Source organism: Triticum aestivum, chromosome 7D, assembly GCF_018294505.1.
Source record: "Triticum aestivum cultivar Chinese Spring chromosome 7D, IWGSC CS RefSeq v2.1, whole genome shotgun sequence".
NCBI lineage: Eukaryota > Viridiplantae > Streptophyta > Magnoliopsida > Poales > Poaceae > Triticum > Triticum aestivum.
In genome coordinates, this window is record NC_057814.1 from 279,384,531 (window position 1) to 279,456,619 (window position 72,089).

Sequence of the window (72,089 nt, forward strand, 5' to 3'; positions counted from 1 at the left end):
GAAAGATGGGATGCCTTCCGGGGCATCCCCAAGCTTAGACGCTTGAGTCTCCTTGAATATTTACTTGGGGTGCCTTGGGCATCCCCAAGCTTGAGCTCTTGCCTCTCCTCCTTCTCCTCACATCGAGACCTCCTCGATCTTCGAACACTTCATCCACACAAAACTTAACCAAACTTTTAGTGGCGGGGTTAGTGAATATGGCAATGAAATCCCATCATGTACTGCTGTAACATTATTGTATAATTATAAACAAACATTACCCACTGTATGCTATCACAATTCTATGGCCCCAAGTCATGGAGGCTTCAACAAGAATTCAAATATATGCAAATAATGAAGCTATAACAACAATCTGTGTAAACAGGACGGTCTGTAAAGATTTGAAAATCCACCATACTTCTATAACTCAAATACTTCTTGAATAATTAGGAAAAATAAACATTTTGTATAGCAAGACAGTGCAAAAGGTTTCAGAACCGTTTGACGTTCTAGTAAAAAATGTACAATCGCGCACTACAGCCAAAGTTTCTGTTTTGTACCGCACAAACCAACAAGCAATCTAATCATCCTAAAGGAAAACCTTGGCACATTATTTTTATAATACAATGGAATTGTACAAGGGGATAATTATTTTTGTTGAAAACTTTTGGGGTTCCCCCTATATTTTTTTGTTTTTAAACTATATAAAAGCACTCAACCGAAATAAATGACTCTCTAAAACTTTCGGGTTGTCTCCCTGGCAGCGCTTTCTTTAAAGCCATTAAGCTAGGCATAAAGTGCTCAAGTAATGAATCCATCCGGATCCCAAGGTATATCAAAGCCGATTTGAATCAACAATGATTTGGCATTTAGTAGTGAGCACAAAGCAACATATATCAAGCAATGACGAAGTCTAACTCTCTTCCTATGCATCGGCAGGTCATACAAGAACAATTCATGCACATCAAGTAAAGGCCAATACATAGCATAAGCAGTTTCTTGCAATTTTTTAGTGTTGGAAACATAAAGAGGCAGAGATGTAGTTCCTCTCTCATAATAATTGCAAGTAGAAGCAGCAAGCACATGCATATTATACTCATCAAAATCATCATGTGTATTGGTAGAATGCAACCCATAAATGTAATCCTTAATAAGTGCAAACTTCTCCGATATAGTGTAGTTGGGAGGATTCAAAAAGATAATAGGACTATCATGTGTGGGTGCAATAGCAACAATGTCATTCTTAACATAAGGAACTATAGCAAGTTCATCTCCATAAGCATAATTCATATTGGCATCTTGGCCATAATCATAGCAATCATCAAGTTCATCAAAAAGGGATATTTCAAAAGAATCAACGGGATCATAGCAATTATCATAGCATTCATCCTTCGGTAAGCCTGAAGGGACATTAAATAATGTATGAGTTGAAGAGTTACTCTCATTAGAAGGTGGGCACGGGTAGCTAATTCGATCTTCCTCCATTTGTTCTTCGCTCTCCTCCTCATCTTTTTTTTTGAAAAACATCAACCACTTTATTAATTAGAAATAATGGTTACATCGTCTATAAGTAGAGATACAATATTCCCATAGGCTCCTCAATCCAATCCCTCGTCATGGAATATTTTGCTAGTCGAGCCAACTCATGCGCTACCTTGTTCGCTCCTCTATTACAATGTTCAAAACTAGTAAGAGGAAAATCACAAGCTATAAAAACAGTCATCAAAAATTGCTGATGCCGCTCCTGCAGAGTGTCCTCCATTCTTCATTGTGTCAATGACTTCCATATTGTCAGAGTTGATAACAAGACGATTGCAACCCACCTTCTGTGCTAGCGATAAGCCAAACCTAAGTGCTAATGCTTCCGCTGTCAGGACATCAACGCAACAATCAATCTTCCAATTTCCACCTACAATGAAGATTCCTTTGTCATCCTTGAGGACAGCCCCCGCTGTGCCCTTTAGTAGATCATGATTGAAGGTAGCATCCACATTCAATTTAACAAAGCCCCTAGGAGGTCTACTCCACCCTCCAATCTTCCTATTTGCATTAGGGGAATGGGAATTTACAAAATTTGTTGTTATAGCACGAATTCCCATCGAGGTTTGACATACCTCTTGAGACTTTCCCTCGTGAACCAGTTTACGTCTATTCCACCATAAATACCATGCGGTTATAGCAATCAGCTCCCGTGCGTTATGTGAATCCGATAAAGAAAATTCTTGTTGTGGCATGAGGAGTAATGATTCGAGGACTGCCTCCCCTGCATGATCAACCGCACAAGCTTTTTTAACTGCTCCATACATCCCCAACTTTTCCCACACTTCTTTTGCCTTCTGACACAGAAACAACACATGCTTTGTATCCTCTGGCCCATTTGAACATGCTAGGCAATTGGGTGAAATTTTTATGTGTCTATTGGCCAGGGTAATACAACACAGTAGTGTCCCATGCAATGTACGCCAGATAAAAAAATTCACCTTCGCCGGACAAGCTAATTTCCAAATCTTACCCCAAATAGGATTGACCCTACTTCTACCCATTCCAGTTTCTTTCCATGTTGTTTATTACACTCCTCCAAATAAGCAGATCGTACAATGAACAAACCGTTTTTAGTATAGCTCCAGGCAATGAAGTCCTGCATATTATGCATAGGGAGAGGGATCGCCAGGACTCTTCGAGCATCAATTGGCCATAGTGTTTGTCTCACCAAATCTTCATCCCAATCATTTGTGGTTGGGTCAATAAGATCAGACACTTTCATCGGAAGTATCCCTCGTCTTGGAGTAATAATTCTCCTATTCGCACAATTTGGGATCCAAGCGTCTGTCCAAATATTAATTTTTTGCCCAGTTCCAACTCTCCATATATAACCATTTCTGAGAGAGTCAACTCCCGCCATAAAACTTTGCCAAGTAAAGGAGGAACCCTTTTTTAATTTTGCGCTCATCAGATCACCCTCTAGGAAATACTTGGCTCTTAGGATTGTGGCACGTAACGAATCAGGATTATCCAGGAGACGCCAAGCTTGTTTAGCTAACAATGCCAGATTAAAGCAGTGTATGTCATGAAAGCCCATCCTTCCTTGATCTTTGGGAACACACATCTTCCACCATGCCATCCAATGCATTCTTTTATGGTTGTCGTCGTCTTTTTCATCCAATGAGCTCACAGTTTCATCAATTCCTTCTTCCATAGACCCTGCAAAATATTAGTCTCTTCTTGGACAGCGGAGATTTTCTCAATAAATTCATCAATATCGGAGTTATATTTATAATTACATAGCAATATTTAAGGATGGTAAAACTTTCAGGCCTATAAACATCATCATCAAAAGCTTCATACTTTATAAAAAAAGATTCAATTTCATAAGCACCCTTAAAAGCAACAAATTCTTCTATTCGTTCCACATCATAGTAATCATATCTACCATTGGCATAAGAAGCTAAGGTTTCATTATCATTAAATTTGCATGAAAAGGGAAGATGTGGAGCATTCATCCTAGAGCAACAAGTAAAATCATATCTCAAGCATAAATCCCGAGCATACCGATGCAACATATAAATTTGATCCCACGAAAGTTTCCCTTTTGTGTCAAATGATAATCCCTAAAGTATTCACATTGATCCAACGTTACTCCCATTATCAAGTTGTATGGGGTTTTTAGGATTATCAAAGTAATGCATAATATTTTTCACATAACGAGTATCGAGGGTTTTAGGAGGTTCCCCGTCTCCATGAGTAGCAAGTACGCCTAATTTTTTTGGTGTTTCATGTTCCATATCCATAACTAAAGATAGAGAACAACTTAGAACAGGAAATAAAAACTACTTAGTGATAAAGCAAACAAGCACACACGAGAATATTCACCCCACGCTATTGCTCCCCGGCAACACCGCCAGAAAAAGGTCTTGATAACCCACAAGTATAGGGGATCGTTTGTAGCCTTCTTCAATAAATAAGAGTGTCAAACCCAACGAGGAGCTAAAGGCAGAACAAATATTCCGTCAAGTTCTATCGACCACCGATACAACTCTACGCACACTTGACGTTCGCTTTACCGGAAACAAGAACGAAACTATTTTTTAGGTGTGATGCTAGAACTACTTTGCAAGAATAAAAATAGAAGTACTTTGCAAGATAACAAAAGTTAGGTGTTTAGTAAAAGGGTTTGTCTCAACCAAAAAGTCATTTGTCCCTAGGCAATCGATAACAAGTACCGGCAATCATTCTTGTAACTTTACATGAGGGAGAGGCATGAGCTAACATACTTTCTCTACTTGGATCATATGCACTTATGATTGGACCCCTAGCAAGCATCCGCAACTACTAAAGATCATTAAGGTCGTGAAACCCAACCATAGCATTTAGTATCAAGTCCTCTTTACTCCCATATGCAACAACCCACCTACTCGGGTTTAAGCTTATGTCACTCTCGCAACCCACCATAAGCGAATCATGAACGTATTGCAACACCCTACAGCGAGGACCCCTCACGTTTGCGCGAGAACGGAGGGCACCATAGGACAGCACCATAAATAAAATATACAATCATACCAACCAAGATCATGATTAACCCACAGGACAAAACGGATCTACTCAAACATCATAGGATAACCATAGATCATTGGGAAATAATATATGGAGTTGAGCACCATGTTTAAGTAGAGATTATATTGGGGAGAAGAGGTGTTACACCGCTGCATAGAGGGGGAGAGAGTTGGTGTTGACGGTAGCAAGATTGTTGATGTAGATCGTCGTCACGATCCTTGCCCTGGAGGCACTCCGGTGCCACCGGAAGCGAGGGGGAGAGATCCCCCCCCCTCCTTCTTCTTCTTCCTTGGCCTCCCCCCTAGATGGGAGGAGAGTTCCCCCTCTGGTCCTTGGTCTCCATGGCGGCGGAGGGGCGGGAGCCCCTCCGAGATTGGATCTCCCTCTATGTTCTCTTCTGTTTCGCTCTCTAAGCTCTGGCCTAAAACCATTTCTTATATTCCAGGAGATCCGTAACTCCGATTGCGCTGAGATGTTAACACGATTTTTCCGGATATAAGCTTCCTTGCGCCCGAAGTAGAGCTCCAACCGACGTTCGAGGAGGGCACAACCCACCACCACGTGCCAGGGGCCTCTGGCATGCCCTGGTGTCTTGTGGGCTGTGTGGGCCTCCGTTGGCGGTGATTCCAACTCCCAAAAATCACATATATTCCAAAATAATTATCCGTGAAATTTTATTGCATTTGGACTTCATTTGATATGGGTTTTCTGCAATACAAAAAACATGCAAAAAAACAGGAACTGGCACTGGGCACTGGATCAATAGGTTAGTCCAATAAATCATATAAAATTTTGCCAAAAGTATGTGAAAGTGATATAATATTGGCATGAAACAATCAAAAATTATAGATATGACGGAGACGTATAAAGCAGTAGGCTTCGTCGATGCAGCCCTCTGTACGGCGTGATGGGCGCACTGCCACTCTGTCGCTGACTCCGGCAGCTGCCTTGTCCTCTCATGCTCGTCGCGGCCCGGCAAACGCGTAGGCCGCGTTGCTCATGGCGCACGAACTCCTGCGCTACCGACGACCTCTACGAGGACTGGCTTGACCACATAGCCGAGCTCGTCAACGCCACCGGAGAGGCCCCTGCACCGTCCCATTCGCTGCCTCCCCCACCGCCTCTCGCGGGCGACGTGGCCCACGGTGAGCCTCCTCCACCTCCCAGGCAAGATGTCGTGCCCGAGCCAAGTTGCAAGGCTCCACGACGCGACCCGCCACGCAGGGCGCCGGTGCGTGACGAGGAAAGCTGCCAGGTGGTGCAGCGGCCGCAAGGAGATGCGTGTGCATTCCCAACACCGCCACGTCAAGACCATGCGCCGCCTGGGGTGGTGGTGCGCGAGCGCCAAGATCAAGCTCCACGTCTACGGCGGGTTCCCATGACCACGGCCAGATGCCGCGCGTTCACTCTGGAGCTGCGCTGCGTCGTCTGGCCGGGAAAGTTCAAGCCAGACCTGCCTCCACGCTACGACGGCACCCCCGACCCTGCCGAGTTCTTGCAGCTCTACAAACTGAGCATCAAGGCGGCAAACGGCGATGAGAAGGTCATGGCGAACTGGTTTCCCATGTCCCTCAAGGATGGAGCGCGCTCATGGCTCTTGAACCTCCCTGCGGGATAGATCTCCTCCTGGGACGAGATGCGAGAGCGGTTCGCTGCCAACTTCTAGGGCACTCGCGACCGCCCACCGGCTGCGGGTGACCTGCGGCGCATCAAGCAGCAGCCAGGAGAGACCTTGCAAAAGTACATCCAGCACTTCAACAGCGTTCGCCTCAAGATTCCCAAGGTGTCGGACGAGGCCATCATTTCGGCGTTCACCGATGGCGTCCATGACGTCAAGATGAAGGAAGAGCTCGCCATACATGAGGACCTGTGCACAGCTCTAGAGATGTTCGACATGGCGACCAGGTGTGCGAGAGCCAAGGAAGGCCGCCTCTCCCTCCTGGAGCTTCCGGAGGTGGACCCAGAAGGCAAGAAACCAAGGCCAAGGATGTGAAGCGCAAGGGACCAGTTGTACTCGCGGCCAAACCAGAAATGAAGAGCGGCTGCGACCACCCGGAGTCATCCAAGGGTAGTCGCCCATTCTGCGTCTTCCACAACGTGCACAGCCACAACACCAATGACTACGAGGAGCTCAGGGCCATCCGCGATGGATGCCTTGGTCGCCGCCCCGAGTGCAACAACCGAGGCTACGGCCGTGGAGGAGGCTGAGGCGGAGGACGCTGGGAAGGCCGCGACTCCCGCCAGGACTGGCGTGATCAGCCTCGTGAGGACCGCTGGCAGGGCCAGCCTCGCGAGGGCCCCTGGAGAGATCAGCCTTGCGAGGACCGTCCTCAGGGCAACACTGGCCTTCCTCCGCTGCCGCCGCCACCAAGAAGGAATGATGACCACCACCAGGATGAGGGGGTTGGGGGCTTCCAAGAGCCTCGTGCCATCACTTGCATCCTGGGCGGCGCCCAGGCCCCTGCCTCCCATCGCATCTTCAAGCAGTTTGCTCACGAGGTGAACGCGGCCCTCCCCAAGCTCGAGGCGACGCGTCCGCCCAGGTGGTCCAAGTACGCCATCACCTTTGACTCTTCTGACCAGCTCAAGTGTGCGGCCACCACCGGCGCCCTCCCGATGCTCTGCTCGCCTACCATCAGCAACGTCCTCGTCACCAAGACGCTTGTTGATGGCGGCGCGGGGCTCAATGTTCTATCCATCGAGACGTTCGATAGGCTCCAAGTGCCCTATGATCAGCTTCAGCCTACCAAACCTTTCTCAGGAGTGACCGACGGCTCCACCACCCTGATAGGGCAGATCCGCCTCCCTGTCACCTTCGGCAAGCGCGACAACTACCACACCGAGCTCATCGACTTCGACGTCGCCCACATTCGCCTCTCGTACAATGCCATCATTGGGTACCCGGCCCTGGCCAAGTTCATGGCCATGACTCACCATGGCTACAATGTCGTCAAGATGCCAGGAAGCGGCAGCATCATCCTGATCGCCTGCGATGAGAAGGACGCGGTGTGCTCTCTCGAGTGCGCCTACCAGGCCGCGGCTGTCGAGAACCCAGAAGATGAGGGTGCCGTCTACCCTTTTGAGGCCGTCCCCAAGAAGAATATGTAACTGCTCCACCAAGGGCCTCAGGAGGATGGGGCGGCCGATGGCCCTGCCTCAGGACCTGCGCCCACTGACGGGGCACCTTCCCCTCTCGCATAGGAAGGTGCGCCAGGCGCCCCTCTCAGGCTAGGCTCGGGGGCTCTCCTCTGGAGGGCCTCAGACCTGTGACACCCAAGTTTTTTATTTGGATTTATCAAAAGATTTTATTTGACTTGAGGGAGGTGATCTAGTTTTTTTTTCAAAAGAACTCTCCCTTTCAAATATTTTGTTATGGCAAAAGTTTTATTTGGATTCACCCAAGATCTGTCTTTGGTCTTGGAGGTTCTTACTTTTCATTTGGACTCAAGACAAATATTTTTCACTTGGAAGAATGCCTTTCTAAAATCCCTTTGAAATTTGCACTATGGCTTTTGGAATAATCCTCTACCACTTTCAACATTTCCCTCTTACCATGGCCTTAGTGCAAATACTCTCTCCTAACCCACCCCTCATCTTTTGGATCAAGCTTGGCATCAGAGCCAGGCTGACTGTAGGAAGCCACTAGGTGCGATCGCTAATCGGTTATTAGCGTCTTTTGTGCTTTTTTCAGCATTTTACAATTGTAGCTATTTTCTGTTGGTCATCATAAATTTATGACATGACTACTCAGAATTTTTGCCTACTTTTGTAGATGGCTGGCAGCAGCTGTGAGAATCGAGTGTTCACGAACGTGCCCGAGGGGTTTGTCAAGCTCCTCGTCTCCATCACCAAGCTCGTGATCGGGCCGGCAGCTCGCCCGGAGTTCACACTCTATCAGCACAAGCTCAGTGACGACGTGTCTATGCACCAAGCTGTGGTGCAATTCAAGGGAGGACGTTCTGCTGCTCGCCACTTCCGTTTTGTGGGAAGGGCCATGCCTACGAAGAGGCATGCCATGCAGATGGCTGCCCGTGAGGCGATAGCTCGCCTTCGGGACATCCTTCCTACGATGAAGACTCGTCGCTACCGCTACCTCCCATGCCATGTGCCTTACACCAGTCACTATGCATTTGCCTGCCATCAGGGAGAGCGAGATGAAGCCATCGAGATGGTTGTGGAGTATCTCAAGGCTCTGGAGGAGTCTTTCGACAACCTCGTGGACGATCTTGTGGCTGCCCGCATGGACTTAGTCCGGGGCGGTCCTGCCAGCAGGAAGGAGCTTCTCCACACGGCACCACCTCTGACATTCGTCTCGTCTTCAGCCTCGTATGCACCGGCCGTTTTGGCCACTGCTCGCCGTCTGCCTACCACTGAGGAGTTCGACCGAGTCATCGCTCCTACTCCAGTCAGAGCCGCACCGCCTACCGCACCCGCTCTGCCGCCTGTCGCTCCCGCACCGTCACTGCAGCACAGTGTCACGCGCCAGGAGCCAGCTAGAGAGGAGGTCGAGGTGGATTCTCCTGGACCGCTGAGTCTTGCCATCGGCAAGGGAAAGGAAATCTTCACCATCTCCGACTGAGAGCATCGAGTAGCCACGCGTTATGCCTGCTTGTATGATGTGCTGTTTTATCTGTACGCTAGTTTGTATTGGTGTGTTTGCTGCCTTCCGGAGTAGTACGCTAGTATAAATAACATGTCAGGATGTGTACGCGCATCCTGAGTGCTGTATCATGTGGTTGTATTTCGCGTGTAAGATTTGTGTTAAGCAGTTCTTCTCCATGCAAAACCGCTTATGTTTTCTTGAAAACCTTGAGATCCTTTAAATTCGTTGCCTTTGCAAGATTTTCCTTGTGCTGCACAGTTTTTCTCATGGGTTTTGCACAATAATACCCCAGACTGGAAAAATGTCTCGCCCGTGGACTCGCTCCATGCCCAATCAGCCAGAAGAGGTTTACGGGACGCAGACTAGCAACAATTTCACTCAGGGTCAGTCCAGTCAACACGACAGCGAAGCAGCCCTGTCTCAAGTATGCCGTCTCTTCGAGCAAAGCCAGCAACAGCACCAAGAGATGATGAATCATGTCATCAACATGGGAAAACACCGTGAACCCTATCAACAGCATTCCAAGTTATCTGAGTTACAGAAGACTCGCCCCTCAACTTTTGCTCACACCGATAGGCCGCTGGAAGCCGATGATTGGCTTCGTGACATTGAAAGGAAACTGATTATTGCTCAGTGCTCAGATCATGAGAAGGTGCTTTATGCACCACACTATCTTACTGGAGCAGCTGCAGCATGGTGGGAAAATTTCCTACACATGCACCCCCGTGAACACAACATCACCTGGGAAGAGTTCAAGGAAGGCACGCTTGGCCTCAAACTGGTCAGAGAGGGTCTTCTCTCTTGCTTTCTCAGCCTTGGACTTGTGGATACTCTCCATGAGGACCCTCTTGTTCTTGAACATGTTACCTTGACCGTCAGCTTCAGGTACATGTCATGAAACATGCAAGCATCTCAACACGCTGGGCGCCAAGGCCGTGCTGGCCTTCTCGACCATGGTGCCGCTCTCGGAGATCGCCTTCGCCGTCCTGCTCCTCCCCTACCTTCTCCTGGCCACGCTCGCCTTCCCGCAGCGCCCCGGGAAGCCCAACCCGTCCTTGCCCGTCTTCCTCGGCCTCGCGCGCCTCCTCCTCGCCGCGCACACCGTGGGCGGGTTCCTCGTTGGTGCCGCACTCCCGGCGCTCTACGTACTTGACGGCCTCCGGTCCGGGGACACCACGGGGATCGCCGCCGCAGCCCCGCATGCGTTCCTGCTCTCCGCGCAGGTCTTCATTGAGGGGCTCACCACCGCGGTCCCGTGGCGGTTCTCGCTCCCCGTCAGGGCTACCGTACCGGTCATGTACAGCGCGCGCAGGATGTTCGTGGCAGGGGAGTGGCTCCGGCAGGAGATGGAGGGGGTGACTACGGCGACGGGAAGGGAAGGGGCGGAGCGGCAGGAGGCTGGGCGGGTCGAGGAGTTCCCCTGTGGCGGCGGCGGCAGCGTAGGAAACCTAGTGCATGCGAGGGTAATCGAGGAGAAGAGCTGCTCGCACGATTGTTTAGAGAGTTTTTTCTCTCTGGAGGGTGAGAATCGGTGGAACCGGAGTGAGGGGTGGAAGGTGGGGGATGAAAAAAACCAGCGAAAATAAATCGTGGAGACTATTCACCAACTCAGATATTATGAGAAGAGATGTTGAGTTGGTGAATAGTATCCATGTTTTATTTTCGTCCGTTTTATTTCGTTGGTTTTTTTTCGTCCCCTCCCCCATCCCACCAGTTTAGTTTCACGTTACCCTCTCACAAAACGAAAAAAACTGAATTGATAAGAACTTTCTTTGCTGGCGCAATTTATTTAGTAGTGTCTTTATGTGAAAGAATCAATCACGGTCAATCTCTAAAAATCAAATCTAAATTAATTAATCTTACCTTAAATCACTCAATCACATTAATTAGGAAACACAATAATTGATTTTAAGAAAATTAATGTGTAAATCATAACAAGTTTTTTTATCTCTACTATCTAAAAAAACTTAAGGTTCCTTTTCCTGACCGCTTCCTGCCAGCCTTCGTCACACCTCCCTGATCCAATTGGTTTTTCACGTCCCGGATTTCCCCCCATGAGTAAAACTTTTAAAACCGGCCATAATAGCCAATCAATCAACGATAATTATGCAACGCCCATCCTGCATTAAAAGCCCATCTATGTCCGTGCACTGGATCGTAACCGCCGCATCGTGCTTGTGCACATCGCCACCGGCACCCGGGTCGCATTGCGGTCGCCGCCGCCATCCAACAGGTCACGTCCGCCTCACCCCATCTTCCAGGAGGCCTCCGTAAGCACCGCCGTCTTCTGCTGGATTGTGTCGTCTCCCGCCAACGCTGTCCACAATAGGATGCCTCCACCCTGCCTCGCCCCATCTTCTTTCTTGCGCGATCAGTGGTGCAAACGTACGCATGTCACTCTTGCAAGGTACGCAGCAGCAGCATCACTACAGATATCTTAAGCTAACTTGACTTTATCAGCGCATGCAAGCCTACGCAGATCCATCTTCTCGAACTGATGGACGCCCTTGTGCTACTGCTGTGACGCGAAGAGGAGAAGTGGCCAACAATGAGGCAGTGCAGGAGACGGAGGCGAAGGTCCAAGTGTCGGCGTCCTGGGAACGGGGGTCCCCAGACTTGCCTGCCTGCGGCCCACGACGTGGCTCCACCAGCGGCCCTGTACGGCCCATCTTCACCAGAAAACACTCAAGACCCTCGCGTGGGGCCAAGCCTCGCGAGGCGGACGACGCAAGACCTCCTCGGGGGCGGCCTCACTAGGCTGACTCGCGAGGGGCGGAGAGATCAAGGCAAGGGGCACCTCACGAGGTTCCTGTGACGCAAGCCATGACGACCGGGGCCAGGCGGGCGCCAGCGCGCGCAGTGTCCTTGTTTCCTCTTTGGTGCTAAAGAGGCAAGTGCAGGCGAGGAGTCCTGAGGCATCAGGCAAAGGTTTCCATATCGGTGCAACGAGACCAAGACCAGCAGGACGACAGGACGGAGGTCACCGTGGAGCCCAAGACGGAGTCACCACCGGAGCCTTTGGCAGGCGAAGACCACCTTTAGTCAGGATAACTTGTACTAGTTGTCTCCCTTCAAATTTGGTCGTTGTGGCATCCCTTCCCGCCAGCATTTGGGAAGAGGACCAGGGCCTCTATAAATAGGGCTAGCCACCGCAGTGGGAAAAGGGAACCGATCTAGGGCAACTGATCTCGAGCCATTTAGATCATCCTCAACCACACAAGCTCACCGAGCACAAGAACACCTCTCCTCAGGAGGCTGTTCTTCCCCTGTACTAGTTCTTCCTTAGCCCAAGAGGCAATCCACCACACCACACTAGAGTAGGGTGTTACACCACATCGGTGGCCCGAACCAGTATAAATCTTGTGTCCCTTTGTTCTGCGAGTTCGACGCACTAAGCCTTGAGATCGCGGTGAGGGTGTGAGCTTGGGGGAGGAGAGATCTTCGTGCGCACCCCAGTGTTCGAACCTCAAGGGTTTTGCCGGAACCCGAAATCCGACATTTGGCGCGCCAGGTAGGGTGCGCTGAAGCCTTTCTCCCGCCGATCCGCGTCCCATCGCTCCATCGCATCCATGGCGGACGCGCGTCGAGCCCGCGCAGAGTGCTGGGCCGCCCTCTCCGCCCGTATCGCTCAGACATCCCCTGTAGGCGGGACTCCCCGTCATACCCCATCGCCCGTTGTTGGGGATATTACCACTGGGCGTAAACCGGCCAGGAGAGGCCGGGTTAACCCCATAAGTAGTTCATGATTGGGAACGTAGTAATTTCAAAAAAATTCCTACGCACACGCAAGATCATGGTGATGCATAGCAACGAGAGGGGAGAGTGTTGTCCACGTACCCTCGTAGACCGAAAGCGGAAGCGTTAACACAATGCAGTTGATGTAGTCTTACGTCTTCACGATCCGACCGATCAAGTACCGAACGTACGGCACCTCCGAGTTCAGCACATGTTCAGCTCAATGACGTCCCTCGAACTCCAATCCAGCCAAGTGTTGAGGGAGAGTTTCGTCAGCACGACGGCGTGGTGACGATGATGATGTTCTACCGACGCAGGGCTTCGCCTAAGCACCGCTACAATATTATCGAGGTGTAATATGGTGGAGGGGGGCACCGCACACGGCTAAGAGATCAATATCAATTGTGTGTCTATGGGGTGCCCCCCTGCCCCCGTATATAAAGGAGCAAGGGGGGAGGCGGCCGGCCTAGGAGGACGGCGCGCCAAGGGGGGGAGTCCTACTCCCACCGGGAGTAGGACTCCTCCTTTCCTTGTTGGAGTAGGAAAAGGGAAGGGAGAAGGAGAAAGAAGGAAGGGGCGCCCCCCTCCCTAGTCCAATTCGGACTAGTCCATGGGGAGGGGTGCGGCCGCCCTTTGGGGCCTTTCTCTCCTTTCCCGTATGGCCCATTAAGGCCCAATACGAATTCCCGTAACTCTCCGGTACTCCGAAAAATATCCGAATCACTCGGAACCTTTCCGATGTCCGAATATAGTCGTCCAATATATCGATCTTTACGTCTCGACCATTTCGAGACTCCTCGTCAAGTCCCTGATCTCATCCGGAACTCCGAACTCCTTCGGTACATCAAAACATATAAACTCATAATATAACTGTCATCGTAATGTTAAGCGTGCGGACCCTACGGGTTCGAGAACTATGTAGACATGACCGAGACACCTCTCCGGTCAATAACCAATAGCGGAACCTGGATGCTCATATTGGCTCCCACATATTCTACGAAGATCTTTATCGGTCAAACCGCATAACAACATACGTTGTTCCCTTTGTCACCGGTATGTTACTTGCCTGAGATTCGATCATCGGTATCTCAATACCTAGTTCAATCTCGTTACCGGCAAGTCTCTTTACTCGTTCTGTAATACATCATCCCGCAACTAACTCATTAGTTACAATGCTTGCAAGGCTTATAGTGATGTGCATTACTGAGTGGGCCCAGAGATACCTCTCCGACAATCGGAGTGACAAATCCTAATATCGAAATACGCCAACCCAACAAGTACCTTTTGAAACACCTGTAGAGCACATTTATAATCACCCAGTTACGTTGTGACATTTGGTAGCACACAAAGTGTTCCTCCGGTAAACGGTAGTTGCATAATCTCATAGTCATAGGAACATGTATAAGTCATGAAGAAAGCAATAGCAACATACTAAACGATCGAGTGCTAAGCTAACGGAATGGGTCAAGTCAATCACATCATTCTCCTAATGATGTGATCCCGTTAATCAAATGACAACTCATGTCTATGGCTAGGAAACATAACCATCTTCGATCAACGAGCTAGTCAAGTAGAGGCATACTAGTGACACTCTGTTTGTCTATGTATTCACACATGTATCAAGTTTCCGGTTAATACAATTCTAGCATGAATAATAAACATTTATCATGATATAAGGAAATAAATAATAACTTTATTATTGCCTCTAGGGCATATTTCCTTCAGTCTCCCACTTGCACTATAGTCAATAATCTAGTTCACATCGCCATGTGATTTAACATCAATAGTTCACATCACCATGTGATTAACACCCATAGTTCACATCGTCATGTGATCAACACCCAAAGGGTTTACTAGAGTCAGTAATCTAGTTCACATCGCTATGTGATTAACACCCAAAGAGTACTAAGGTGTGATCATGTTTTGCTTGTGAGATAATTTTAGTCAACGGGTATGTCACATTCAGATCAGTAAGTACTTTGCAAATTTCTATGTCTACAATGCTCTGCACGGAGCTACTCTAGCTAATTGCTCCCACTTTCAATATGTATCTAGACCAAGACTTAGAGTCATCTAGATTAGTGTCAAAACTTGCATCGACGTAACCCTTTACGATGAACCTTTTGTCACTTCCATAATCGAGAAACATATCCTTATTCCACTAAGGATAATTTTGACCGTTGTCCAGTGATCTACTCCTAGATCACTATTGTACTCCCTTGCCAAAATCAGTGTAGGGTATACAATAGATCTGGTACACAGCATGGCATACCTTATAGAACCTATGGCCGAGGCATAGGGAATGACTTTCATTCTTTTTCTATCTTCTGCCGTGGTCGGGCTTTGAGTCTTACTCAATTTCACACCTTGTAACACGGGCAAGAAACTCTTTCTTTGACTGTTCCATTTTGAACCACTTCAAAATCTTGTTAAGGTATGTACTCATTGAAAAAAACTTATCAAGCGTATTGATCTATCTCTATAGATCTTGATGCTCAATATGTAAGCAGCTTCACTGAGGTCTTTCTTTGAAAAACTCCTTTCAAACACTCCTTTATGCTTTGTAGAATAATTCTACATTATTTCCGATCAACAATATGTCATTCACATATACTTATCAGAAATGCTGTAGTGCTCCCACTCACTTTCTTGTAAATACAGGCTTCACCGCAAGTCTGTATAAAACTATATGCTTGGATCAACTTATCAAAGCGTATATTCCATCTCCAAGATGCTTGCACCAGTCCATAGATGGATCGCTGGAGTTTGCATATTTTGTTAGCACTTTTAGGATTGACAAAACCTCCTGGTTGCATCATATACAACTCTTCTTTAATAAATCCATTAAGGAATGCAGTTTTGTTTATCCATTTTCCATATTTCATAAAATGCGGCAATTGCTAACATGATTCAGACAGACTTAAGCATAGATACGAGTGAGAAACTCTCATCGTAGTCAACACCTTGAACTTGTCGAAAAGCTTTTTGCGACAATTCTAGCTTTGTAGACAGTAACACTACTATCACTGTCTGTCTTCCTCTTGAAGATCCATTTAATCTCAATGGCTTGTCGATCAATGGGCAAGTCAATCAAAGTCCATACTTTGTTCTCATATATGGATCTCATCTCAGATTTCATGGCCTCAAGCCATTTCGCGGAATCTGGGCTCATCATCGCTTCCTCATAGTTCGTAGGTTTGTCATGGTCAAATAACATGACCTCCAGAACAGGATTACCGTACCACTCTGGTGTGGATCTCACTCTGGTTTACCTACGAGGTTTGGTAGTAACTTGATCTGAAGTTACATGATCATCATCATTAACTTCCTCACTAATTGGTGTAGGAGTCACAGGAACAGATTTCTATGATGAACTACTTTCCAATAAGGGAGCAGGTACAGTTACCTCATCAAGTTCTACTTTCCTCCCACTCACTTCTTTCGAGAGAAACTCCTTCTCTGGAAAGGATCCATACTTAGCAACGAATGTCTTGCCTTCGGATCTATGATAGAAGGTGTACCCAACTGTCTCCTTTGGGTATCCTATGAAGACACATTTCTCCGATTTGGGTTTGAGCTTATCAGGATGAAACTTTTTCATATAAGCATCACAACCCCAAACTTTAAGAAACGACAACTTTGATTTCTTGCCAAACCACAGTTCATACGGTGTCATCTCAAACGGATTTAGATGGTGCCCTTTTTTACGTGAATGCAGCTATCTCTAATGCATAACCCCAAAACGATAGTGTTAGATCGGTAAGAGACATCATATATCGCACCATATCTAATAAAGTACGGTTACGATGTTCGGACACACCATTACACTGTGGTGTTCCAGGTGGCGTGAGTAGTGAAACTATTTCACATTGTTTTAACTGAAGGCCAAACTCGTAACTCAAATACTCTTCTCTACGATCAGATCGTGGAAACTTTATTTTTCTTCTTATGATGATTTTCCACTTCATTCTGAAATTATATGAACTTTTCAAATGTTTCAGACTTATGTTTCATTAAGTAGATATACCCATATCTGCTCAAATCATCTGTGAAGGTGAGAAAATAACGATATCCGCCACGAGCCTCAATATTCATTGGACCACATACATCTGTATGTATGACTTCCAACAAATCTGTTCCTCTCTCCATAGTTCCGGAGAACGGCGTTTTAGTCATCTTGCCCATGAGGCATGGTTCGCAAGCATCAAGTGATTCATAATCAATTGATTCCAAAATCCCATCAGTATGGAGTTTCTTCATGCGCTTTACACCAATATGACCTAAACGGCAGTGCCACAAACAAGTTGCACTATCATTATTAAATTTGCATCTTTTGGCTTCATTATTATGAATATGTGTATCACTACGATCGAGATTCAATAAACCATTTACATTGAGTGTATGGCCATAAAAGGTTTTTATTCATGTAAACAGAACAACAATTATTCTTTGATTTAAATGAATAACCGTATTGCAACAAACATGATCAAATCATATTCATGCTCAACGCAAACACCAAATAACACTTATTTAGTTTCAACACTAATCCCGAAGGTAAAAGGAGTGTGCGATGATGATCATATCAATCTTGGAACTACTTCCAACACACATCGTCACCTCGCCTTTTACTAGTCTCTGTTTATTCTGCAACTCCCGTTTCGAGTTACTACTCTTAGCAACTGAACCAGTATCAAATACCGAGGGGTTTCTATAAACACTAGTAAAGTACACATCAATAACATGTATATCCAATATACCTTTGTTCACTTTGCCATCCTTCTTATCCACCAAATAGTTGGGGTAGTTCCGCTTCCAGTGACCAGTCCCTTTGCAGTAGAAGCACTTAGTCTCAAGCTTAGGACCAGACTTAGGCTTCTTCACTTGAGCAGCAACTTGCTTGCCATTCTTCTTGAAGTTCCCCTTCTTCCCTTTGCCCTTTTCTTGAAACTAGTGGTCTCGTCAACCATCAACACTTGATGTTTTTCTTGATTTCTACCTTCGTCGATTTCAGCATCACGAAGAGCTCGAGAATTACTTTCGTCATCCCTTGAATACTATAGTTCATCCCGAAGTTATACTAACTTGGTGATGGTGACTAGAGAATTCTGTCAATCACTATTTTATCTGGAAGATTAACTCCCACTTGTTTCAAGCGATTGTAGTACCCAGACAATCTGAGCACATGCTCACTGCTTGAGCTATTCTCCTCCATCTTTTAGCTATAGAACTTGTTGGAGACTTCATATCTCTCAACTCGGGTATTTTCTTGAAATATTAACTTCAACTCCTGGAACATCTCATATGGTCCATGACGTTCAAAACGTCTTTGAAGTCCCGATTCTAAGCCGTTAAGCATGGTGCACTAAACTATCAAGTAGTCATCATACTGAGCTATCCAAACGTTCATAACGTCTGCATCTGCTCCTGTAATAGGTCTGTCACCTAGCGGTGCATCAAGGACATAATTCTTCTGTGCAGCAATGAGGATAATCCTCAGATCACGGATCCAATCCGCATCTTTGCTACTAACATCTTTCAACATAATTTTTCTCTAGGAACATATCAAAAATAAACACAGGGAAGCAACAACGCGAGCTATTGATCTACAACATAATTTGCAAAATACTATCAGGACTAAGTTCATGATAAATTTAAGTTCAATTAATCATATTACTTAAGAACTCCCACTTAGATAGACATCCCTCTAATCCTCTAAGTGATCACGTGATCCATATCAACTAAACCATGTCCGATCATCACGTGAGATGGAGTAGTTTCAATGGTGAACATCACTATGTTGATCATATCTACTATACGATTCACGCTCGACCTTTCGGTCTCCGTGTTCCGAGGCCATATCTGCATATGCTAGGCTCGTCAAGTTTAACGTGAGTATTCCACGTGTGCAACTGTTTTGCACCCGTTGTATTTGAACGTAGAGCCTATCACACCTGATCATCACGTGGTGTTTCAGCACGAAGAACTTTCGCAACGGTGCATACTCAGGGAGAACACTTTTATCTTGAAATTTTAGTGAGAGATCATCTTATAATGCTACCGTCAATCAAAGCAAGATAAGATGCATAAAAGATAAACATCACATGCAATCAATATAAGTGATATGATATGGCCATCATCATCTTGTGCTTGTGATCTCCATCTCCTAAGCACCGTCATGATCACCATCGTCACCGGCGCGACACCTTGATCTCCATCGTAGTATCGTTGTCGTCTCGCCAACTATTGCTTTTACGACTATCGCTACCGCTTAGTGATAAAGTAAAACAATTACATGGCGATTGCATTGCATACAATAAAGCGACAACCATATGGCTCCTGCCAGTTGCCGATAACTCGGTTACAAAACATGATCATCTCATACAATAAAATATAGCATCATGTCTTGACCATATCACATCACAACATGCCCTGCAAAAACAAGTTAGACGTCCTCTACTTTGTTGTTGCAAGTTTTACGTGGCTGCTACGGGCTTAGCAAGAACCGTTCTTACCTATGCATCAAAACCACAACGATAGTTTGTCAAGTTGGTGCTGTTTTAACCTTCGCAAGGACCGGGCGTAGCCACACTCGGTTCAACTAAAGTGAGAGAGAAAGACACCCGCCAGTCACCTTTAAGCAATGAGTGCTCGCAACGGTGAAACCAGTCTCGCGTAAGCGTACGCGTAATGTCGGTCTAGGCCGCTTCATCTCACAATACCGCTGAACCAAAGTATGGCATGCTGGTAAGCAGTATGACTTATATCGCCCACAACTCACTTGTGTTCTACTCGTGCATAGCATCAACGCATAAAACCAGGCTCTGATACCACTGATGGGGAACGTAGTAATTTCAAAAAAATTCCTATGCACACGCAAGATCATGGTGATGCATAGAAACGAGAGGGGAGAGTGTTGTCCACGTACCCTCGTAGACTGAAAGCGGAAGCGTTAACACGACGCGGCTGATGTAGTTGTACGTCTTCACGATCCGACCGATCAAGTACCGAACGTACGGCACCTCCGAGTTCAGCACATGTTCAGCTCGTTGACGTCCCTCGAACTCCGATCCAGCCGAGTGTTGAGGGAGAGTTTCGTCAGCACGACGGCGTGGTGACAATGATGATGTTCTACCGATGCAGGGCTTCGCCTAAGCACCGCTACGATATTATCGAGGTGTAATATGGTGGAGGGGGCACTGCACACGGCTAAGAGATCAATGATCAATTGTGTGTCTATGGGGTGCCCCCCTGCCCCCGTATATAAAGGAGCAAGGGGGGAGGCGGCCGGCCTAGGAGGAGGGCGCGCCAAGGGGGGAGTCCTACTCCCACCGGGAGTAGGACTCCTCCTTTCCTTGTTGGAGTAGGAAAAGGGAAGGGAGAAGGAGAAAGAAGGAAGGGGGCGCCCCCCCTCCCTAGTCGAATTCGGACTAGTCCATGGGGAGGGGTGCGGCCACCCTTTGGGGCCTTTCTCTCCTTTCCCGTATGGCCCATTAAGGCCCAATACGAATTCCCGTAACTCTCCGGTACTCCGAAAAATATCCGAATCACTCAGAACCTTTCCGATGTCCGAATATAGTCGTCCAATATATCGATCTTTACACCTCGACCATTTAGAGACTCCTCGTCAAGTCCCTGATCTCATCTGGGACTCTGAACTCCTTAGATACATCAAAACATATAAACTCATAATATAACTGTCATCGTAACGTTAACCGTGCGGACCCTACGGGTTCGAGAACTATGTAGACATGACCGAGACACCTCTCCGGTCAATAACCAATAGCGGAACCTGGATGCTCATATTGGCTCCCACATATTCTACGAAGATCTTTATCGGTCAAACCGCATAACAACATACGTTGTTCCCTTTGTCACCGGTATGTTACTTACCCGAGATTCGATCGTCGGTATCTCAATACCTAGTTCAATCTCGTTACCGGCAAGTCTCTTTACTCGTTCCGTAATACATCATCCCGCAACTAACTCATTAGTTACAATGCTTGCAAGGCTTATAGTGATGCGCATTACTGAGTGGGCCCAGAGATACCTCTCCGACAATCGGAGTGACAAATCCTAATCTCGAAATACGCCAACCCAACAAGTACCTTTTGAAACACCTGTAGAGCACCTTTATAATCACCTAGTTACGTTGTGACGTTTGGTAGCACACAAAGTGTTCCTCCGGTAAACGAGAGTTGCATAATCTCATAGTCATAGGAACATGTATAAGTCATGAAGAAAGCAATAGCAACATACTAAACGATCGAGTGCTAAGCTAACGGAATGGGTCAAGTCAATCACATCATTCTCCTAATGATGTGATCCCGTTAATCAAATGACAACTCATGTCTATGGCTAGGAAACATAACCATCTTTGATCAACGAGCTAGTCAAGTAGAGGCATACTAGTGACACTCTGTTTGTCTATGTATTCACACATGTATCAAGTTTCCGGTTAATACAATTCTAGCATAAATAATAAACATTTATCATGATATAAGGAAATAAATAATAACTTTATTATTGCCTCTAGGGCATATTTCCTTCAGTTCATTATACCTGAAGCCCATGAAGACAGACGGTGACGCTTTATGAAGGCCCATGGCCCAAAACCGGTTCTAGACCTGTAGACATAAACCGGTATTGATATATAAACTTGTGTTGTAAGATAGAAAGAGCAGAGACCGAGCCGGACACGTTTATGGGCCGGCCTCGGGATTCTGTAAACCGACGGGTGTCAACCCATGTATATAAGGGGACGACCCGGCGGCGGTTCAAGGACAACAAACAACAACTCGAGACTCAGGCAAACCGTATTCGCTCCCTGGTCATCGAAACCCAATCAATCCCACAACAACTGGATCATAGGTTTTTACCTTCACCGCAAGGGGCCGAACCAGTATAAACTCTCTTGCGTCCCTTGTCCACTTTAACCCCTTTAAGTTAACCTGTAGCGATGGCTCCACGACTAAGTCCTTTCTCTTGGACATCTGCCGTGACAAAACCATAGTTGGCGCCCACCGCGGGGCTATCGCACGATGGTTTCGAGTTCTTAGAGGACAGCTTCGAAGGACTCAAGGGCTATGCTGTGGGCCGGATGACCAAGAGTCGTCGAGGCAAGCTCTACATCGACGATGTAGGCTGGGCCCCGAGGCCGGCTCAATCGAGTACAGGTACTGGGTCCCCTTTGGTGGCATACACGTTTTCATTGGCAAGATCGGCGAACCGGGCCCTGAGCCGGACATCTGCACCGACCTCGTTGAAACGGCTCAGCGTGCGAGATCTGCCCGGGTCAAGCCTGTCATGAAGTGTGCCTTCGTGGGAGTCATCCACGGAGGGGAATCTGAGGATAGATCGGAATCTAGTGGTGAAACCGTCGTTTATTCCGGCGACGAGTCATCAATCGGAGAGACTGAGTCGCTGTATCAGTTGCAAGATGGCCGGATTGAGGGTTGTTCCGATGGCGATAGTATTCCGGACCCCTTGGATCTGCCAAACCGAGTTGCGATCTTCATGGCTAGTACACAACCAGCGCTCCACTCTTCGACCCCGGCGGCAATGATTTCCGGATCAACAACAGCGACAGTGGCCGGGGCAGGAGGCCCTGTGCGACCGCCGGCTCAGGTCCTATCTGACTTGTTTGACGCTTTGGCAACGCTGATGGCGGAGGTTAACCCGGCGGATCAGGATGCACACAATGCGGAAATTGCAAAAGTGAAAGATCAGATCACCCAGGCCAAAGCCGACTTGGCAGCTGAGGATTCCAGGATGGCTGCGGAGCGGGCCACATTGGATGCACAGGCTTACCGGCTTATGCTGGATCAGAGTGCGTCGAATGATGTCCTGAAGAGGAGGTACCGATCTCGCCTGTCGCTGGTTTATGAAGCTAGGAACCTCTTTGGCACCCCAGTAGCAGGGACCAGTAATCCGCCGGTGGTAAACCGGGCGGAGGCGCCTGGAGCGGGGGCGCCGGTTCAGCCACGTTTGGTGGATCCGCCTCGCCAGAACAACATTGTGACACAGCATGTCCCGACACCACCAGGTCATTATTCTAACCTGATGGACAACATTGTTGCTCCCGCTTCACGGCTGGCGGCCATCCCGATCAAAGGTGAGTCTCCGGCGGCGGTCGAGACGCGTCGGGTTAGGGAGCTTCTTCAGACAGCCTTGGTTCAGCAGGAGGCTTATTCATATAGTCGCAATCGGATCCATTCCACTCCCCGCCCAAACCGGAGTTATAGCAGGCGTATGGATGAACCGGCAGTGTCAAGCAATGCGCGGAACCGTGATCCGCCTCGTGGCAATAACCCGGCGGGTGGTGCTGGTGATGCTCAGGAGGTGGTGGACCGGGCTCGGGCACGAAGAGAGGCCGAGTTAGCGGCGCAGCATGAAGCCCGTCAGCTTACTCTGATTCATCCAACCACGTCGGTGGAACCAGGAGTTACTTCTAGTTCTTTGGGAGTACCGTGTCTCATCCCAGCGTTGCGCAATGTGCGCCTGCCCAAGGATTTCAAAGGCCCGCGCAAGGTGCCAAATTACACCGCCGATTTGTCCCCCGAGACATGGGTCGAAAGCTATGAGATGGCCATGGAGATGCTGGATGTGGACGATGCGGCGTGTGCGAAATACTTCACCATGATGCTAGAAGGGACGGCCCGCATTTGGCTGAAGAGCTTACCAGCTAATTCTATCAGGTCATGGGCTGAGTTGAGGGCCCGGTTTATCCAGAATTTCAAGGATACATGCAAGCAGCCCATGTCGATTATGGACTTAGCTGCCTGTGTCCAGGAAGAAGGAGAGTCAACAACCCGTTGGGTGCGCCGGGTTTCATAGATTTTGCATTCATCGGACCGCATCAACGCTGATACCGCGGTTTTAACGTTGGAAGGCAATTGCCGGTTTGAACCCCTGAAGTTGAAATTGGGACGGCTCAAACGTCATTGTAATGACATGGGAACTCTCATGGCCGCTTTGGTGAAGTATGCCGACTCTGATAGTACCAAGGATCCCGAACCTGATGATGATAAGACAGGGAAGAGAAAAAAGAGCGGCAACACCAAGGGGCAGCACCACAACTCGGTGGGTCATGGAAACGGCGGCAAGCGTAAGGCGGACCATAGTTTAGACTTTCTGGCTAATACCAACACACATGACAAGGGCCAGCGGCGTAAGGGTAAACCGCCCCAGTGCGGTGGAGGGCCAAGTCCCAACCCGGATCATTTGTCTTATCTGTTAAACCAACCTTGCCCGAAACATGGAACAAAGGAAGTACCATCCATGCACCTCTGGAAGGATTGTTATATCATGCAGGAGTTTAAAAATTCTGATCTCTTTCGGTATGATCATGGACCGGGTGGCGGTTTAGGCCCCGGATCTCATGGGCCGGGTTATGGCGGAGGAAATTCCGGTTCAGGCTTCCACGATAATCAGGGTGGACATAACAATCAAGGTAATCAAGGCAACCAAGGTGGCTATAATCATCAGGGCAATCAGCAGCAACAGCAGCAGTCGGGTTATCAGAGCAACCCAAAGTAATTGAATAGTGGGCAGTATCATGTCTTCACCACTAGCCTGGACAAGCGCGATCAGAAGCTTCATAAAAGGGCAGTGAATTCCGTTGAACCAGCGGTGCCCCGTTATTTGCGTTGGTCTGAGCAGCCAATCGTGTGGAGTAGAGAAGATCATCCGCCCCGGGTTGATAATCCAGGTCATCTGGCGTTGGTGGTGGCACCTCAGGTGGGAGGTTATAAGTTCACCAAGGTACTCATGGATGGAGGGAGTAGTATCAATATCCTTTATTATGAAACTTTCCGTCGCATGGGGTTAACAGATAAAAATCTTAAACCGTCCAATACGTTGTTCCATGGCGTGGTGCCTGGTAAATCGGCATATCCTGTTGGTAAAATAGCTCTGGAGGTGGCTTTTGGAGATGAGCATGACTCGAGATCAGAAACTTTGACCTTTGAAGTGGTGAAAATCAAAAGCCCGTATCATGCCCTATTTGGACGACCAGCTTATGCTAAGTTTATGGCACAACCTTGTTATGTCTATCTGCAGCTCAAGATGCCGGGTCACAAGGGAACTATAAAAGTGCATGGGAGCCGCAAGATCGCTTTGGAGTGTGAAGAAGGTGATGTGGCTTATGCTGAGTCGGTTTGTGCAACAGAAGAGTTGAATTTTTACAAAGACAATGTTGATCCGGCAGATATGACTTCATTGAAGAAACCAACTACAGAGCATGATCCGGCCCTGAAGTTTAAATCGGCTGATGAGACTAAGCTTGTTGACTTCGTGCCCGGCGATTCGTCCAAGCAGTTTAGCATCAGCGCTAATTTGGATCCGAAATAGGAAAGCGCGCTCATCGAGTTCATCCGTGAGAATCGGAACATCTTTGCGTGGAAGCCTTCTAACATGCCAGGTGTACCGAGAGAACTCGCTGAGCACACTCTCAATGTTGATCCCAAGTATAAACCGGTCAAGCAGTTTCTCCGCCGGTTCAATGAAGAAAGACGCAAGGCTATTGGAGAAGAAGTAGCCAGGCTCTTGGCAGCTAGATTTATCATTGATGTATTTCATCCTGAGTGGTTGGCTAATCCGGTGCTGGTCCTTAAGAAGAACGGCACTTGGCGTATGTGTGTGGACTACACAGATCTCAACAAAGCTTGTCCAGCAGATCCTTTTGCCCTCCCCCGTATTGATCAAATTATTGACGTTGCGGCGGGTTGTGAGCGTTTAAGCTTTTTGGATGCATATTCTGGTTATCATCAGATCAAAATGGCAGTTAAGGACCAGGAGAAGACAGCCTTCATAACTCCCTTTGGAGCCTTCTGCTATGTGTCCATGCCCTTTGGGCTCAAGAGTGCCCAGGCGACTTATCAACGGTGTGTGCAGAATTGTCTTCATAAACAGATCGGCCGCAATGTCACGCCTATGTGGATGATATTGTGGTGAATCAAGGAAGAAGGAGACATTGATTGATGACTTGAAGGAAACCTTTGATAACCTGCGGGTTTATAAAATGATGCTTAATCCGGCCAAGTGCGTCTTTGGTGTACCTGCAGGCAAGCTCTTGGGTTTTCTGGTGTCTAACAGGGGCATTGAAGCTAATCCGGAAAAAATCAAAGCCATCACCTCTTTGGCCAAACCGAAGTGTATCAATGATGTTCAATGCCTGGCAGGCCGGATTGCCGCGTTGAGCCGGTTTATCAGTCGCCTTGGTGAGAAGGCCATCCCTTTGTATCAGATGCTGAAGAAAACGGATAACTTCGTCTGGAGTGACGCTGCTAATGAAGCGTTTGAGGACTTAAAGCGGCAGCTAGCTAATCCGCCGGTTCTCGCTGCTCCGGTTGACAAAGAGCCATTGTTGCTATATGTGGCAGCGAACGCCCGGGCTGTTAGTGTGGCTATTGTGGTGGAGCGCAAGGAGGCCGGAAAGGAATATCCGGTTCAGCGGCCGGTTTACTATATCAGTGAAGTACTTATTGAGTCCAAGCAGAGGTATCCGCATTGGCAAAAATTGGTGTATGGGGTTTTCATGGCAAGCCGGAAGCTTAAGCAGTATTTCCAAGGTCATCCCATCACGGTGGTCAGCTCTGCTCCTTTGGGGGATATAATCCAGAATAGGGAAGCAACCGGCCGGATTCCTAAGTGGGCTATCGAGCTCGGGCCCCACGGGTTGAAATACATACCCCGAACGGCGATCAAATCTCAGGCACTTGTGGATTTCATCAATGATTGGACAGAACTATTGGAAATATGCCCTAGAGGCAATAATAAAATGGTTATTATTGTATTTCCTTGTTCATGATAATTGTCTGTTGTTCATGCTATAATTGTATTAACTGGAAACCGTAATACATGTGTGAATACATAGACCACAACATGTCCCTAGTAAGCCTCTAGTTGACTAGCTCGTTGATCAATAGATGGTTATGGTTTCCTGACCATGGACATTGGATGTCATTGATAACGGGATCACATCATTAGGAGAATGATTTGATGGACAAGACCCAATCCTAAGCATAGCACAAGATCGTGTAGTTCGTTTGCTAAGAGCTTTTCTAAAGTCAAGTATCGCTTCCTTAGACCATGATATTGTGCAAATCCCGGATACCGTAGGAATGCTTTGGGTGTACCAAACGTCACAACGTAACTGGGTGGCTATAAAGGTGCACTACAGGTATCTCCGAAAGTGTCTGTTGGGTTGGTACGAATCGAGACTGGGATTTGTCACTCCATATGACGGAGAGGTATCTCTGGGCCCACTCGGTAATGCATCATCATAATGAGCTCAATGTGACTAAGTAGTTAGTCACGGGATCATCCATTACGGAACGAGTAAAGTGACTTGCCGGTAACGAGATTGAACGAGGTATTGGGATACCGACGATCGAATCTCGGGCAAGTAACATACCGATTGACAAAGGGAATTGTATACGGGATTGATTGAATCCCCGACATCGTGGTTCATCTGATGAGAACATCGTGGAACATGTGGGAGCCAATATGGGTATCCAGATCCCGCTATTGGTTATTGGCCGGAGAGGTGTCTCGGTCATGTCTGCATGGTTCCCGAACCCGTAGGGTCTACACACTTAAGGTTCGGTGACGCTAGAGTTGTTATGGGAAATAGTATGTGGTTACCGAAGGTTGTTCGGAGTCCCGGATGAGATCCTGGACATCACGAGGAGTTCCGGAATGGTCCGGCGGTGAAGATAGATATATTGGACGAAGGGTATTGGAGTCCGGAAGTGTTCCGGGGGTACCAGGCTATGGCCAGCATGACCGAAAGGTGTTTCGGGAGCCCCGGCAAGAGTTGGAGGGCCTCATGGGCCAAAGGGGAAGGGGCAAACCAGCCCACTAAGGGGTGGTGCGCCCCCCACACCCTTTCCCACGTTACTTGGGGAGGTGGGGCGCCTCCACCTGGCTTGGGAGGCAAGCCTCCACCTGCTTGGCTTGGGGGGCAAGTCTCCCTAGGATTTTCCCTAGGGAGATCCAATCTGCTTGGCTGCCGCCCCCTAGGGGAAACCCTAGGGCGCCTTCCCCTCTCCCCTTGCCCCTATATATAGTGAAGGGGTGGGAGGGCAGCCGCACCTCTTCCCTGGCGCAGCCCTCCCTCCTCATACACCTCCTCCTCCTCCTCCTCCTCCTCCGTAGTGCTTAGCGAAGCTCTGCCAGAGAACCACGAGCTCCATTGCCACCACGCCATCGTGCTGCTGGAGTTCTCCCTCAACTTCTCCTCTCCCCTTGTTGGATCAAGAAGGAGGAGACGTCCCCGGGCTGTACGTGTGTTGAACGCGGAGGCGCCGTCCGTTCGGCGCTAGATCGGATCTTCCGCGATTTGAATCGCTGCGAGTACAACTACATCAACCGCGTTCTTGTAACGCTTCCGCTTAGCGATCTTCAAGGGTATGAAGATGCACTCCCTCTCTCTCGTTGCTAGCATCTCCTAGATTGGTCTTGGTGACACGTAGGAAAATTTTGAATTATTGCTACGTTCCCCAACAGTGGCATCATGAGCTAGGTCTATGCGTAGATTCTATGCACGAGTAGAACACAAAGTAGTTGTGGGCGATGATTTGTTCAATTGGCTTGCCGTTACTAGTATTATCTTGATTCGGCGACATTGTGGGATGAAGCGGCCCGGATCGACCTTACACGTACTCTTACGTGAGACAGGTTCCACCGACTGACATGCACTTGATGCATAAGGTGGCTAGCGGGTGTCTGTCTCTCCCACTTTAGTCAGATCGGATTCGATGAAGAGGGTCCTTATGAAGGGTAAATAGTAATTGGCATATCACCGTTGTGGCTTTTGCGTAGGTAAGAAACGTTCTTGCTAGAAACCCATAGCAGCCACGTAAAACATGCAACAACAATTAGAGGACGTCTAACTTGTTTTTGCAGGGTATGCTATGTGATGTGATATGGCCAAAAGGATGTGATGAATTATATATATGTGATGTATGAGACTGATCATGTTTTTGTAATAGGAATCACGACTTGCATGTCGATGATTATGACAACCGGCAGGAGCCATAAGAGTTGTCTTAATTTATTGTATGACCTGTGTGTCAATGAAAAACGCCATGTAATTACTTTACTTTATTGCTAATCGTTAGCCATAGTAGTAGAAGTAATAGTTGGCGAGACAACTTCATGAAGACACGATGATGGAGATCATGATGATGGAGATCATGGTGTCATGCCGGTGACGAAGGTGATCATGCCGCGCCTCGAAGATGGAGATCAAAAGGCGGAAGATGATATTGGCCATATCATGTCACTTTATGATTTGCATGTGATGTTTGTCATGTTTACATCTTATTTGCTTAGAATGACGGTAGCATAAATATGATGATCCCTCACTAAAATTTCAAGAGATGTGTTCCCCCTAACTGTGCACCGTTGCGAAGGTTCGTTCTTTCGAAGCACCACGTGATGATCGGGTGTGATAGATTCTAACATTCACATACAACGGGTGTAAGCCAGATTTACACATGCGAAACACTTAGGTTGACTTGACGAGCCTAGCATGTACAGACATGGCCTCGGAACACAAGAGACCGAAAGGTCGAACATGAGTCGTATAGTAGATACGATCAACATGGAGATGCTCATCGATGATGACTAGTCCGTCTCACGTGATGATCGGACACGGCCTAGTTGACTCGGATCATGTATCACTTAGATGACTAGAGGGATGTCTATCTGAGTGGGAGTTCATTAAATAATTTGATTAGATGAACTTAATTATCATGAACATAGTCAAAAGGTCTTTGCAAATTATGTCATAGCTTACGCTTTAGTTCTACTATTTAAGATATGTTCCTAGAGAAAATTTAGTTGAAAGTTGACAGTAGCAATTATGCGGACTGGGTCTGTATACTGAGGATTGTCCTCATTGCTGCACAGAAGGCTTATGTCCTTAATGCACCGCTCGGTGTGTGAACCTCGAGCGTCGTTTGTGGGTGTTGCGAACATCTGACATACACGTTTTGATGACTACGTGATAGTTCAGTGCATAATGCTAACAGTTTAGAATTGAGGCGCCAAAGACGTTTTTGAAACGTCGCAGAACATATGAGATGTTCCAAAGACTGAAATTGGGATTTTAGACTAGTGCCCACGTCAAGAGGTATGAGACCTCTGACAAGTTTCTTAAGCCTGCAAACTAAGGGAGAAAAGCTCAATCGTTGAGCATGTGCTCAGATTGTCTGAGTACTACAATCGCTTGAATCGAGTGGGAGTTAATCTTCCAGATGAGATAGTGATGGTTCTCCATAGTCACTGCCACCAAGCTATTAGAGCTTCGTGATGAACTATAACATATCAGGGATAGACATGATGATCCTTGAGCAACTCGCGATGTTTGACACCGCGAAAGTAGAAATCAAGTAGGAGCATCAATTGTTGATGGTTAGTAAAACCACTAGTTTCAAGAAGGGCAAGGGAAAGAAGGGATACTTCATGAAACGGCAAATCAGTTGCTGCTCTAGTAAAGAAACCCAAGGTTGAACCCAAACCCGAGACTAAGTGCTTCTGTAATGAGGGGAACGGTCACTGAAGCAGAACTACCCTAGATACTTGGTAGTTGAGAAGGTAGGCAAGGTCGACAGAAGTATATTGGATATACATTATACTTTACTAGTACCCCTAGTAGCACCAGGGTATTAGATACCGGTTCGGTTGCTAAGTGTTGGTAACTCAAAATAAAAGGCTACGGAATAAACGGAGACTAGCTAAAGGAGTGAGATGACGATATGTGTTGGAAGTGTTTCCAAGGTTGATGTGATCAAGCATCGCATGCTCCCTCTACCATCGAGATTGGTGTTAAACCTAAATAATTGTTATTTGGTGTTTGCGTTGAGCATAGACATGATTGGATTATGTTTATCGCAATACGGTAATTCATTTAAGGAGAATAATGGTTACTCTGTTTATTTGAGTAATACCTTCAATGGTCTTGCACCTAAAATGAATGGTTCATTGAATCTCGATCGTAGTGATACACATGTTCATGCCAAAAGATATAAGATAGTAATGATAGTACCATATACTTGTGGCACTGCCATTTGAGTCATATTGGTATAAAACGCATGAAGAAGCTCCATGTTGATGGATCTTTGGACTCACTCGTTTTTGAAAAGATTGAGACATGCGAACCATGTCTATTGGTAGATATGCATGAAGAAACTCCATACAGATGGATCGTTTGGACTCACTTGATTTTGAATCACTTGAGACATGCAAATCATAACACATGGGCAAGATGACTGAAAGGCCTCGTTTTCAGTAAGATGGAACAAGAGAGCAACTTGTTGGAAGTAATACATTTGATGTGTGCAGTCCAATGAGTGCTGAGGCACACAGTGGATATCGTTATGTTCTTACTTCACAGATGATTTGAGTAGATGCTAAGAATATTTACTTGATGAAACACAAGTCTGAATTATTGAAAGGTTCAAGTAATTCAGAGTGAAGTTGAAGATCGTTGTGACAAGAGGATAAAATATCTATGATATGATCATAGAGATATCTGAGTTACAAGTTTGGCACACAATTAAGACATTGTGGAAATTGTTTCACAACTAATACCGCCTGGAACACCATAGTGTGATGGTGTGTCCGAACATCATAACTGCACCCTATTGGATATGGTGCATACCATGATGTCTCTTATCGAATTACCATTATCGTTTATGGGTTAGGCATTAGAGACAACCGCATTCACTTTAAATAGGTCACCACGCAATTCCGTTGAGACGACACCGTATGAACTATGGTTTAGAGAAACCTAAGCTGTCGTTTCTTAAAAGTTTGGGGCTGCGACGCTTATGTGGAAAAGTTTCAGGCTGATAAGCTCGAACCCAAAGCGGATAAATGCATCTTCGTAGAATACCCAAAACAGTTGGGTATACCTCCTATTTCAGATCCGGAAGCAAAGTGATTGTTTCTAGAAACAGGTCCTTTCTCGAGGAAAAGTTTCTCTCGAAAGAATTGAGTGGGAGGATGGTGGAGACTTGATGAGGTTATTGAACCGTCACTTCAACTAGTGTGTAGCAGGGCACAGGAAGTTGTTCCTGTGGCACCTATACCAATTGAAGTGGAAGCTTATGATAGTGATCATGAAACTTGGGATCAAGTCACTACCAAACCTCATAGGACGACAAGGATGCGTACTACTTCAGAGTGGTACGTAATCCTGTCTTGGAAGTCATGTTGCTAGACAACAGTGAACCTACGAGCTATGGAGAAGCGATGGTGGGCCCAGATTCCGACGAATGGCTCGAGGCCATAAAATCCGAGAGAGGATCCATGTATAAAAACAAAGTGTAGACTTTGGAAGAGCTACTTGATGGTCGTAAGGCTGTTGGGTGCAGATGGATTTTAAAAGGAAGACAGACAATGATGGTAAGTGTCACCATTAAGAAAGCTCGACTTGTCGTTAAGATGTTTTCCCACAAGTTCAAGGAGTTGACTGCGATGAGACTTTCTCACTCGTAGCGATGCTAAGAGTCTGTTGGAATTATATTAGCAGTTACTGCATTATTTATGAAATCTTGCAGATAGGATGTCAAAACATTGTTTCCTCGACGATTTTCTTGAGGAAAGGTTGTATGTGATACAACCAGAAGGTTTTTTCAATCCTGAAATATGCTAACAAGTATGCAAAGCTCCAGCAATCCTTCTAAGGGCTGGAGTAAGCATCTCGGAGATGGAATGTACGCTTTGATGAGATGATAAAAGATTTTGGGTTTATACAAAGTTTATGAGAAACTTATATTTCCAAAGAAGTGAGTGGGAGCACTATAGAATTTTTGATGAGTATATGTTGTTAACATATTGTTGATCAGAAATGATATAGAATTTCTGGAAAGCATACAGGGTTATTTGAAAAGTGTTTTTCAATGGAAAACCTGGATTAAGCTACTTGAACATTGAGCATCAAGATCTATAAGGATAGATCAAAAACGCTTAATAGTACTTTCAAATGAATACATACCGTGACAAGATTTTGAAGGAATTCAAAATAGATCAGCAAAGAAGGAGTTCTTGGCTGTGTTACAAGGTGTGAGTATTGAGTAAGTGAAAGTGCAAGTATCACTTAGATTACATTTTGGTGCGATGACAATGTGGTTAGTGGAACTAATGTTGGTTGCTAAAGTTTATCTCAGGACATTGGTTCCAAGGTGTCCATTGATGGAGGTGTGCAACCCCCCAGTCCAAAAAGATCAAAGGCATGGTTACCGGCGACTCGAAGGTTTTTTGTTTTGGTTCGATTTGAGTCATAGGTAAAATCGCACTATCAAGAGGGGTCTTCATGGAATTAGTGTCGTGTGGGAATGCCTCCAAGACAGATACACCAGCCCTCCTACACCTCCTCAGATATTCCACTTGTTGTGTGCTTTGCCGTGGTGTCCTGTGATGTTTTCATCAGAAATCTTCTGGACACCCCGTGTGCACGGGGTCTCTGACCCCCGTGCGCACGGGGTAGTCAGAATATTTCTGGACACCCCGTGCGCACGGGGCTGACTTGGCCCGTGTGCACGGGGTACCTCGAAACTCACTGGACACCCCGTGCGCACGGGGCTGACTTGGCCCGTGCGCACGGGGTACCTCGCATCTCACTGGACACCCCGTGCGCACGGGGCTGACTTGGCCCGTGCGCACGGGGTCCAACGGGCAGAAATCCCCTCCCGGCCAAGAACACTATAAAAGCCCCCTTCTTCCTCCTCCATCCCCTTACCCTAATGTCTTGTTGAGCTCCTCCATTGCTACACCCCATTTTGCTCACTACTCTCAATCCCTCCACCCAATCTTGTTGAAACTTTGGGGATTGGGAGAGCAAGACCCGATCTACACTTTGACCAAACCAAATCGCATTCCCCGCAACATTCATCCACCATGACTTGTTACTCTTGGAGCTTGGGCTCCTAGGCGGTTAGAGGTTCCTCCAGAAGCTTCCTTGCTTGTGGTGCGCTCCGAAGAAGTTTGTAAAGGTGTGGTGGTCGCCTTCAAGACCAACCCCGAGTGATTCGAGGCTCATCCATTGGGGGTGACTCGAAGGAGATTACGGTGAGCCTTCGGTGGCGTTCCGCAAGCTTTGGCTCTGGCACCGCTCCAAACGGAGAGTAGCTCTTCCCCAAGGAAGAGTGAACTTCGAGATAAAATCCGCGTCCTCGTCTCACTTGTGGTTAATCCTTTCCCGCACTTTACTTAGCCTTGTATGCTTGTTGGCTTGCTAATTAGTTTGTTGCCTAGCATACTTAGCTTAGAACTTGCTTGTCATATAGGTTGTGTTCACCTAGTTGCATACCTAGTGAACCCTTTTTATCCGCTAAGCCTTAAAATTGACAAGAAAGAGTAACATTTGTAGTCTCCTATTCACCCCCCCCCCCCTCTAGTCGACCGTATCGATCTTTTCAATTGGTATCAGAGCCTCGTGCTCTAATATAAGGTTTTACAACCTTAGAGGATATGGCCGATCTAGGGAATGAGGGAGGTGTCGAACCACTTGCGGAGGATGGTCAAAACCTACCCCCCGCCGCGGCCGACGCACTTGTTGCTCCGGCCGTTGCTCCTGTCGCCCCCATTAACCCGGGTGCCCCGTTGACCGCGGCCGATATTCTTTCAATGTTTGCGGACCTCAAAGCTTCTATGTTGAAAGAAGTTCGCTCCTCGGTCAAGGAGGAAATTGATGCTCGCTTAAAGCCCTCGACATCCGCCTCAAACTCATTTGATCCAAATGCGGTTCATGATGCGGATGATTCGAGAGAACCTCTTGCATCCCCGGCTCACACTCAAGTTCCCAAGTACAATGTCGTGGAACCATTTTACTCACCACAACCCTTGCAGCACCCTCGCATTAATCCTGTGGGGCCTCCGCCCACTTTGAAAGCTAACGCGTTTGCTAAGTGGAAGCTAGATATGGAGTCTCATATTTGCAGTGCATCTACACAACTATGGTGGATTGTGGTCAATGGTTTCAACCCCAAGGATCCCATGAATCTCACTCCAAGAGAAGCAGTTGATGATCAACTCAATGCTACCGCCCACCACATGTTGCGCACCGCGGTGACCGATGACTATAGTGACTCCATTGCTCTCCTCAAGACCGCCAAGGAAATTTGGGATTGCCTTGAGGAGGCCCTCGAAGGTGATGAAGCAATTCGAAGATCTCGGTTGGCTTTGCTCAAGCAAGAAGTCAACCTATTTGTGAGAAATGAGGGTGAGTCCGCGGAAGAGGTATATCAAAGGTTGAAGTCTCTTGTGCTCAATTTGAGAACCTTTGGGTGCACTTGGGCGAATGATGATTTCATTAAGGACAAGTTCATTGATGCTATGGTTCTCACGGAACATACCATGGTGATGATGATACATCAACGCCCGGACTATCAAAAGTTGACCGCGGCACAAGTTGTATCCACCTTCTCAACTCATGTTCTTTTGGAGACCAAGTCCAAGAAGACCTTTGCCATAGCTCAAGCCACCAAGAACTCAAATCTTGCATTGAAGGCCAAGAAAGTAGTTGCCCAACCCTCAAGGGATGAAGAAGTTATTGAAGAGACTTGTGAGGAATATGTTGACACCTCATGCCCGGCAAATTACTTTGCGGAAGACTTGGCTCTCTTGGTCAAGAAATATTCCGGGACCATGGCAAACAAAGGGAAGAATCTGCAAGGAAGATCGTTTGGACGAAGAAAATGCTACAATTGTGATAGCCCAAGACATTTTGTGCACGATTGTCCTTATGAGAGACGTGAAGACAAGTCCGAGAAGCTTGTGCTCAAGAAGAAGAAGTTCACCAAGTTTTCCAAGAGGAAAGATGACAAGGCTCTTGTTCATGAGGAGTACATGTCCGGAGATGAAGATGACGGTGATGATGATTATGTGGGCACGGCCGCCATTGCCATGCATGCCCCTACCTCCTCCTCCACCACCGGCCTCTTCGACTCTACCAACGAGGACAAGCCGTTCACTCATCATTGCCTCATGGCCAAAGAGGTAAAAACAAAGTCCAACTCTCAAAAACCCTTCATCCACACTCCCAATGTTTCATGTGAGATAGTGGAGGATGAGTGTGATGATGGTGTGGATAATGATGAGGAATCCTTGATGGCTTTCATGAACACTCTTCATGGTGAAGCTCGTGCTCGTTTTAGTGATCTCCTTAAATCACTCGCCGAACGCGATGATTTTATTGAGAACGTTGAAAACCTCCTCATAGAGGAAAAAGAGAGAGTCGAACTCCTCGAGCACGAGCTATATGAAGAGAGTGTCATGAGAGCATCACTTGAGGAAGCCTTGTCTTCTCATAAAATTGACTTCGTTAAAACCGATGATGCGTTGCAACTTGCTCTTGAGAACAACGATGCCCTTAAAGTAAGGGTTGAAAAGCTTCTAGTTGATCACACGAGACTTGTTGAGGAACATGAGCTCCTTATGACTAGTTCCAAGGTTGTCAAAGGTGACCTCATTGCCCTCACCGAGTCGTATGCTCAACTTAAAGCTACAACCATTAAGGCTCTTACTTCCGTCCCTCATGTTGATTTAAATGATGAATCTTGTACGGCTAACTTTGCTCATGATTGCACCTCTCTCCAAGAGGAGAATAAGAAGTTAAAAGCCCAAATTGAGAAAGGGCTTGTGTCGTGCATTCAAGGGGAGAAAAACCTCAATGACCTCTTGAGAAACCAAAAGGAGTGTGTTGCCAAGGAGGGAATTGGGTTTGACCCCTCTTCTAAGAAGAAGAAGACCAAGAAGAAGAGCAACAAGAAGAAGATCGGTCCTACTTCTCCTCCCCAACAAAAGATAGCATTTGTTCATGAAGGACACAAGGAGAAGGAGAAGGAAAAAGGGAATGTCGGGGATGGCAAGGTCACTAGGGACAAGGCCATTCCCAAAGAGTTTGCCGGCAAGAACAACCCATCTTATATCCTCATGAGAGGAAATGATGGTCATACCTTTGCTAAATTTGTTGGCACTAACTATGATGATTATGCTTGGACTATTTGGGTTCCTAAGACCCTTATTGCTAACTCTCTAGGACCCATTGCAAAATGGGGACCTAAAATCAAAGCTTGATTCTTGTAGGACTATACCTCCGGTGGAACACAATGGGTGATCGATAGTGGTTGCACCAATCATATGACCGGAGAGAGGGAGATGCTTGTGGAGTTCATTGATTCGGTCAAGGCCACTTCAAACATCTCTTTTGGTGACAATAGCAAGGGCAAGGTATTGGGTTTGGGCAAGGTGGTAATCTCTAGTGATGCATCACTTAAGAATGTCATGCTTGTTCAATCTCTTCACTACAATTTACTTTCTACGATTCAATTGGCCCGTGCCGGTTATGATTCTCATTTCGGTGAATTTCATGTGACCGTCTTTAAGAGAAGCAATCTCAAAGTGGTCTTTGTTGGGCATGTTGAAGACAACCTTTACGTGGTTGATTTCTCAAATGAGAAAACTTATCTTGCAACATGTCTAATGGCCAAGGCCGACGTGGGGTGGCTTTGGCATCGCCGGCTAGCGCACGTTGGCATGAGAAATTTACAAGCTCTCTTAAAGGGGGAGCACATCCTTGGACTAACTAATGTGTCTTTTGCCAAAGATCGTCCTTGTAGTGCATGCATTGCCGGAAAACTTCATGAAAAAGCTCATAAGGTGTCAACTATCATTACCACTTTGAGGCCTCTCGAGCTCATTCACTTGGATCTCTTTGGGCCTCCATCTTATGATAGTTTGGGAGGGAGGAGGTATTGCCTTGTCATTGTCGATGACTATACAAGATATACATGGGTGTTCTTCCTCAAGACTAAAGATGAAACTCAAGACACCTTCATCAACTTTGCCAAAGAAGCTCAACGTCAACATAATTGTGAGATCAAGGCAATTCGAAGTGACAACGGCACCGAGTTCAAAAATTACACTATGAACGAGTTCTTGAGCGATGAGGGGATCAAGCATCAATATGCTGCGCCATACACTCCCGAACAAAATGGTGTTGCGGAAAGGAAGAACCGGACTCTCATTGAGATGGCAAGGACCATGCTTGACGAGTACAAGTCTCCATACAAGCTTTGGGCCGAAGCCATCAACACCGCGTGCCATGCTACAAACCGGCTTTATCTTCGTAAGCTCAAGAACAAGACTCCCTACGAACTCCTAATTGGGAGAAAGCCTAACGTCAAATACTTTCGCGTATTCGGTTGTAAGTGTTTCATTCTAAATAAGAAATCCCGTTTAGCTAAGTTTGCGCCTAAAACTTATGAGGGCATATTTGTTGGATATGCATCAAACTCGCATGCTTACCGTGTTCTCAACAAATCCACCGGATGTATTGAGGAAACGGTAAATGTGGAGTTTGATGAAGATAATGGTTCCCATGCGGAGCAAATTGTTCCTAGTGTTGTAGGTGATGAGGCTCCTTCACAAGCTATAAGGACTATGGGGATAGGCCACATTCGTCCACAAGAAACACCCCAAGTCCAAGTAGAAGAAGAAGGAGTAAGAGCCCCTCTTGTGGATTCTCCACAAGGGAAGTCATCACCGCCACCACAAGGTCAAGATGCTATGGAAAATCATGAACCTATCCAAGAACAAGATCAAGTCCCTCATGTTCCCGAGCAAGATCAAGGGCAAGCCCAACCAAATGGCGAAGAACCAATCTGTGAGGCCCAAGGTCAAGCTCTTGATCAAGATCAAGATCAAGATCAAGATCAATCCCAACCTCAAGTGTCTTCCACATCATCACATCCAAGTGATCAAGAACTAGAGGTTGTGAAGAGAAGGGTGTCTCCAAGGCTAAAGCATTCTCAAGGCCAAGCTTCTTCCACAAGTTCAAAACCAAGTGAAGAAGAGCTTACCCTCAAAGTGCAAAAAGCGGCCGCCAAGTTAAAGCATCTTCAACATCTCACCGACAACATTTATGGAAGCATCAACAAAGGGGTAACTACTCGTAGACGTTTGGCAAACTTTTGTGAACATCACTCATTTGTCTCTTGTGTTGAGCCCCTTAAGGTTGAAGATGCACTTGATGACCCGGATTGGGTAAATGCCATGCATGAAGAACTCAACAACTTCACCCGCAACAAAGTATGGACTCTTGTGAAGAGACCCAAAGAACATCATAATGTCATTGGAACAAAGTGGATCTTTAAGAACAAACAAGATGAGCATGGACAAGTCACTAGAAACAAGGCAAGGTTAGTGGCACAAGAGTTCACCCAAGTTGAAGGTTTGGACTTCGGTGAAACCTTTGCCCCCGTTGCCCGTCTTGAGTCCATTCGTATCTTGCTTGCATATGCTTCACATCATGATTTCAAATTGTATCAAATGGATGTGAAGAGTGCATTTCTTAATGGTCCTCTTAAGGAGTTGGTGTATGTCAAACAACCTCCCGGTTTCGAAGACCCTGATCACCCCTCTCACGTTTATGAACTCCATAAGGCGCTCTATGGACTTAAACAAGCACCTCGTGCTTGGTATGATCACCTTACGGCACTCTTAAGTGAGAAGGGGTTCCAGATCGGGTTAATAGATTCCACTCTCTTCACGAAGAGGGTAAAAGGAGAATTGTTTGTGTGCCAAATATATGTTGATGACATTATTTTTGGTTCCACTAACCATGCTATTAATGTTGAGTTTGAGAATCTTATGACCAAGGAATTTGCCATGAGCATGATGGGAGAGTTGAAGTTTTTCCTCGGATTTCAAGTGAAGCAATTGAGAGGAGGAACCTTCATCAACCAAGCACTTTATATTCAAGACATGCTCAAGAGGTTCAAAATGCAAGATGTCAAGCCCATGAAGACGCCCATGCCCACAAATGGCCAACTTAATCTTGATCCCAATGGTAAAGATGTGGATCAAAAGGTATATCGCTCTATGATTGGTTCTTTGCTTTACCTTTGTGCATCTAGGCCGGATATTATGTTGAGTGTGTGTATGTGTGCAAGATTTCAATCCGCTCCCAAGGAGAGCCATTTTTCGGCAGTGAAAAGAATCCTTCGATATTTGGTTCATACCCCAAACTTGGGCCTTTGGTACCCCAAAGGAGCAACTTTCAAGCTATTAGGATATTCGGATTCGGATTGGGCCGGAGACAAGGTAGACCGCAAGTCCACTTCCGGGTCTTGTCAATTCCTAGGGAGGTCATTGGTAAGTTGGTCTTCAAAGAAGCAGAATTGTGTGTCCCTTTCAACCGCCGAGGCCGAGTACATTGCTGCAGGAAGTTGTTGTGCACAATTATTATGGATGAGGCAAACTTTGATGGATTATGGTGTCAAATGTGACAAGGTGCCTCTATTTTGTGACAATGAAAGTGCAATTAAGATCGCCGACAATCCAGTGCAACATAGCCGAACCAAACATATCGAGATTCGTCATCACTTCATTCGAGATCATGTGGCCAAGGGAGACATTGATTTATTCCATATCAACACCGAGAAGCAACTTGCCGACATTTTTACCAAGCCACTTGATGAAGCAAGATTCCGCGAGTTAAGGCATGAGCTGAATATCGTGGATATAAGTAACTTGGATTGAGGTTCTTGCATACACACACATACTCTACTAGTATCTTGTTTTAGATGTAGGCACCTAAGTAGGGGGATCTAGCTCAACTAATGAGCTATCTTATCCTACTAGTGCATAAATTGATCAAAATCTTTCACATTAGCCATTTGAAGATGGCATTTGTGCTTCAAAGATGAGTATTGGTCTTGGACCCAAGGTTCATATCTTCGCGGTGCCATACCAAACAAACTCAAACATGGTGGCTTCGGCCACCGCCCTCCGTTGGAGGTTGGATCGTTTTTGTCTTTTGTTTGTGTGGTTCTTCTTGTCCTTGCGTTCATGTTTCCGTGAGTGTGTGTTTTCTCGAGTCTCTTCCAGTGCAAGTGCTACACATACTCCTTTCTAGTAGTGTTGGATTTCTTCTGCGACGTGTTCAGAGGTGAGGCGGGAATGCTCTTTGGGGTCTTGGTAAGAATTTGCATTCAGCCATAACCCAACAAGCTTCTTCCTGTCAAAATCCTCTGGATACCCCGTGCCCACGGCCCTTGTACCGTGCGCACGGGGACCCCATGCGCACGGCCCTTGTACCGTGCGCACGGGCCCCCGTGCGCACGGGGCCTTTAGCCCGTGCACACGGGGTCTGCGGTTTCTGGCCCTGAAGAGGTGGGACGTGGGGGGTTTGGGTTCTTTCCCACCCAGTCGCCCCCTCCACGCCCCAGATCGCCTCCTTGTCGCCGGTGCTCCTCCGTGCGCCGTGGGACTTCGCTGCTCCGTGGAGATCTTCCGGGATGGGGTCCTCCTCTGGTATCTCCCTCCCCTTGTTCTTCTTTTTCCTTCTTTGGATCCGTTTTAGTCTAGGGTTTCCTCCTCTACTAGTCTAGGCCAGTCATTCCCTTGTGATAGACTAGGGGCGGATGGGCATTACTGTGGCAGTTCTCCCTGCCGCACTCACTCCCAGATCTCGATCTGGAAGTGGTTGCCGCTGGGCGAACCCCATGTCCACGGGCCTTGTACCGTGCGCACGGGGCCCCCATGTCCACGGGCCTTGTACCGTGCGCACGGGACCCCGTGTCCATGGTGGTCAGATCCCCGTGTGCACGGGGTACACAGTGGTGCCAGTCCTCCTTCTTCTCTGTCTTCCATTCCTCGCCAGCTTCTCGAGCACTTGTACTTATTTGTGTCTCTCGTGTTTGTTGTGCTTTGTTGCTGTTGTGTTTCAGACTCTGCTGACAAGAGGTCCGAGCTCCGTCGCAAGCACACCAAGGCAGGTTCCAGGGAATTCTCTTTGGCTCCTCGTCAGCCGTCCGAAGGAAGTGGTCAGGGCTCTGAGATGGGCCGTGTTCACCGTACCGCCTCCAAGCAGCCAGTGATTGAAGCCTCCGAGGATTCAGAAGAGGAGTATGATTCGCAGGAAGATGCTCACTATGAGAACCCGGCAGATGCAGAGATAGAAGATGAGGATGATTCTGCTGATGATGTTGATGGGGAGGAAGGAGAGGAACATGTGCTCCCAGGAGGTCGGAATGTCAAGAATCTACCTCTCTCTAAGTGGACCAAGCCAGAGCTTTGGGCTTGCAGGCAGGATTTCCCCTATGTGCCAAACACTGATGCAGGGGTTGACCCAAGATTCAAGAATGATTTTCAACACCGGGTGTTCTCTGAGCTGATCATGACCAAGAAAAACAAGTTTGCCCCCCACAAGCAAATCAATGTGGAGGCTCTTCGGGACAATGATCATACCTATCCCGGTGTGTATAGTGCTCTTGGGAGGCTTGGCTTGATCCCGTTCGTCGCCTTCCACCATCCGTTCAGTGAAGATCTTGTGATGCAGTTCTTTGCCACCGTATACTTCCAAAGTGATGAGGCTCGCACTATGACTTGGATGTCTGGCACATATGAGTGTGAGGCCTCCATGGCCAAGTTCTCTGACATCATTCCGTATCGGTTCTTTGCTGAGGAGCATCCTGAGTATGGCCGTGTTCGTGAGACAGGTAGAGACAAGGATGAGATTGCTTTTTCTTACAAGCCAGACAAGGCCTTCACCACCGGTTCTATCAAACATTTGAAGCCAACCTATGATACTATGCGTCACATTCTTAGGTACACGCTTAATCCTAAGACCGTGGACTCTCACAATCTGAGGAGCTCCATGTTGGATATCTTTGTCTACCTTCATAACAAGAAGAAAGTGGATGTTCTGGACTTCATGTTCTTTGAGATCAGGCAGTGTGTTCAGGAGAACAAGTCATGCATCTATGCTCCGTTCATCCAAGCTTTGATTGAGTCCGTCTGTCCCGCCAGGTACATTGCCAAGTACCGCACCTCCTTTCCGAAGCGTGATTCCAACTGGCTTCCGGCTGCTCCTCCACCATATGTGCCTCCCAAGAAGGGGCGCAACCCCAGGCCTGAGGATCGTGCTACCTACACTGAGGGATGTTCATCCTATGTGAGGATTCCGCGTAGCAAAGGGAAGCAAGTTGCTACTGATGCCAGTTTCACCAGAGAGGAGAAGAAGTCTCTTCTGAAGACCGTGAGCAACATGTTCAAAATGTGTCAGTCCATTCAGCGCCGTCAGGTCAAGGAGATCAACAAGGGCAAGCTGGTGAGGCGTCAGGAGAAGGCTGAGCGTGCTGCAGCTGGTGAGGAGGTTGGTCCAGGGTCCGAGGACATTGACAGTGTGGCCACAGCTCGTTCTTTTCCCTTGGGGGGATGGCACTTTGATGATGATGATGATGCTTCGAGCGCACCTCCTCTTGTCTAGAGTCTCGTTAGCATCGCCTTTTCCCTTTTTGTTGTCTTGATGACAAAGGGGGAGAAGTGTTCTATTAGGGGCGTTTGCAGTTGGTTTCAGTTGGGTGAGATCTCAAGGCCTCGTTTCTCGTTTGTTTTGGTTGTGTTTATTTGGCTTGAGATACTCTTATTTACTTGCTTTCGCGGTGTGGTCGTGAGCTACCTAGTCTATGTGAGAGACTATCTACTTTATGGAATTTATCTATGCTTATGTTGATATATCTTGTGGAGTATGATCAAGCTTCTATATGTTAGTCTCACGTTTTCTGCTCACCACACTTGCATGTGATCTAGGCACCGTGTTGGGTTTTATTATGTTGATCACATGCCTTGACAATGTGGATCTAGGGGGAGCCTCATATGTGTGTGCTTGATGCATAATCAAGCATTTTTTTTCCTTGCACATATATAGGGGGAGCTCCTTTGATCAACTATTGTCGCATGGCTGTTTACTTAAGTTGTATCCTATATGCCATGTCCTAACCATGTTGTCATCAATGCACCAAAAAGGGGGAGATTGAAAGTGCAAGTATCACTTAGATTATATTTTGGTGTGATGACAATGTGGTTAGTGGAACTAATGTTGGTTGCTAAAGTTTATCTCAGGACATTGGTTCCAAGGTGTCCATTGATGGAGGTGTGCGACCCCCCAGTCCAAAAAGATCAAAGGCGTGGTTACCGGCGACTCGAAGGTTTTTCGTTTTGGTTCGATTTGAGTCGTAGGTAAAACCGCACTATCAAGAGGGGTCTTCGTGGAATTAGTGTCGTGTGGGAATGCCTCCAAGACAGATACACCAGCCCTCCTACACCTCCTCAGATATTCCACTTGTTGTGTGCTTTGCCGTGGTGTCCTGTGATGTTTTCATCAGAAATCTTCTGGACACCCCGTGTGCACGGGGTCTCTGACCCCCGTGCGCACGGGGTAGTCAGAATATTTCTGGACACCCCGTGCGCACGGGGCTGACTTGGCCCGTGCGCACGGGGTACCTCGAAACTCACTGGACACCCCGTGCGCACGGGGCTGACTTGGCCCGTGCGCACGGGGTACCTCGCATCTCACTGGACACCCCGTGCGCACGGGGCTGACTTGGCCCGTGCGCACGGGGTCCAACGGGCAGAAATCCCCTCCCGGCCAAGAACACTATAAAAGCCCCCTTCTTCCTCCTCCATCCCCTTACCCTAATGTCTTGTTGAGCTCCTCCATTGCTACACCCCATTTTGCTCACTACTCTCAATCCCTCCACCCAATCTTGTTGAAACTTTGGGGATTGGGAGAGCAAGACCCGATCTACACTTTGACCAAACCAAATCGCATTCCCCGCAACATTCATCCACCATGACTTGTTACTCTTGGAGCTTGGGCTCCTAGGCGGTTAGAGGTTCCTCCGGAAGCTTCCTTGCTTGTGGTGTGCTCCAGAGAAGTTTGTAAAGGTGTGGTGGTCGCCTTCAAGACCAACCCCGAGTGATTCGAGGCTCATCCGTTGGGGGTGACTCGAAGGAGATTACGGTGAGCCTTCGGTGGCGTTCCGCAAGCTTTGGCTCCGGCACCGCTCCAAACGGAGAGTAGCTCTTCCCCAAGGAAGAGTGAACTTCGGGATAAAATCCGCGTCCTCGTCTCACTTGTGGTTAATCCTTTCCCGCACTTTACTTAGCCTTGTATGCTTGTTGGCTTGCTAATTAGTTTGTTGCCTAGCATACTTAGCTTAGAACTTGCTTGTCATATAGGTTGTGTTCACCTAGTTGCATATCTAGTGAACCCTTTTTATCCGCTAAGCCTTAAAATTGACAAGAAAGAGTAAAATTTGTAGTCTCCTATTCACCCCCCCCCCCTCTAGTCGACCGTATCGATCCTTTCAGTAAGACTCAAGACCTGACCACGGCAGAAGAGAGAGAAAGGACGAAGGTCGTCCCCTATGCTTTAGACGTAGGCTCTACAGAATGCTATGTTGTGTACCGCACCTGAAGTGTACCTTGCCATGAGTCAGTCAAGGGGTACAAGAGTGATCCAGGAATGGATCACATGATAGCGGTCGAACTTATCCTTAGTAACTAGTGGACTAAGGAATTTTCTTGATTATGGAGGTGGTAAAAGAGTTCGTCGTAAAGTGTTACATCGATGCAAACTTTGACACTAATCCGGATGACTCTGAGTAGTAAACCGGATTCGTATAGTAGAGTAGTTACTTGGAATAGCTCCAAGTAGCGCGTGGTAGCTGCATCTACAAGATGACATAGAGATTTGTAAAGCACACACGGATCTGGAAGGTTCAGACCCGTTGACTAAAGACCTCTCTCACAAGCGAGATATGAACAAACCCCATGGGTGTTGGATTCATTACGATCACATAGTGATGTGAACTAGATTATTGACTCTAGTGCAAGTGGGAGACTGTTGGAAATATGCCCTAGAGGCAATAATAAAATGGTTATTATTGTATTTCCCTGTTCATGATAATTGTCTGTTGTTCATGCTATAATTGTATTAACTGGAAACCGTAATACATGTGTGAATACATAGACCACAACATGTCCCTAGTAAGCCTCTAGTTGACTAGCTCGTTGATCAATAGATGGTTATGGTTTCCTGACCATGGACATTGGATGTCATTAATAACGGGATCACATCATTAGGAGAATGATGTGATGGACAAGACCCAATCCTAAGCATAGCACAAGATCGTGTAGTTCGTTTGCTAAGAGCTTTTCTAAAGTCAAGTATCGTTTCCTTAGACCATGATATTGTGCAACTCCCGGATACCGTAGGAATGCTTTGGGTGTACCAAACGTCACAACGTAACTGGGTGGCTATAAAGGTGCACTACAGGTATCTTCGAAAGTGTCTGTTGGGTTGGTACGAATCGAGACTGGGATTTGTCACTCCATATGACGGAGAGGTATCTCTGGGCCCACTCGGTAATGCATCATCATAATGAGCTCAATGTGACTAAGTAGTTAGTCACGGGATCATGCATTATGGAACGAGTAAAGTGACTTGCCGGTAACGAGATTGAACGAGGTATTGGGATACCGACGATCGAATCTCGGGCAAGTAACATACCGATTGACAAAGGGAATTGTATACGGGATTGATTGAATCCCCGACATCGTGGTTCATCTGATGAGATCATTGTGGAACATGTGGGAGCCAATATGGGTATCCAGATCCCGCTATTGGTTATTGGCCGGAGAGGTGTCTCGGTCATGTCTGCATGGTTCCCGAACCCGTAGGGTCTACACACTTAAGGTTCGGTGACGCTAGAGTTGTTATGGGAAATAGTATGTGGTTACCAAAGGTTGTTCGGAGTCCCGGATGAGATCCCGGACATCACGAGGAGTTCCGGAATGGTCCGGCGGTGAAGATAGATATATTGGACGAAGGGTATTGGAGTCCGGAAGTGTTCCGGGGGTATCAGGCTATGGCCAGCATGACCGAAAGGTGTTTCGGGAGCCCCGGCAAGAGTTGGAGGGCCTCATGGGCCAAAGGGGAAGGGGCAAACCAGCCCACTAAGGGGTGGTGCGCCCCCCACACCCTTTCCCACGTTACTTGGGGAGGTGGGGCGCCTCCACCTGGCTTGGGAGGCAAGCCTCCACCTGCTTGGCTTGGGGGGCAAGTCTCCCTAGGATTTTCCCTAGGGAGATCCAATCTGCTTGGCTGCCGCCCCCTAGGGGAAACCCTAGGGCGCCTTCCCCTCTCCCCTTGCCCCTATATATAGTGAAGGGGTGGGAGGGCAGCCGCACCTCTTCCCTGGCGCAGCCCTCCCTCCTCATACACCTCCTCCTCCTCCTCCTCCTCCGTAGTGCTTAGCGAAGCTCTGCCAGAGAACCACGAGCTCCATTGCCACCACGCCGTCGTGCTGCTGGAGTTCTCCCTCAACTTCTCCTCTCCCCTTGCTGGATCAAGAAGGAGGAGACGTCCACGGGCTGTACGTGTGTTGAACGCGGAGGCGCCATCCGTTCGGCGCTAGATCGGATCTTCCGCGATTTGAATCGCTGCGAGTACGACTCCATCAACCGCGTTCTTGTAACGCTTCCGCTTAGCGATCTTCAAGGGTATGAAGATGCACTCCCTCTCTCTCGTTGCTAGCATCTCCTAGATTGGTCTTGGTGACACGTAGGAAAATTTTGAATTATTGCTACGTTCCCCAACAAGAACTACAAGCGCCAGAAGAGAAGCCGGATCATACTTATTGGACTATTCATTTTGATGGGTCCAGGCAATTGGAGGGCTCGGGGGCTGGAGTCGTATTAACTTCCCCACGAGGTGATAAGTTTTGTTATTTTCTCCGTTTAATGTTCCCTTGCACTAACAATGTAGCTGAATATGAGGCTCTATTCCATGGTCTTCGGATGGCTAAGGAGATGAACCTAAGCCGAGTTAAGTGCTTCGGTGACTCGGATCTGGTGGCTCAACAAGTGTCCGGCACTTGGGATTCCAAGGACCCACTCATGGCAGCATATCGTCGTGAGGTGGATATTGTTGTAGGTCACTTTAAAGGTTATTAGGTGGATCATGTGGACCGGCGGAAGAATGAAGCGGCGGACGCTTTAAGCCGCCTGGGTTCCCAACGTAAACCGGTTCCACCTAATGTCTTCGTGGATGTTCTGCATAATCCGTCCGTCAAGCTCCCTGGTGAAGAGGATTTGGCTATTCCTGATCCGGAAGCTCAGTTGGTGGCGGCTCTTCATGTTATCCTGGATTGGACGGTTCCGTATCTGGCGTATATGAACCGGGGCGAGTTACCAGAGGATGAGACTTTGGCCAGGCAGATAATCCGGCGGTCCAAGTCCATGACTATTATCAATGGAGAGTTACATCATTGCAGTGTGACAGGGGCGTTTCAACGTTGTGTGTCTCCTGAAGAAGGCCGTGAAATTTTGCGTGAGATCCACGAAGGAGATTGTGGTCACCACGCCGGTTCAAAGTCTTTGGTGGCTAAGGCGTTTCGTCACGGTTTCTATTGGTTGACAGCTCATGCTGATGCTGAGGACTTGGTCAAAAGATGTGATGGCTATCAGAAATTCTCAAGGCGCGCTCCTATACCGGCTCAAGAATTGAGGATGATTCCAATCACCTGGCCGTTTGCAACTTGGAGGCTGGATATGGTTGGGCCTTTCAAGAGATCCAAGGACAAGAAGACCCACCTTTTGGTGGCGGTTGATAAATTCATGAAGTGGGTGGAGGCAGAGCTAGTTAGTAAGTGTGATGCAGCTACGGCGGTTCAATTCATCAAAAAGGTGATCTTCCGGTTTGGCTTTCCACACAGCATTATAACCGACAATGGTACCAATCTGTCAAAGGGTGCCATGAAGGAGTTCTGTCAACGTGAGCACATCCGGCTTGACGTGTCATCAGTGGCTCACCCCCAGTCCAATGGTCAAGCGGAGAGGGCCAATCAAGAGATCTTGAGAGGCATCAAACCACGGCTTATGGTTCCTTTGCAACGGACGCCGGGTTGTTGGGTTGAGGAGTTACCTTCTGTGTTATGGAGCATTAATACCACACCCAATAGATCAACAGGATACACACCGTTCTTCATGGTTTATGGAGCGGAAGTGGTTCTTCCTAGTGACATCCGTCATGACTCACCTCGTGTAGCGGCATATGTTGAAGCTGACAACGAGAAGGCACGGCAGGAAGCTCTTGACCTGTTAGATGAGGAGCGTGACATAGCGGCAGCCCGTTCGGCGATTTATCAGCAAGATCTGCATCGTTATCACAGCCGCCGGGTTAGAACCAAAACCTTTCAAGAAGGTGATTTGGTGCTTCGGCTCATCCAGGATCAGACGAATATGCACAAGCTATCCCCCCCTTGGGAAGGACCCTTTGTGGTCAGCAAGAATCTACACAACGGGTCATACTACCTAATCGATGTTCGAGAGCGCAAAGACTCACGTAAGTCAGAGGAGGAGACCAACCGGCCGTGGAATATTGCTCATCTTCGGCCCTACTATACTTGAGCCATAGGCTCTGCTTATGTACATATTATGACAATGTATATATTATGATCAATATAATAAACCGGAACCTCAGCTAAAGCGGGGTATCTGTTGTTTTTCTTACATCATGTGTGGTTACATGGAGCTTCTGTTTATAAAGCGGCGTCCGGTTTGCCCCTTGATTTAGCTTCTCAAAGCTTTATATTACATCACTTGGGGGCTTGGTCGTATCCGAACCATAGCTACACCTCTTGATCGGCGCAATGCCACAGCATCACTTGGGGGCTTGGTCGTATCCGAACCACAGTCACACCTCTTGATCGGCTCAAAGCCAAATCAATTCAGGGCCAAAGAGAGTGTTGTGAAACAACAACTCAAACATAGGCACCCACTGAGCACAGCTCAAAATGTTACTTGGGGATACTTTGTTGTCGAAATGAACTAAGAATCTACACTTGTAATAGGCTATCAAGCCATGGCTTGGAAGCCTGGTGTATACACCTAAAACCCCGGGTTAACCTGCCTCTTTAAGTAAGTCACTCCGCCCAGGTAAACCTGGTATGACCCTTCGAACTTTGATAAGTTACTCTAAAATAAAGACCTTGAACTTGTCAAGTTAAAATGATGATTGGTTAAGGATTGAGGACCATCTTAAAAGGCTTTGCAAAAATGGTTTAACTCAGTGGCCTGGCAGCCCATGAAAAGCCTCGAATTTGGGGCCTGGCAGCCTGTGAAAAGCCTCGACTACAACGGTTTTTTATTTGCCTTTTGCTAAGTTTTTATTTCTTTTGATAAGATTTGTGATGTTTTTAAACCGGTGTTTATCAACCCGGATAGGCTGTCAACTACAAGTTGTCAGTACATGATCAAGTTATAATCCGGAGACTATCAGCCCGGTCTGGTTTTGACTTAAAGTCACCAGTATAGAATAAACCAGTGTTTATCATAATCCGGAACGGTTTTATTGTAAACCGGCATCATATAACAGGAGTTCCTTATACTCCGGATTAGGGTTATTACCCTCACTACAAAGTTGGTCAGCCAACACCATGCCTAAAGGTCACAGGTATCATATATTTCCATACTTGGTTATCTTTTACAACCTTGGTTATAAACCTTGGTCGTATATATATATATATATATATATATATATATATATATATATATATATATATATTTGGGTATCATGACCCGCCCGGTGGTAAACCGCCAGGGCGCTTTAAGCTTCTTATCTAAAGGAACAGCTTGAATAAATGGCTATGGATTATGAACATCATATCTTAAGCATGTCGGATTAAGCAAGCATCAGTTGTAGATAAATATGCACGAAGGCATAACAGACCAAGTGTTTTAACTAGCCTATTACAAGGCGTTTCAGTGCCCAAAAGGATAATTGTTTTCTCAAATACGTGTTGCAGCATGTAGAAGACTAAACCGGCCTCCGGATCATGATTTGTCGCCTGCTTGGCCTGATGGCTGCGGATCATCTTGCACCGGTTCAACTCCCTCCTCTCTACCAAGTGGCTGGAAGTCAACAGTTGCCCAGTCGATCCCAGTAAGGGCTTGGAATACAGCTTCATCGCTTATAAGCGTGGACGGTTCAATGTCAGGGGCATAAGTGTGCTTACGGATTGGTGGGATAAGATTTTGCGCTTCCGGAATTGGTGCAGCAATCCGTCTGTTCTTGTCATCGTAACTCGCCTAGTAGTATGAGAGATCCGCCATTTCAGCCAGCTAACAAGCCAATGGACGTACTTCCCGGTTTATGGTTCGGAGATCATCATTGCCAAATTCTGTTCCGTCTTCTTTCAAGCTGGGATAGCCTTGGGCCGCTTCTACTAGATCAAAGTCAGGTACCATGCTTTTGCCCGGGTTAGTGCGGTCAGAGCGCCCACTCTTGCGGCAGACTTTTTTAGCTCTTCAACCCGGGCAGGAAGCATAGATAACCTTTCTAAGGTTTCCTTGATCAAGGTGGGAGGAGGCTTATTGTGTGAAGCAGTATAGATGATCCGCTGCGCGCCGGTATACAACTGCTCTATCAAAGTGTAGGCAGCCTTCAGCTTCTTCTGAACATCAGAGCCCAGATGGCTAATGCGAGTTCCTGCACCATTGTACACATCAGTAAACCGACAACACATGGGAAGACATGTTGAAAGTATAAGGAAAGGATGTTTACCGAACACAGCAGCAGTCATGGCATGAATCTGCCGCTTTACACCGGTCAGTTCATCAACCACCGGTTTAAGAGGTGCTTCTGCATTCTCAGCCCTTTTTATCAAAGTGGATCTTTCAGTCTCCCAATCCGCCCGCTCCTTGTTGAAGCCCTCTTTCAGTTTTTCCATAGCGCCTAGAGCGCTGGTCAACTCTTCCTTGGCTTTGGAGGTTTCGGCTTGCTGGGATTTGAGGTTATCTTGCAGATCAGTGGTTTGGCTTTCCTTCTTGCTCAGCTCAGCCTATAAAGAGACAGATATATAATGAGTCGACAGTACATATTTGAAGTACTAAGCACATAACAAGTTATGCCCTTGGTACTTGGGGGCTAATGCATATTTGCTCCTTATCAGAAATTTCTACAAGTCCCAAGCACAATACAAGTATTAAACTTGGCACTTGGGGGCTAATGTGTGTTTGCTCATAATTGCTGATATGGGAATTCTTCTACAAAGTCCCGGTTCATCTTTATAAAGTTAAACCGGCCCTTGGGGGCTACATCAGTGAAGTTAAGATGCATTGTTGCAAACATGAAATTGTTATTAAGTCCCGGTTTAGATTGGTATCTTAAACCGTCACTTGGGGGCTACTAGAGTTGATAAGCTGCAATTGAATGTAAGAGAGAAACACTTATGTAGTTACCTCATATCGCTCCTTCATCAAATTTACCAAACCGGCTTCATAGTCACGGCTGGTGTACAGACGGTTCAAGAAGCCGGAGTGAAGGTCTTTGAGCATTCAGATGGGCATAATTTGACAAATCGGCGTTCCATTTGCCTTTGCCAATTGCAGAGAGCTCATCTTTGGTTGTATGTTTTGACAAAGCGACTGGATTGCCAGGAGTGGTATGGCCAGTGCTAGTAATCATAATATCATCGTCTTTGTCATCAGCAGCCGTTACTGGGGTTGGCGGTTTGTCAGTATTTTTAACTGGACTGACCGGTTTGTCATCAGTTTGGACAGGGCTAGTTGGCTGGTCAGCATGGCTTGTGGTGCCAACTTCTATCTGCTCAGCAACGAAGTCATGATCTTGAGGCGGTGGGTCATTCAGTATGGCATCAATGTTGGTCTCTTCAGGATCTGGAGTTTTCTCCGGTTCAACAGCCACGTCATCATCAGCCGGTTATTCAACCAAGCCTTCTTGCTGGGTCTGGGCTTGGTGCTGAGAAAAATAAACATGAGGATCAGTACAGTATATCAAAATAACACATCAAGGATAAAAAACAAGTGTATAGCTCACCCAAGAACTGTTTTGAGAGGTGGAAGTTTTGTGGCCGACGACTTGCCAGAAGATGAGTGAGAAGTACCCTGATAATTTGAATCAGACGGGTTAAGAGGCTGGCGGAAACAACCCGCTTTGGGGCATGAAGTGTCAAGGGGATAAGAGACCTCTGATCGGCGTTTCCGAACCGGAGTGTTCGGTAAACCGGCGGAGGTAACTACCTGGCCGCTGTGCCGGGTTGTGCGGCGAGCCTCGTGCTGCTGTGTCTTCAAAAGAAAGTTTGGGTCCAAGTAAGCAAGGGGGTGAGAAAATTTTACTTTTCGGTTTGCTCGACGGATTTTTGATGTTGGCAGAGGATCTGAATCGGAGGAAAGAACGATTACCTCTACATCATCAGCATGACTGCCTTCAGCGTCGCCCTGATAATAATCATTGTCAATGAGGTGTACAAAAAATGAACCAAGAGAGTCAAGTTCTACCTCTGATTCCAGATTACCCACATCGTCATCATCTGGTAGCTCAGAGGATGCAGTGGTCCTTTTCTTGGCAGGTTTCTTAACAACCTTGGTCCTTGGGCGAAGTGGCTTGGCCGTTTTGTCTCGCGGTTTGGCCGGTTTTTCTTGAGGTTTCTTGTTCCAGAACGGATCATTACCCTATCAGAGAATAATCACGCTTTCAGAGAATATTTGGACAGAAGCAAATTAAGATGAAAATATTATATGATTCTTACAGCGGGCGGTTTGTTGAAGGTACAGAAAGGGAGTAGTCCGGTTTGGGCACAGACAGCCTCCGGTTTGTTCAGCATCTTCTTTACAGCCTCAGTAACTTCCGCATCTGTAAGCTGAATGTCAATGTGTCGTTGAGCATCCTTCAAACTCCCTGTGTACTCACACATCAAACCGGAGCGCCGGCTTAAGGGCAGAATACTCCAGCTTATCCAGCAACGAGCAAAATCAACTCCTATCAAACCGTTCGCCATGAAGGCTCTAAGCTTTGATAGTTGAGGAGCATGGTTGGCCCTTTCTTTTGCAGTCAACCTCTGAGGAAAAGGATGTGTATTGCTAAGGCGTTCAGGGCGGTAACCCGGCAGGGGGTTTTCATCAGGTGGAGATGTATCCTTGCAATAAAACCAGGTCTGGTTCCACTCTTTGGGGTGACTGTGGAGCTTGGGATGAGGGAAAGTGACTTCCTTCCTTTTCTGAACCGCCATTCCGCCCAATTCAGTATTGGGTCCATCCGTGAATTCTGTGCGACGGTTTAAGTGAAAGAAATCCTTAAACAGTTCGACTGTAGGTTCCTCTTGTAGATAAGCCTCACAGAAGACTTGGAAGTGGCAGATGTTGGTCACAGAATTTGGACCGATGTCTTGAGGGCGCAGTTGAAAACTGGCCAGTACATCCCGGAAATTTTTTGAACCGGGAGGGCTAAACCCACGACTCAGGTGGTCAGCAAACACAACTACCTCTCCATCCTTGGGTGTAGGAGGATTTTCCGGGCCAGGGACCCTCCAGTGGATGACATCTTTCTTGGCTAAAGCGCCCGTTTTAACACAGTTGTTTAACTGCTCTTCGGTTACTCGAGAAGGAGCCCAATTACATTCATAGACTTGCTTGGCCATGGCAATGAAAATCTAAAACATGATTATTGCCGGTTTAAGATTTATAGTGGATAACTATAAAGCGGTATAAGGATCTAAGCATATTGTTAAACCGGAGCTGGTTATATGTAAACCGGAGTCTGACAATGAAGACAGTACAATGGTGAATGCAGTGGCGGTTCAACAGGGGACTAATGGTATCTACTGGGTCATCATTTTTTCTATGAAGTTAAACCGCCTAATCTGGTATTGAAGATACAAGTCTAAAAGATGCGTAAGTGAAAGAAAAACAAGTTTCACAGCTTAGCATGGTAATTTCAGATCTGCCGTGCGTTGGAAAATCAAAATAAATTCAGACCTAATTTCAAGTGTTTGAACAGTTCAGCAAGGTCCAGATGAGTTTTGTGTAAAGGAACAGATCTAATAAAAAGGGGATTATGGCTACGGCCACATAAGAAATATCGGATCCAGCTAGTTGTTTATGCTAATGAAAAGAACAGGAAAGAACAATGGCGGAGATTGGATAGACTCCGATGAACATTGAAACCCTAACGGTGGATCTAGAAGCAAAGAAAAGAAGAACTCATTGATGATGAGGGAGCAGCGGAGCAGCGTCGCACTTCTCTGGTCCGGTCAGGTTGATGCAGCGGCCGTTGCGGAGGCAGAAACGAAGGTCAACGGTGGCGGTGGAGCTCCAAAGGTCGGGCAGCGCGAGGAAGAAGATGATGTGAAGAGGTACGGGGGGAAATGGAAAGACCCCCTGGCCCTATTTATAAAGGCAAAAAGATAAGCGTCAGGCGCGAAAATCGAGGAGCCCAAAATTTGGATATGAGGCGGAGCTGTCGCCTCGATTGTCGGAGGATCATTAATGAAGATGGGTTATACACAGTATTAAATAACAGATGACGTCATGGCGATTTATCATGGTCCTGGAAGGTGATGTCACGGCAGTTTACAAGATTATGTGAAGATGTTGAAGAAGAAATTCTCTTAAGTGTTGAGGATTGACAAGAACCAGTTCAAATCAATCTGGGGCCTAATGTTGGAGATATTACCACTGGGCGTAAACCGGCCAGGAGAGGCCGGGTTAACCCCATAAGTAGTTCATTATACCTGAAGCCCATGAAGATAGACGGTGACGCTTTATGAAGGCCCATGGCCCAAAACTGGTTTAAGACCTGTAGACATAAACCGGTATTGATATGTAAACTTGTGTTGTAAGATAGAAAGAGCAGAGACCGAGCCGGACACGTTTATGAGCCGGCCTCGGGATTCTGTAAACCGACGGGCATCAACCCATGTATATAAGGGGACGACCCGGCGGCGATTCAAGGACAACAGACAACAACTCGAGACTCAGGCAAAGCGTATTCGCTCCCTGGTCATCGAAACCCAATCAATCCCACAACAACTGGATCATAGGCTTTTACCTTCATCGCAAGGGGCCGAACCAGTATAAACTCTCTTGCGTCCATTGTCCGCTTTAACCCCTTTAAGTTAACCCGTAGCGATGGCTCCACGACTAAGTCCTTTCTCTTGGACATCTGCCGTGACAAAACCACGACACCCGCCGCCAACGCCGCCACCAGTCCGGCGGGAAACGAGCAACATTTGACAGCCTCCAAGTGCCATACGATCAGCTTCAGCCCACCCAACCCTTCTCAGGAGTGACCGATGGCTCCACCACCCTGATAGGGCAGGTCCGCCTCCCTGTCACCTTCGGACAGCGTGACAACTACCGCACCGAGCTCATCGACTTTGACGTTGCTCACATCCGTCTACCGTACAATGCCATCCTCGGGTATCCAGCCCTGGCCAAGTTCATGGCAGTGACCCACCATGGCTACAACGTCCTCAAGATGCCAAGAAGCGGCGGGATCATCACAGTCCCCTATGAAGAAAGAGATGCGGTGTGCTCCCTCGAGCGCGCCTTCCAAGCCACAACAATCGAAGACCCTGACAGTAAGGGCGCGTACCCTCCTGAGGCCACCCCCAAGAAGAAGAAGCAACTACTCCGTGCAGGGCCTTAGGGGAGCGGCGCCTCTAGCGGTGCCACATCAGAATCGGCGCTCGCACCTGGGGCGCCTCCCTCCCTCGCATAGGAAGGCGCGCCCGGCGCCCTCCTCGGGCAAGGCTCGGGGGCTCTCTTCTGGAGGGCCTCAGACCTAGCCAACATCACGAGGGAGGCGCTCGGGCACCACGTGGAGGCGTGCTTTGCAGCACGTCTTCCTCGGGGGGACCCCGGGCAAGGAGCGCCCGACGCTCAGGAGTTCATCGCCAAGACCACTCAGGAGCTGCAGGATGCAAGGGCCATGCGTGGCGACCGCCCCCCACCTGGCGCGGCTCCCCATCCAGGCGAGGATGGCGGGTTGCGCGTCTACATTGACATCCCAGGGCTCAACAGGGCCGCATCTCAGGAGCGCTTCTGGCCTTCGCGCGTGGGATGTGGGCCCACCTCACAGCTATGTTCGCATGCCATTCGGCCTGCCGAGCATGGCGGCCGCCTTCCAGCGCAACCTGCGGAGCATCCTGGCGACCCAGGAGGCCAGGCATCACACGGTCCTGGCGAAGATGGAGACGGTCCTCAAGGAACCGCCTGGACCCCCAGAGCCTCCCGAGGCTCAGGGCCCCAATGGCTCATGAGGAGCAACCCCTTCGCCACGCATCTTTAGCTACCCCAACATCCCTTCGACAACGGAACCAGGTGACATTTTCCAAGGTATTTAGCTGGGAGCGCCCCTCGGGCTGCATTCTTCCCAGGCCGCGTGGGCCTGTCCCTGCGGCACGTATCCTTTTGCATACTTTAGCCTACTCTGTTGGGGGCACCCCTCGGGCTGCATCATCCCCAGGCCACTCGGGTCCGACCCAGTGGCATGTATCGTTCTTGCATTTACCTGAGCTAGTTCACTTTCCAGTGGCGGAGCTTGAAAGAAATCTCAGGAGGGGCAAAGAAATCTCAAACGGGGTTGCATAGCACCAAGCTTCAAATATTCTCGCCGCACATATCTCTTTGATTAGGTGGATATTGCCAAATTTGTGGACGTAGTGCTGGATCCTGCTGCAAGAATTCAATCCCTTGAAATAGGACTTCAATAGTTTGCTGGCCTTATTGTTGCAACATCGAAGGATTTGTCCTTCTTGCTCAAATCCCAGCAACATTAGAGGAGGCTGAACATGTATTTTGTTTGTTTGTGTGGGTTCGTCAGCTTTACATTCAACTGAATCACCTCTCTTTGTTTAAAAAAATGCATCAATTGTTTTCCCCACAAGCATCACTACTTCCTTCTGTAAAAGACATTTTCTATTAAGCTCAAAATCCATGATCTAATTAGACTTTTTCCCAACTAAGAAATAAAATGCAAAACCAAAATACTCGAAATTTCCATAATTACTACAGCGAGGGTAGTTTGCTCACCAGCTCTGTTTGGCACTGCGCGCGGTGTCGGTGTTGCCTGATTTTGTCTACATCTATGCGGCGACAGAGGTCAGGACTCAGCAGGCAGGAGTGGAGATGTCTCTCACCAACAGTAACCAATCCCTAGCCGTCCGCCAGCGGCCAAACTCCATGCCGGCAAGCCACAGCGGCCGCCGGCCAGTCCGCCTATGCGGTGCCCCACCCCCACTCTCACGCGTCTGTCGTCGCAGGTCAAACGTGAATCTTCGTCGTTCTAGCTCGCTCACTGGGTCGCTTCGTTCCCCTCCAGCAGGTGAGAGCGACGAGTAGAAGAGAAAATGGGCCTTGTGGGCTGTAATACATAGGGGTAGTAAAAAGAAATAGCTTTTGCTGGGGGGGCGACGGCCCAGGTTCGCCCCCACGAAGCTCCGCCGTTGTCGCTTTCCATGCATAAGCTATCTATGGTTATCACCTGCTTGATTATCACCCATCATGACTGCTCGCGTCGCCGGTCTGCCCCATGCTCATCCCACAACGGGAGCTACTCACGCTGGCACGACGCTTGTGCTTGGGTCCGTCCCTGCAACACCGACAAATCTGAGCGGTCGAGCTCTGACTCGCGGCGCGCCCCGCGCACGTCACCTCACCAGGCCCTCAGTGCCTTCGTCTTCTTGCAGAGCGACCAGCGGCAGACCGGCAATCGTAGTGGCAATTTGTGTCCCTCCTCGCGCTAACCTGCAGGAATCTCCTGAGGACGACAGTAGGCGGTACCACGGGCTCCCTCTTCTCCCATGCAATTCGCTTGCGCGTTAAAAGGGGGGCCCCTGAGCATCGCGACTCAGGAGCTCTTACCGGCTCTCCAGCCCTCACCCCCTGGCCTTGACCACGGCATCGTGACCTGGCATACCAGCGGCGGCTGAGCTCGCTCGAGGGCTGGGACCTGAGGATGTAGAGCAGATAGAAGAGCGGGGAGAAGAGGGGGAGGCTCGCACGGGCCCAACCTAGCTACACTACGGTCGTCGACACACGAGTCTGGTGCAGCACAAGGAACCGACTCTCGACTGCCAAGATAAGTTTCTCGCTCGGGTCGAGTGGTCGACCAAGCGCTATGGCATAGGATCCTCACTTGTTGCAGCCTTGTTACGGCAATGTCGCCTCCCTTTCCTACCTCTCGGTGGCTGCTTGCGCGCTAAAGGGGACCTCTTGAGCATCGCACCTCAGGAGCTCTTACTGGACCTCGGGCCGCTCACCTCCTGGCCTTGACCACGGCATCACGACCTGGCATACCAGCGACGGCTGCAGCCTGCCTGGGGACCGGGACCTGTCGGCGTAGAGCACCAGGCTGCAGCGGGGTTGGAAAGGGGAGACCGAGCCGAAACAGGACATGCGTTCACAAATTTTCATAATAAGGATGATATCAACAAAAGACATTACAGACCCTTTACACGCCCCCGCGGGGTCCATCACGATTCCTCGCAGGGAACAAAAGAAGGGAGTTTCTAGGAGCACGCGCCAGCGCGGCCGACGCCATCATCAACAGTGGGCCACGGGAGGTGATACGTCTCCAACGTATCTATAATTTTTGATTGTTCCATGCTATATTATATTATGTTTTGGACATTATTGGGCTTTATTATACACTTTTATATTATTTTTGGGATTAACCTATTAACCGGAGGCCCACCCCAGAATTGCTGTTTTTTTGCCTATTTCAGAGTTTCGCAGAAAAGTAATATCAAACAGAGTCCAAACGGAATGAAACCTTCGGAAACGTGATTTTCGGAACGAACATGATCCAGAGGACTTGGACCCTACGTCAAGAAGGCTACCAGGAAGGCACGAGGTAGGGGGCGCGCCTACCCCCCTTGGGCGCGCCCTCCACCCTCGTGGGGCCCACGTTGCTCCACCGACGTACTTCTTCCTCCTATATATACCTACGTACCCCCAAACTACCAGATACGGCCAAAAACCTAATTCCACCGCTGCAACCTTCTGTACCCGTGAGATCCCATCTTGGGGCCTTTTCCGGAGCTCCGCGGAGGGGGCATCGATCACGAAAGGCTTCTACATCAACACCATAGCCTCTTCGATGATGTGTGAGTAGTTTACCTCAGACCTTCGGGTCCATAGTTATTAGCTAGATGGCTTCTTCTCTCTTTTTGGATCTCAATACAATGTTCTCCCCATCTCTTGTGGAGATCTATTCGATGTAATCTTATTTTGTGGTGTGTTTGTTGAGACCGATGAATTGTGGGTTTATGATCAAGTTTATCTATGAACAATATTTGAATCTTCTCTGAATTCTTTTATGTATGATTGGTTATCTTTGCAAGTCTCTTCGAATTATCAGTTTGGTTTGGCCTACTAGATTGATCTTTCTTGCAATGGGAGAAGTGCTTAGCTTTGGGTCAATCTTGCGGTGTCCTTTCCCAGTGATAGTAGGGGCAGCAAGGCACGTATTGTATTGTTGCCATCAAGGATAACAAGATGGGGTTTATATCATATTGCATGAGTTTATCCCTCTACATCATGTCATCTTACTTAAATCGTTACTCTGTTCTTTTGAACTTAATACTCTAGATGCATGCTGGATAGCGGTCGATGTGTGGAGTAATAGTAGTACATGCAGGCAGGAGTCGGTCTACTTGTCGCGGACGTGATGCCTATATACATGATCATACCTAGATATTCTCATAACTATGCCCAATTCTGTCAATTGCTCAACAGTAATTTGTTTACCCACCGTAATACTTATGCTCTCGAGAGAAGCCACTAGTGAAACCTATGGCCCCCGGGTCTATTTTCCATCATATTAATCTTCCAACACTTAGCTATTATTATTGCCTTTTATTTTACTTTGCATCTTTATTATAAAAATACCAAAAATATTATCTTATCATATCTATCAGATCTCACTTTCGTAAGTGACCGTGAAGGGATTGACAACCCCTTTATTGCGTTGGTTGCGAGGATTTTATTTGTTTGTGTAGGTGGGAGGGACTCGTGCGTGGCCTCCTACTGGATTGATACCTTGGTTCTCAAAAACTGAGGGAAATACTTACGCTGCTTTACTGCATCACCCTTTCCTCTTCAAGGGAAAACCAACGCATTGCTCAAGAGGTAGCAAGAAGGATTTCTAGCGCCGTTGCGGGGAGTCTACGCAAAAGTCAACATACCAAGTACCCATCACAAACCCTTATCTCCCGCATTACATTATTTGCCATTTGCCTCTCGTTTTCCTCTCCTCCACTTCACCCTTGCCATTTTATTCGCCCTCTCTCTTTTCCGTTTGCCTTCCTCTTTCTTTTTGCTCCTCGCACTTTCTGCCGTTATGTCTAAAATTGGGGAAACTATTGTCGATATGGACAATAGTAATAATATGGAAAATTCTGATGCTCCCGCTGAAGAACCCCCTATCTTGCATACAAAAAAATTCCGAATTGGTAGTGGTAATATTATTGGAAAAGGGGTTATTCAAGATTTCTTTACTTGTGCCGGTGCTTTGCCTTCTATGGGCAGTTCTATTCTTCATAGAACTAGTAGTCTTGCAGACACTATTGCCATGCTTGTAGTTGAACTTGAAAGGCAATTTATGCACATGCACCCTTGCATAGAAAGGATTTTCCTAGAATTTTCTAATATTGAGCATTCTTCTGTTAAGCGTGCCGCTACTATCTTTTTGGCTCATGAGTTCAGATTTATAATAAAAGAGGCCAAAGAAATCTTTGCGCATTATAGGATAGACGCTGGCCGTCCTCCCATAGAAACTATCTTATTTGATCAAGAGGAAATAATGTGTTTTCAATCTCTAGACTATGTTGCTTTTAATGAGAACCTTAGAAAAAAGGTTCCTACCAATGTTCTAGTTGATAGAATTTCTGAACTTAATAATGATTTTGCTATTCGAAATAATGAGCTAGGATATTCTCTCGAGTATAGGCTCACAAAGTTCTGTCAAAAGAATGCTTATAATGATGAATTGGTTGTGCAATATGAAGGGCCGAAGGAGGAACCTATACCTCCTAAAGTTGATCTTGGGGACTGTTGTCCCATTAAATTTAGCCCTTTTGATTACTTTTGCTTGCCTCAAAGAAAACTCGCTGTTGAACGTAGAGAATATGAAATGAGTTTTAATGATCTATCCTATTATTATGGCAATACCTAGATCTATCCTTGCTATTATGCCTAGCTAGGGGCGTTAAAAGATAGCGCTTGTTGGGAGGCAACCCAATTTTATTTTACTTTATTTTACTTTTTGCTTCTGTTTAGGAATAAATATTTGATCTAGCCTCTGGTTAGATTTGTTTTTATGTTTTAATTAGTGTTTGTGCCAAGTTTAACATATAGGATCTTCTTGGATGATAGTTATTTGATCTTGCTGAAAATTCCAGAAACTTTCTGTTCACGAAAATAATTGTTAAAACTCACCAGAACGTGATAAAATATTGATTCCAATTGCTGCTGATCAATAAACAAATTGTCTCGGTCTTCCTATTTTGTCTGAATTTTTTGAGTTCCAGAAGTTTGCGTTAGTTACAGATTACTACAGACTGTTCTGTTTTTGACAGATTCTGTTTTTCGTGTGTTGTTTGCTTATTTTGATGAATCTATGGCTAGTAAAATAGTTTATAAACCATTGAGAAGTTGGAATAAATTAGTTTTAACACCAATATAAATAAATAATGAGTTCATTACAGTACCTTGAAGTGGTGTTCTGTTTTCTTTCGCTAACGGAGCTCACGAGCTTTTCTGTTAAGTTTTGTGTTGTGAAGTTTTCAAGTTTTGGGTAAAAGATTTGATGGATTATGGAACAAGGAGTGGCAAGAGCCTAAGCTTGGGGATGCCCATGGCACCCCAAGATAATCTAAGGACACCTAAAATCCAAAGCTTGGGGATGCCCGGGAAGGCATCCCCTCTTTTCGTCTACTTCCATCGGTAACTTTACTTGGAGCTATATTTTTATTCACCACATGATATGTGTTTTGCTTGGAGCGTCTTGTATTATTTGAGTCTTTATTTGTTAGTTTGCGACAATCATCCTTGCTGTACACACCTTTTGAGAGAGACACACATGATTCGGAAATTGTTAGAATACTCTATGTGCTTCACTTATATCTTTTGAGTTATATAGTTTTTGCTCTAGTGCTTCACTTATATCTTTTAGAGCACGGCGGTGGATTTGTTTTATAGAAACTATTGATCTCTCATGCTTCACTTATATTATTTTGAGAGTCTTAAAACAGCATGGCAATTTGCTTTAATTATAATATTATGAGAAATTTGATGCTTGATAATTGTTTTGAGATATAAAGGTGGTAATATCATAGTTGTGCTAGTTGAGTAATTGTGGAATTGAAAAATACTTGTGTTGGAGTTTGTGATTCCCGTAGCATGCACGTATGGTGAACCGTTATGTAACAAAGTTGGAGCATGAGGTATTTATTGATTGTCATCCTTTGTGTGACGGTTGGGATCGCGCGATGGTTAACTCCTACCAACCCTTCCCCTAGGAGCATGCGTAGTAGTACTTTGCTTCGAGGGCTAATAAATTTTTGCAATAAGTATATGAGTTCTTTATGACTAATGTGAGTCCATGGATTATACGCACACTTACCTTTCCGCAATTTTCTAGCCTCTTCGGTACCGTGCATTGCCCTTTCTCACCTTGAGAGTTGGTGCAAACTTCGCCGGTGCATCCAAACCTCGTGATATGATACGCTCTATCACACATAAACCTCCTTATATATTCCTCAAAACAGCCACCATACCTACCTATTATGGCATTTCCATAGCCATTCCGAGATATATTGCCATGCAACTTTCCATCGTTTCGTTTATCATGACACGCTCCATCATTGTCATATTGCTTTGCATGATCATGTAGTTGACATTGTATTTGTGGCAAAGCCACCATTCATAATTCTTTCATACATGTCGCTCTTGATTCATTGCATATCCCGGTACACCGCCGGAGGCATCCACATAGAGTCATATTTTGTTCTAAGTATTGAGTTGTAATTCATGAGTTGTAAGTAAATAAAAGTGTGATGATCATCATTATTAGAGCATTGTCCCAGGTGAGGAAAGGATGATGGAGACTATGATTCCCCCACAAGTCGGGATGAGACTCCGGACTAAAAGAAAAAAGAAGGCCATAAAAAAAGAGAAAAGGCCCAAATAAAAAAATGAGAGAAAAAGAGAGAAGGGACAATGTTACTATCCTTTTACCACACTTGTGCTTCAAAGTAGCACCGTGATCTTCATGATAGAGAGTCTCTTGTTTTGTCCTTTCATATATTAGTGGGAAATTTCATTATAGAACTTGGCTTGTATATTCCAATGATGGGCTTCCTCAAATGCCCGAGGTCTTCATGAGCAAGCAAGTTGGATGCACACCCACTTAGTTTCTTTCGTTTGAGCTTTCATACACTTATAGCTCTAGTGCATCCGTTGCATGGCAATCCCTACTCCTTGCATTGACATCAATTGATGGGCATCTCCATAGCCTGTTGATTAGCCTCATTGATGTGAGACTTTCTCCTTTTTTGTCTTCCCACATAACCCCTACCATTATACCTATTTCCACCATAGTGCTATATCCATGGCTTGCGCTCATGTATTGCGTAAGAGTTGAAAAGGCTAACGCGCGTTAAAAAGTATGAACCAATTGCTTGGCTAAAACCGGGGTTGTACATGATGTGAATATTTTGTGTGGGGAAGATGGAGCATAGCCAGACTATATGATTTTGTAGGGATAACTTGCTTTGGCTATGTTATTTTGATAAGACATAATTGCTTGGTTAGCATGCATGCTTGAAGTATTATTGTTTTTATGTCAACATTAAACTTTTATCTTGAATCATATTAAATCTGAACATTTGTGCCACAATAAGAAGAATTACATTGAAATTATGCTAAGTAGCATTCCACATAAAAAATTCTGTTTTTATCTTTTACCTACTCGAGGACGAGCAGGAATTAAGCTTGGGGATGCTTGATACGTCTCCAACGTATCTATAATTTTTTATTGTTCCATGCTATATTATATTCTATTTTGGACATTATTGGGCTTTATTACACACTTTTATATTATTTTTGGGACTAACCTATTAACCGGAGGCCCAGCCCAGAATTGTTGTTTTTTGCCTATTTCAGAGTTTCACAAAAAAAGAATATCAAACGGAGTCCAAACGGAATGAAACCTTCGGGAACGTGATTTTCGGAACGAACGTGATCCAGAGGACTTGGACCCTACGTCAAGAAGGCTACCAGGAAGGCACGAGGTAGGGGGCGCGCCTACCCCCCTTGGGCGCGCCCTCCACCCTCGTGGGGCCCACGTTGCTCCACCGACGTACTTCTTCCTCCTATATATACCTACGTACCCCCAAACTACCAGATACGGAGCCAAAAAACTAATTCCACCGCCGCAACCTTCTGTACCCGTGAGATCCCATCTTGGGGCCTTTTCCGGAGCTCCGCCCGAGGGGGCATCGATCACGGAGGGCTTCTACATCAACACCATAGCCTCTCCGATGATGTGTGAGTAGTTTACCCCAGACCTTCGGGTCCATAGTTATTAGCTAGATGGCTTCTTCTCTCTTTTTAGATCTCAATATAATGTTCTCCCCCTCTCTTGTGGAGATCTATTCGATGTAATCTTCTCTTGCGATGTGTTTGTTGAGACGATGAATTGTGGGTTTATGATTGAGTTTATCTATGAACAATATTTGAATCTTCTCTGAATTCTTTTATGTATGATTGGTTATCTTTGCAAGTCTCTTCGAATTATCAGTTTGGTTTGGCCTACTAGATTGATCTTTCTTGCAATGGGAGAAGTGCTTAGCTTTGGGTTCAATCTTGCGGTGTCCTTTCCCAGTGATAGTAGGGGCAGCAAGGCACGTATTGTATTGTTGCCATCGAGGATAACAAGATGGGGTTTATACCATATTGCATGAGTTTATCCCTCTACATCATGTCATCTTACTTAAAGCGTTACTCTGTTCTTTTGAACTTAATACTCTAGATGCATGCTGGATAGCGGTCGATGTGTGGAGTAATAGTAGTAGATGCAGGCAGGAGTCGGTCTACTTGTCGCGGACGTGATGCCTATATACATGATCATACCTAGATATTCTCATAACTATGCTCAATTCTGTCAATTGCTCAACGGTAATTTGTTTACACACCGTAATGCTTACGCTCTCGAGAGAAGCCACTAGTGAAACCTATGGCCCCCGGGTCTATTTTCCATCATATTAATCTTCCAACACTTAGCTATTATTATTGCCTTTTATTTTACTTTGTATCTTTATTATAAAAATACCAAAAATATTATCTTATCATATCTATCAGATCTCACTTTCGTAAGTGATCGTGAAGGGATTGACAACCCCTTTATTGCGTTTGTTGCGAGGATTTTATTTGTTTGTGTAGGTGCGAGGGACTCGTGCATGGCCTCCTACTGGATTGATACCTTGGTTCTCAAAAACTGAGGGAAAAACTTACGCTGCTTTACTGCATCACCCTTTCCTCTTCAAGGGAAAACCAACGCAGTGCTCAAGAGGTAGCAGGAGGCCGGCGCCAACCCCATCTAGGTCAGCGACGGCGGCCGCCGGACACTGCGGCCTTGCTCCGGGCTCGGCGAGAGCTCGGGGGCACGTAGCTGTCGTCGCTCGTCTCCGGGGTCTCATAGGGCTCAGGAGAGTCACCGGACTCCCAATCGCCGCCGCTACTGCCGGAGGAGCTGCTGGTGAAGCCAGCGGCAGGCTCGGCGTTGGCCGTTGCGCCGTCCCGACGACCCCCTCCGGGACAGCACTCCAGGCGGCGGCCTTCCTCGTCGAAGACTTTGAAGAGCATCATGGAGGCGCCGTCGTACTCAAAATGGATGGCGAGGGCGCCTTCCGCACGGCAGACTCGAGCAACCTCGCCCCAGCCACGGGTCATGAAGATCTTGCCCGGGGAAACGGCTTCAACCTCCGCTCCAGTCGCTGGGGCGTCGCAGTCGGCATGCTGCAGCCAAAGCTCGTGGGGGCCCCTCGGCGGCTGATAGGTCTCCATCGTATCTATAATTTTTGATTGTTCCATGCCAATATTCTACAACTTTCATATACTTTTGGCAACTTTTTATACTATTCTTTGGACTAACATATTGATCCAGTGCCCAGTGCAAGTTCCTGTTTGTTGCATGTTTTTTGTTTCACAGAAAATCCATATCAAACGGAGTCCAAACGGAATAAAAACTGACGGAGATTTTTTTGGAATATTTGTGATTTTTGGGAAGAAGAATCAACGTGATACGATGCCCGAGGGGGCCACGAGGCAGGGGGGCACGCCCTGGACCCTCGTGGCCACCCCGTAAGGCGGTTGGAGCCCTTCTTTCGCCGCAAGAAAGCTAATTTCCGGATAGAGATCGTGTCCAAAATTCAGCCCAATCGGAGTTACGGATCTATGGTTATAAAAGAAACGGGGAAAGGCCAGATCTGGGAGCGCAGAAACAGAGAGAGACAGAGAGACAGATCCAATCTCGGAGGGGCTCTCGCCCCTCCCACGCCATGGAGACCATGGACCAGAGGGGAAACCCTTCTCCCATCTAGGGAGAAGGACAAGGAAGAAGAAGGAGGGGGGCTCTCTCCCCCTCGCTTCCGGTGGCACCGGAGTGCCGCTCGGGCCATCATCATCACCGCAATCTACACCAACAACTTCACCGCCGTCATCACCAACTCTTCCCCCCTCTATGTAGCGGTGTAACCCCTCTTTTACCTGCTGTAATCTCTACTTAAACATGGTGCTCAATGCTATATATTATTTCCCAATGATGTATGGCTATCCTATGATGTTTGAGTAGATCCGTTTTGTCCTATGGGTTAATTGATGATCGTGATTGGTTTGAGTTGCATGTTTTATTATTGGTGCTGTCCTATGGTGCTCTCCGTGTCGCGCAAGCGTGAGGGATCCCCGCTGTAGGGTTTGCAATATGTTCATGATTTGCTTATGGTGGGTGGCGTGAGTGACAGAAGCATATACCCGAGTAAGTAGGTTGTTTGCGTATGGGAATAAAGAGGACTTGATACTTTAATGCTATGGTTGGGTTTTACCTTAATGATCTTTAGTAGTTGCGGACGCTTGCTAGAGTTCCAATCATAAGTGCATATGATCCAAGTAGAGAAAGTATGTTAGCTTATGCCTCTCCCTCAAATAAAATTGCAATAGTGATTACCGGTCTAGTTATCGATTGCCTAGGGACAAATAACTTTCTCGTGACAAAAATCTCTCTACTAAAACTAATTTAGTTTTGTCCTTATCTAAACAGCCCCTACTTTTTATTTACGCACTCTTTATTATCTTGCAAACCTATCCAAAAACACCTACAAAATACTTCTAGTTTCATACTTGTTCTAGGTAAAGCGAACGTTAAGCGTGCGTAGAGTTGTATCGGTGGTCGATAGAACTTGAGGGAATATTTGTTCTACCTTTAGCTCCTCATTGGGTTCGACACTCTTACTTATTGAAAGAGGCTACAATTGATCCCCTATACTTGTGGGTTATCAAGACCTTTTTCTGGCGCCGTTGCCGGGGAGCAATAGCGTGGGGTGAATATTCGTGTGTGCTTGTTTGCTTTATCACTAAGTAATTTTTATTTGTTGTCCTAAGTTGTTCTCTATCTTTAGTTATGGATATGGAACACGAAATACCAAAAAAATTAGGTGTACTTGCTGTTCATGGAGATGGGGAACCTCCTAAAGCCCTCGATGCTCGTTATGTGATAGATATTACATACTACTTTGATAATCCTGAGAAAACCACATTCAATTTGGTAATGGGAGACACGTTGGATCAACGTGAATACTTTAGGGATTATCGCTTGACTCAAAAAGGGAAACTATTATGGGATCAAATTTATATGTTGAAGTGGTATGCTAGGCAACTATGCTTGAGATATGATTATACTTGTTGCTCTAGGATGAAGTCTCCACACCTTCCCTTTTCATGCAAATTTAATGATAATGAAACCTTGGCTTCTTATGCTAGAGGTATATATGATTACTATGATGTGGAACAAATAGAAGAATTTGTTGCTTTTATGGGTGCTTATGAAATTGAATCTGTATTTAAAGAGTGTGAAAATCTTTATGATGCTGTTTATAGACCTGAAAATTTAGCTATCCTTAAATATTGCTATGAGAATTATGAATACAATGCCGATATTGATGCATTTATTGAGAAAGTCTCCGCTGTCCAAGAAGAGACTAATATTTTGCAGGAGTCTATGGAAGAAGAAATTGATGAAACTGTGAGCTCATTGGATGAAAAAGATGAGGAGGAGAGCGAAGAACAAAAGGAGGAAGAGCGGATTGATCACCCATGCCCACCTTCTAATGAGAGTAACTCTTCAACTCATACATTGTTTGATTTCCCTTCGTGCTCACCGAAGGATGATTGCTATGATGACTGTTATGACCCCGTTGATTCTCTTGAAATATCCTTTTTTGATGATGCTTGCTATGCTTGTGGCCAAGATGCCAATATGAATCATGCTTATGGAGATGAACTTGCTATAGTTCCTTATGTTAAACATGAAATTGTTGCTATTGCACCCACGCATGATGGTCCTATTATCTTTTTGGATTCTCCAAACTACACTATATCGGAGAAGTTTGCACTTATTAAGGATTATATTGATGGGTTGCCTTCTACCGTTGCACATGATGATTTTGATGAATATAATATGCATGTGCTTGCTGCTCCTACTTGCAATTATTATGAGAGAGGAACTACATCTCCACCTCTCTATGTTTCCAACATGATAAAATTGCAAGAAACTGTTTATACTATGCATTGGCCTTTACTATGTGTGCATGAATTGTTCTTTTATGACATGCCGATGCATAGGAAGAGAGTTAGACTTCGTCATTGCTTGATATATGTTACTTTGTGCTCACTACTAAATGCCAAATCATTGCTAATTAAAATTGGCTTTGATATACCTTGGGATCCGGGTGGATTCGTTACTTGAGCACTATATGCCTAGCTTAATGGCTTTAAAGAAAGCGCTGCCAGGGAGACAACCCGGAAGTTTTAGAGAGTCATTTATTTCTGAGTGCTTTTATAAAGTTTAAAAACAAAAAAATAGGGGAACCCAAAACTTTTCAAAAAGGAAAGTGAAAGTGAGAGAGACAAGCATTGTTGAAGTGGGGGAGCTCCTTGAACTTTGTTCATGCTCACGGAAACTTTGTGAATCTTGATTACAGAAACTTTTCAACAAAAATAATTATCCCCTTGTACAATTCCATTGTATTATAAAAATAATGTGCCAAGGTTTGCCTTTAGGATGTTTACAATGCTTGTTGGTTTGTGCGGTGCAGGACAGAAACTTTGGCTGTAGTGCGTGATTTTACATTTTTACTGGAACGTCAAACGGTTCTGATTCTTTTTGCACTGTCTTTCTATACAAAGTTTTTATTTTTCCTAATTGTGGCAGAATTTTTGAAGTACCAGAAGTATGGTTAATGTTCAGATTGTTACAGATTGTTCTGTTTTAGACAGATTCTGTTTTTGATGCATAGTTTGCTTGTTTTGATGAAACTATCAATTTCTATCAGTGGATTAAGCCATGGAAAAGTTAGATTACAGAAGATATAATGCAAAAACAAAATATGAATTTGTTTGCAACAGTACTTAGAGTAGTGATTTGCTTTATTGTACTAACGGATCTTACCGAGTTTTCTATTGAAGTTTTGTGTGGATGAAGTGTTCGATGATCGAGAAGGTCTCGATGTGAGGAGAAGAAGGAGAGGCAAGAGCTCAAGCTTGGGGATGCCCAAGGCACCCCAAGTAAATATTCAAGGAGACTCAAGCGTCTAAGCTTGGGGATGCCCCGGAAGGCATCCCCTCTTTCTTCAACAAATATCGGTATGTTTTCGGATTCGTTTCGTTCATGCGATATGTGCAAATCTTGGAGCGTCTTTTACATTTAGTTTTCTAATTTCTTTTATGCACCATGCTGGTATGAGATAGTCCTTGGTTGATTTATAGAATGCTCTTTGCACTTCACTTATATCTTTTGAGTATGGCTTTATAGAATGCTTCATGTGCTTCACTTATATCATTTGAAGTTTGGATTGCCTGTTTCTCTTCACATAGAAAATCGCCATTTGTAGAATGCTCTTTTGCTTCACTTATATTTGTTAGAGCGTGGGTATTTCTTTTGTAGAAAGAATTAAACTCTCTTGCTTCACTTATATCTATTTAGAGAGATGACAAGAATTGGTCATTCACATGGTTACTCATAAAATCCTACATAAAACTTGTAGATCACTGAATATGATATGTTTGATTCCTTGCAATAGTTTTGCGATATAAAGGTGGTGATATTAGAGTCGTGCTAGTTGAGTAATTGTGAAATTGAGAAATACTTGTGTTGAGGTTTGCAAGTCTCGTAGCATGCACATATGGTGAACCGTTATGTAACGAAGTTGGAGCATGAGGTATTTATTGATTTTCTTCCTTATGAGTGGTGGTCGGGGACGAGCGATGGTCTTTTCCTACCAATCTATCCCCCTAGGGGCATGCATAGTAGTACTTTGCTTCGAGGGCTAATAAACTTTTGCAATAAGTATATGAGTTCTTTATGACTAATGTGAGTCCATGGATTATACGCACTCTCACCCTTCCATCATTGCTAGCCTCTTCGGTACCGTGCATTGCCCTTTCTCACCTCGAGAGTTGGTGCAAACTTCGCCGGTGCATCCAAACCCCGTGATACGATACGCTCTATCACACATAAACCTCCTTATATCTTCCTCAAAACAGCCACCATAACTACCTATCATGGCATTTCCATAGCCATTCTGAGATATATTGCCATGCAACATCCATCATCATCATATACATGACTTGAGCATTCATTGTCATATTGCTTTGCATGATCGTAAGATAGCTAGCATGATGTTTTCATGGCTTGTCCGTTTTTTGATGTCATTGCTACGCTAGATCATTGCACATCCCGGTACACTGCCAGAGGCATTCATATAGAGTCATACTTTGTTCTAGACATCGAGTTGTAATATTGAGTTGTAAGTAAATAAAGGTGTGATGATCATCATTATTAGAACATTGTCCCATGTGAGGTTATCAAAATAAAAGAGGCCAAAGAAGCCCAAATAAAAAAAGAGGCCAAAGAAGCCCACCAAAAAAAGAGAAAAAAGGGAAAAAACAAAAAAACAAAAAAATGAGAGAAAAAGAGAGAAGGGGCAATGTTACTATCCTTTTACCACACTTGTGCTTCAGAGTAGCACCATGTTCTTCTTATAGAGAGTCTCTTGAGTTATCACTTTCATATACTAGTGGGAATTTTCATTATAGAACTTGGCTTGTATATTACAATGATGGGCTTCCTCAAATGCCCTAGGTCTTCATGAGCAAGCAAGTTGGATGCACACCCACTTAATTTCAGTTTGAGCTTTCATACACTTATAGCTCTAGTGCATCCGTTGCATGGCAATCCCTACTCCTCACATTGACATCAATTGATGGGCATCTCCATAGCCCG